Source organism: Triticum aestivum, chromosome 6A, assembly GCF_018294505.1.
Source record: "Triticum aestivum cultivar Chinese Spring chromosome 6A, IWGSC CS RefSeq v2.1, whole genome shotgun sequence".
Lineage (NCBI taxonomy): Eukaryota > Viridiplantae > Streptophyta > Magnoliopsida > Poales > Poaceae > Triticum > Triticum aestivum.
In genome coordinates this window covers 212,277,656-212,349,744 of record NC_057809.1, presented here as the reverse complement: position 1 = coordinate 212,349,744, position 72,089 = coordinate 212,277,656, and the positions used below count along the sequence as shown (strand labels likewise).

General features: G+C 44.0%; 1 protein-coding gene across 1 annotated transcript; it reads left to right on the top strand.

Annotated features, from left to right (window-relative positions):
• The first annotated feature begins 36,156 nt into the window (after positions 1-36,156).
• LOC123130568 (syntaxin-124-like) lies at positions 36,157-37,804 on the top strand. The gene is made up of 2 exons (XM_044550439.1): positions 36,157-36,912; positions 36,985-37,804. Exons 1-2 carry the CDS (start codon positions 36,475-36,477, stop codon positions 37,471-37,473), a joined length of 927 nt encoding a protein of 308 aa, XP_044406374.1. The 5' UTR covers positions 36,157-36,474; the 3' UTR covers positions 37,474-37,804.
• The last annotated feature ends 34,285 nt before the right edge of the window (positions 37,805-72,089 follow it).

Sequence of the window (72,089 nt, the reverse complement as noted above, 5' to 3'; positions counted from 1 at the left end):
TTCTCTGACTTTTGTGAAAAGATTTGTGAGGTTTTTATGGACGATTTTTCCGTCTATAGTTCCTCTTTTGATGATTGCTTGAGCAATCTTGATCGAGTTTTGCAGAGATGTGAAGAAACTAATCTTGTCTTGAATTGGGAAAAGTGCCACTTTATGGTTAATGAAGGTATTGTCTTGGGGCACAAAGTTTCTGAAAGAGGTATTGAAGTTGATAAAGCCAAGGTCGATGCTATTGAAAAGATGCCATGTCCCAAGGACATCAAAGGTATAAGAAGTTTCTTTGGTCACGCCGGATTTTACAGGAGGTTCATTAAGGACTTCTCAAAAATTTCTCGGCCTTTGACTAATTTATTGCAAAAAGATATACCATTTGTCTTTGATGATGATTGTGTAGAAGCATTTGAAACACTTAAGAAAGCATTAGTCTCTGCACCTGTTGTTCAGCCACCTGATTGGAATTTACCCTTTAAAATTATGTGTGATGCTAGTGATTATGCTGTAGGTGCTATTCTAGGGCAAAGAGTTGATAAGAAATTAAATGTTATTCATTATGCTAGTAATACTCTAGACAATGCTCAAAGAAATTATGCTACTACTGAAAAAGAGCTTTTAGCAGTTGTATTTGCTTGTGATAAGTTCAAACCTTATATTGTTGATTCTAAAGTAACTATTCATACTGATCATGCTGCTATTAAATATCTTATGGAAAAGAAACATGCTAAACCTAGACTTATTAGATGGGTTCTCTTGCTACAAGAATTTGATTTGCATATTGTTGATAGGAAAGGAGCTGAGAACCCCGTTGCAGACAACTTGTCTAGGTTAGAGAATGTTCTTGATGACCCACTACCTATTAATGATAGCTTTCCTGATGAACAATTAAATGTTATAAGTACTTCTCGTAGTACTCCATGGTATGCTGATTATGCTAATTATATTGTTGCTAAGTTTATACCACCTAGCTTCACATACCAGTAAAAGAAAAAGTTTTTCTATGATTTAAGACATTACTTTTGGGATGACCCACATCTTTATAAAGAAGGAGTAGATGGTGTTATTAGACGTTGTGTACCTAAGCATGAACAAGAACAGATCCTACGCAAGTGTCATTCCGAGGCTTATGGAGGACACCACGCTGGAGATAGAACTGAAGGAAATATGCCCTAGAGGCAATAATAAAGTTATTATTTATTTCCTTATATCATGATAAATGTTTATTATTCATGCTAGAATTGTATTAACCAGAAACATAATACATGTGTGAATACATAGACAAACAGAGTGTCACTAGTATGCCTCTACTAGACTAGCTCGTTAATCAAAGATGGTTATGTTTCCTAACCATGGACAAAGAGTTGCTATTTGATTAACGGGATCACATCATTAGGTGAATGATCGGATTGACATGACCCATTCCATTAACTTAGCACCCGATCGTTTAGTATGTTGCTATTGCTTTCTTCATGACTTATACATGTTCCTATGACTATGAGATTATGCAACTCCCATTTGCCGGAGGAACACTTTGTGTGCTACCAAACGTCAGAACATAACTGGGTGATTATAAAGGTGCTCTACAGGTGTTTCCAAAGGTACATGTTGGGTTGGCGTATTTCGAGATTAGGATTTGTCACTCCGATTGTCGGAGAGGTATCTCTGGGCCCTCTCGGTAATGCACATCACTTAAGCCTTGCAAGCATTTCAACTAATGAGTTAGTTGTGGGATGATGTATTACAGAAAGAGTAAAGAGACTTGCCGATAACGAGATTGAACTAGGTATTGAGATACCGACGATCGAATCTCGAGCAAGTAACATACCCATGACAAAGGGAACAACGTATGTTGTCATGCGGTCTGACCGATAAAAGATCTTCGTAGAATATGTAGGAGCCAATATGAGCATCCAGGTTCCGCTATTGGTTATTAACCGGAGACGTGTCTCGGTCATGTCTACATTGTTCTCGAACCCGTAGGGTCCGCACGCTTAAGGTTTCGATGACAGTTATATTATGAGTTTATGCATTTTGATGTACCGAAGTTTGTTCGGAGTCCCGGATGTGATCACGGACATGACGAGGAGTCTCCAAATGGTCGAGACATAAAGATTGATATATTGGAAGCCTATATTTGGATATCGGGAGAGTTCCGGGTGAAATCGGGATTTTACCGGAGTACCGGGAGGTTACCGGAACCCCCCGGAGGTATATGGGCCTTAGTGGAAGAGAGGAGAAGTGGCCAGGGCTGGGCTGCGCGCCCCTCGCCCTAGTCCGAATAGGACAAGGAGAGGGGGGCGGCGCCCCCCTTCCTTCTCTCTCTCCTCTTTCCCCCCTCCCGAATCCTATTCCAACTAGGAAAGGGGGAGATCCTACTCCCGGAGGGAGTAGGACTCCTCCTGGCACGCCCTCTCCTGGCCGGCCGCACCCCCCTTTGATCCTTTATATACGGAGGCAGGGAGCACCCCTAGAGACACAAGTTGATCCACGTGATCATATTCTTAGCCGTGTGCGGTGCCCCCTTCCACCATAGCCCTCGATAATATTGTAGCGGTGCTTAAGCAAAGACCTTCGACGGTAGTACATCAAGATCGTCACCACGCCGTCGTGCTGACGGAACTCTTCCCCGACACTTTGCTGGATCGGAGTCCGGGGATCGTCATGGAGCTGAACGTGTGCTAGAACTCGAAGGTGCCGTAGTTTCGGTGCTTGATCGGTCGGGCCATGAAGACGTACGACTACATCAACCACGTTGTGCTAACGCTTCCGTTGTCGATCTACAAGGGTACGTAGATCACACTCTCCCCTCTCGTTGCTATGCATCACCATGATCTTGCGTGTGCGTAGGCAAATTTTTGAAATTACTATGTTCCCCAACAGTGGTATCAGAGCCTAGGTTTTATATGTTGATGTTATATGCACGAGTAGAACACAAGTGAGTTGTGGGCGATATAAGTCATACTGCTTACCAGCATGTCATACTTTGGTTCGGCTGTATTGTTGGACGAAGCGCCCGGACCGACATTACACGTACGCTTACGCGAGACCGGTTCTCCCGACATGCTTTGCACAAAGATGGCTAGCGGGTGACAGTTTCTCCAACTTTAGTTGAACCGAGTGTGGCTACGCCCGGTCCTTGTGAAGGTTAAAACATCACTAACTTTACAAACTATCGTTGTGGTTTTGATGCGTAAGTAAGATTGGTTCTTGCTTAAGCCTGTAGCAGCCACGTAAAACTTGCAACAACAAAGTAGAGGACGTCTAACTTGTTTTTGCAGGGCATGTTGTGATGTGATATGGTCAAGACATGATGCTAAATTTTATTGTATGAGATGATCATGTTTTGTAACCGAGTTATCGGCAACTGGCAGGAGCCATATGGTTGTCGCTTTATTGTATGCAATGTAATCATGTTGTAATGCTTTACTTTATCACTAAGCGGTAGCGATAGTCGTGGAAGCATAAGATTGGCGAGACGACAACGATGCTACGATGGAGATCAAGGTGTTGCGCCGGTGACGATGGTGATCATGACGGTGCTTCGAAGATGGAGATCACAAGCACAAGATGATGATGGCCATATCATATCACTTATATTGATTGCATGTGATGTTTATCTTTTATGCATCTTATCTTGCTTTGATTGACGTTAGCATTATAAGATGATCTCTCACTAATTATCAAGAAGTGTTCTCCCTGAGTATGCACCGTTGCGGAAGTTCTTCGTGCTGAGACACCACGTGATGATCGGGTGTGATAGGCTCTACGTTCAAATACAACGGGTGCAAAACAGTTGCACACGCAGAATACTCAGGTTATACTTGACGAGCAAAGCATATACAGATATGGCCTCGGAACACGGAGACCGAAAGGTCGGGCGTGAATCATATAGTAGATATGATCAACATAGTGATGTTCAACAATGAAGCTACTCCATCTCACGTGATGATCGGACATGGTTTAGATGATTTGGATCACGTAATCACTTAGAGGATTAGAGGGATGTCTATCTAAGTGGGAGTTCTTTAAGTAATATGATTAATTGAACCTAAATTTATCATGAACTTAGTACCTGATAGTATCTTGCTTATTCATGTTTTATTGTAGATAGATGGCCCGTGCTGTTGTTCCGTTGAATTTTAATGCGTTCCTTGAGAAAGCAAAGTTGAAAGATGATGGTAGCAACTACACGGACTGGGTCCGTAACTTGAGGATTATCCTCATTGCTGCACAGAAGAATTACGTCCTGGAAGCACCGCTGGGTGCCAGGCCTGCTGCTGGAGCAACACCAGATGTTATGAACGTCTGGCAGAGCAAAGCTGATGACTACTCGATAGTTCAGTGTGCCATGCTTTACGGCTTAGAATCGGGACTTCAACGATGTTTTGAACGTCATGGAGCATATGAGATGTTCCAGGAGTTGAAGTTAATATTTCAAGAAAATGCCCGGATTGAGAGATATGAAGTCTCCAATAAGTTCTATAGCTGCAAGATGGAGGAGAATAGTTCTGTCAGTGAGCATATACTCAAAATGTCTGGGTATAATAATCACTTGATTCAATTGGGAGTTAATCTTCCAGATGATTGCGTCATTGACAGAATTCTCCAATCACTGCCACCAAGCTACAAGAGCTTCGTGATGAACTATAATATGCAAGGGATGAATAAGACTATTCCCGAGCTCTTCGCAATGCTGAAAGCTGCAGAGGTAGAAATCAAGAAGGAGCATCAAATGTTGATGGTCAATAGACCACTAGTTTCAAGAAAAAGGGCAAAGGGAAGAAGAAGGGGAACTTCAAAAAGAACAGCAAGCAAGTTGCTGCTCAAGAGAAGAAACCCAAACCTGGACCTAAGCCTGAAACTGAGTGCTTCTACTGCAAGCAGACTGGTCACTGGAAGTGGAACTGCCTCAAGTATTTAGCGGATAAGAAGGATGGCAAGGTGAACAAAGGTATATGTGATATACATGTTATTGATGTGTACCTTACTAATGCTCGCAGTAGCACCTGGGTATTTGATACTAGTTCTGTTGCTAATATTTGCAACTCAAAACAGGGACTACGGATTAAGCGAAGATTGGCTAAGGACGAGGTGATGATGCGCGTGGGAAATGGTTCCAAAGTCGATGTGATCGCAGTCGGCACGCTACCTCTACATCTACCTTCGGGATTAATATTAGACCTAAATAATTGTTATTTGGTTCCAGCGTTAAGCATGAACATTATATCTGGATCTTGTTTGATGCGAGACGGTTATTCATTTAAATCAGAGAATAATGGTTGTTCTATTTACATGAGTAATATCTTTTATGGTCATGCACCCTTAAAGAGTGGTATATTCTTATTAAATCTCGATAGTAGTGACACACATATTCATAGTGTTGAAACCAAAAGATGCAGAGTTGATAATGATAGTGCAACTTATTTGTGGCACTGCCGTTTAGGTCATATCGGTATAAAGCGCATAAAGAAACTCCATACTGATGGGCTTTTGGAACCACTTGATTATGAATCACTTGGTACTTGCGAACCGTGCCCTATGGGTAAGATGACAAAAACACCATTCTCCGGTACTATGGAGAGAGCAACAAATTTGTTAGAAATCATACATACAGATGTATGTGGTCCGATGAATGTTGAGGCTCATGGCAGATATCGTTATTTTCTCACCTTCACAGATGACTTAAGTAGATATGGGTATATCTACATAATGAAACACAAGTCTGAAACGTTTGAAAAGTTCAAAGAATTTCAGAGTGAAGTTGAAAATCATCGTAACAAGAAAATAAAATTCCTACGATCTGATCGTGGAGGAGAATATTTGAGTTACGAGTTTGGTGTACATTTGAAACAATGTGGAATAGTTTCGCAACTCACGCCACCCGGAACACCACAGCGTAATGGTGTGTCCGAACGTCGTAATCGTACTTTACTAGATATGGTACGATCTATGATGTCTCTTACTGATTTACCGCTATTGTTTTGGGGATACGCTCTAGAGACGGCCGCATTCACGTTAAATAGGGCACCATCAAAATCCGTTGAGACGACGCCTTATGAACTGTGGTTTGGCAAGAAACCAAAGTTGTCGTTTCTGAAAATTTGGGGCTGTGATGCTTATGTGAAAAAGCTTCAACCTGATAAGCTCGAACCCAAATCGGAAAAATGTGTCTTCATAGGATATCCAAAGGAAACAATTGGATACACCTTCTATCACAGATCCGAAGGCAAGACTTTTGTTGCTAAATTCGAAAACTTTCTGGAGAACGAGTTTCTCTCGAAAGAAGTGAGTGGGAGGAAAGTAGAACTTGACGAGGTAACTGTACCTACTCCCTTATTGGAAAGTAGTACATCACAGAAACCTGTTTCTGTGACACCTACACCAATTAGTGAGGAAGCTAATGATAATGATCATGAAACTTCAGAACAAGATACTACTGAACCTCGTAGATCAACCAGAGTGAGATCCGCGCCAGAGTGGTACGGTAATCCCGTTCTGGAAGTCATGCTACTAGATCATGATGAACCTACGAACTATGAAGAAGCGATGGTGAGCCCAGATTCCGCAAAATGGCTTGAAGCCATGAAATCTGAGATGGGATCCATGTATGAGAACAAAGTATGGACTTTGGTTGACTTGCCCAATGATCGGCAAGCAATTGAGAATAAATGGATCTTCAAGAAGAAGACTGACACTGGCGGTAATATTACTGTCTACAAAGCTCGACTTGTCGCAAAAGGTTTTCGGCAAGTTCAAGGGATTGACTACGATGAGACCTTCTCACCCGTAGCGATGCTTAAGTCTGTCCGAATCATGTTAGCAATTGCCGCATTTTATGATTATGAAATTTGGCAGATGGATGTCAAAACTGCATTCCTGAATGGATTTCTGGAAGAAGAGTTGTATATGATGCAACCAGAAGGTTTTGTCGATCCAAAGGGAGCTAACAAAGTGTTCAAGCTCCAGCGATCCATTTATGGACTGGTGCAAGCCTCTCGGAGTTGGAATAAACGCTTTGATAGTGTGATCAAAGCATTTGGTTTTATACAGACTTTTGGAGAAGCCTGTATTTACAAGAAAGTGAGTGGGAGCTCTGTAGCATTTCGGATATTATATGTGGATGGCGTATTACTGATTGGAAATGATATAGAATTTCTGGATAGCATAAAGGGATACTTGAATAAGAGTTTTTCAATGAAAGACCTTGGTGAATCTGCTTACATATTAGGCATTAAGATCTATAGATATAGATCAAAACACTTAATTGGACTTTCACAAAGCACATACCTTGACAAAGTTTTTAAGAAGTTCAAAATGGATCAAGCAAAGAAAGGGTTCTTGCCTGTGTTACAAGGTGTGAAGTTGAGTCAGACTCAATGCCCGACCACTGCAGAAGATAGAGAGAAAATGAAAGATGTTCCCTATGCTTCAGCCATAGGCTCTATCATGTATGCAATGCTGTGTACCAGACCTGATGTGTGCCTTGCTATAAGTCTAGTAGGGAGGTACCAAAGTAATCCAGGAGTGGATCACTGGACAGCGGTCAAGAACATCCTGAAATACCTGAAAAGGACTAAGGATATGTTTCTCGTTTATGGAGGTGACAAAGAGCTAATCGTAAATGGTTACGTCGATGCGAGCTTTGACACTCATCCGGACGATTCTAAATCGCAAACCGGATACGTATTTACATTAAACGGTGGAGCTGTCAGTTGGTGTAGTTCTAAACAAAGCGTCGTGGTGGGATCTACGTGTGAAGCAGAATACATAGCTGCTTCGGAAGCAGCAAATGAAGGAGTCTGGATGAAGGAGTTCATATCCGATCTAGGTGTCATACCTAGTGCATCGGGTCTAATGAAAATCTTTTGTGACAATACTGGTGCAATTGCCTTGGCAAAGGAATCCAGATTTCACAAGAGAACCAAGCACATCAAGAGACGCTTCAATTCCATCCGGGATCTAGTCCAGGTGGGAGACATAGAGATTTGCAAGATACATACGGATCTGAATGTAGCAGACCCGTTGACTAAGCCTCTTCCACGAGCAAAACATGATCATCACCAAGGCTCCATGGGTGTTAGAATCATTACTGTATAATCTAGATTATTGACTCTAGTGCAAGTGGGAGACTGAAGGAAATATGCCCTAGAGGCAATAATAAAGTTATTATTTATTTCCTTATATCATGATAAATGTTTATTATTCATGCTAGAATTGTATTAACCGGAAACATAATACATGTGTGAATACATAGACAAACAGAGTGTCACTAGTATGCCTCTACTAGACTAGCTCGTTAATCAAAGATGGTTATGTTTCCTAACCATGGACAAAGAGTTGTTATTTGATTAACGGGATCACATCATTAGGTGAATGATCTGATTGACATGACCCATTCCATTAGCTTAGCACCCGATCGTTTAGTATGTTGCTATTGCTTTCTTCATGACTTATACATGTTCCTATGACTATGAGATTATGCAACTCCCGTTTGCCGGAGGAACACTTTGTGTGCTACCAAACGTCACAACGTAACTAGGTGATTATAAAGGTGCTCTACAGGTGTCTCCAAAGGTACATGTTGGGTTGGCGTATTTCGAGATTAGGATTTGTCACTCCGATTGTCGGAGAGGTATCTCTGGGCCCTCTCGGTAATGCACATCACATAAGCCTTGCAAGCATTGCAACTAATGAGTTAGTTGTGAGATGATGTATTACGGAACGAGTAAAGAGACTTGCCGGTAACGAGATTGAACTAGGTATTGAGATACCGACGATCGAATCTCGGGCAAGTAACATACCGATGACAAAGGGAACAACGTATGTTGTCATGCGGTCTGACCGATAAAAGATCTTCGTAGAATATGTAGGAGCCAATATGAGCATCCAGGTTCCGCTATTGGTTATTGACCGGAGACGTGTCTCGGTCATGTCTACATTGTTCTCGAACCCGTAGGGTCCGCACGCTTAAGGTTTCGATGACAGTTATATTATGAGTTTATGCATTTTGATGTACCGAAGTTTGTTCGGAGTCCCGGATGTGCTCACGGACATGACGAGGAGTCTCGAAATGGTCGAGACATAAAGATTGATATATTGGAAGCCTATATTTGGATATCGGAAGAGTTCCGGGTGAAATCGGGATTTTACCGGAGTACCGGGAGGTTACCGGAACCCCCCCGGAGGTATATGGGCCTTAGTGGGCCTTAGTGGAAGAGAGGAGAAGTGGCCGGGGCTGGGCCGCGCGCCCCTCCCCCCTAGTCCGAATAGGACAAGGAGAGGGGGCCGGCGCCCCCTTCCTTCTCTCTCTCCTCTTTCCCTCCTCCCGAATCCTATTCCAACTAGGAAAGGGGGGGAATCCTACTCCCGGAGGGACTAGGACTCCTCCTGGCGCGCCCTCTCCTGGCCGGCCGCACCCCCCTTTGATCCTTTATATACGGAGGCTGGGAGCACCCCTAGAGACGCAAGTTGATCCACATGATCATATTATTAGCCGTGTGCGGTGCCCCCTTCCACCATAGCCCTCGATAATATTGTAGCGGTGCTTAAGCGAAGCCCTGCGACGGTAGTACATCAAGATCGTCACCACGCCGTCGTGCTGACGAAACTCTTCCCCGACACTTTTCTGGATCGCATTCCGGGGATCATCATCGAGCTGAACGTGTGCTAGAACTCGGAGGTGCCGTAGTTTCGGTGCTTGATCGGTCGGGCCGTGAAGACGTATGACTACATCAACCACGTTGTGCTAACGCTTCCATTGTCGATCTACAAGGGTACGTAGATCACACTCTCCCCTCTCGTTGCTATGCATCACCATGATCTTGAGTGTGCGTAGGCAAATTTTTGAAATTACTACGTTCCCCAACAAGAACTGCACATAAGGTATTGCAATCTGGTTTTTATTGGCCTACTCTCTTCAAGGATGCCGGTAAGTTTGTCTTGTCTTGTGATGAATGTCAAAGAATTGGTAATATTATTAGACGTCAAGAAATGCCTATGAATTATTCTCTTGTTATTGAACCGTTTGATGTTTGGGGCTTTGATTATATGGGGCCTTTTCCTGCCTCTAATGGATACACACATATTTTAGTTGCTGTTGATTACATTACTAAGTGGGTAGAAGCTATTCCAACTAGTAGTGCTGATCATAACACTTCTATTAAAATGCTTAAAGAAGTTATTTTTCTGAGGTTTGGAGTCCCTAGATATTTAATGACTGATGGTGGTTCACACTTTATTCATGGTGCTTTCCGTAAAATGCTTGCCAAATATGATGTTAATCATAGAATTGCATCTCCTAATCACCCATAGTCTAGTGGTCAAGTAGAGTTGAGCAATAGAGAGCTCAAATTAGTTTTGCAAAAGACTGTTAATAGGTCTAGAAATAATTGGTCCAAGAAACTTGATGATGCATTATGGGCTTATAGAACAGCATACAAAAATCCTATGGGTATGTCTCCATATAAAATGGTTTATGGAAAAGCATGTCACTTACCTCTCGAACTAGAACATAAGGCGTATTGGGCTATTAAAGAGCTCAACTATGATTTTAAACTTGCCGGTGAGAAGAGGTTATTTGATATTAGCTCACTTGATGAATGGAGAACCCAAGCTTATGAAAATGCCAAGTTGTTTAAAGAAAAAGTTAAAAGATGGCATGACAAAAGGATACAAAAGTGTGAGTTTAATGTAGGTGATTATGTATTGCTATAAAACTCTCGTTTAATATTTTTTGCAGGAAAACTTCTCTCTAAATGGGAAGGCCCCTATGTTATCGAAGATGTCTATCGTTCCGGTGCCATAAAGATCAACAACTTTGAAGGCACAAATCCGAAGGTGGTAAACGGTCAAAGAATCAAACATTATATCTCAGGTAATCCCATAAATGTTGAAACCAATATTATTGAAACCGTAACCCCAGAGGAATACATAAGGGACACTTTTCGGAACGTTTCAGACTCCGAAAAGGAATATGTATGTGGTACGGTAAGTAAACCGACTCCAAAACAATTTTTAAGGAAATATTTCTCCGTTTTGGAATATTTAGAAAAATAGAAAAATAAGTAGCAGTCCGGGAAGGACATGAGGGTCCCACGAGGGTGGTGGGCGCCTCCCTAGGGCGCACCCCCTACCTCGTGAGCACCTCGTGTGCCTTTCAGACTCCATTTTCTTGCACGATACGTATTTTGGTCGGTAAAAATTCATTATATAACCTCCCAAAGGTTTTGACTCCCGTATCACGCAAATTTCCTCTGTTCTTGTTTCGAGCTATTTTTCTGAAAGATCTAGGTTATCATGACGGCCCCAAGCGCCTCCAAGGATAAGTTCTTCGAGAAGGTCATCAACCCTTACCTTGCGGAGGTGCTGCGACACCCTCAAACCATTGAGTTGCGTGATGGGTTGCTGCACATCCGCGATGAAGAGGGACCAAAGGGGACCGGAAGCATGGAGACGAGGCTTGAAGCAGTGGAGCAACAAGTTTTCAAGTGCCAAGGGATGGTGGAACGTGGACTCAACTCTAACCACATGATGATCGCGGAGTTCACTAGCAACCACAAGTTGGATGCTGACAACATCGGGGAGACTATCTTCAAGCTTCATGAGAAGATCGAGCACCTCCAAGCCCAAATCTATGACCTGCAAAACCAAAACTGTGAGTATGAATATAGATTCAAAAGGATGAGTTTGGCTGCAGATTTGAGGATCCCGGAGACTCGATCATCTTTCTATGATGGAGAACCTATGCCTTGGAAGATGGACGCAAGGCCCGCATCATCTACAACACCTCCACCTTCTTCACCGACAAAGGAGATATAATCACATGGGTATGGGCACTCCCCTTGGCAACTTCCAAGCTTGGGGTGGGGGGTGCCCCGGTATCGTATCACCATCACAACTCCTATCTTTATCGTTTTTTAGTTCGATCCTATTAGTAGTATCTTGATCTAGTAGAATAAAGTTTATGGCATGATCTAGTTTTGAGTTTTGCTTTTTGATCTCTCTATGTAATCGAGTCCGTGAGTTATATATAATAAATATTAGTGTTGAGTCAAGGGCTTGATTATTTTGCCATGATCTTGGGTGAATAAAAGAAAAGAGAAAAAGAATAAAAAGAAACAAAGAGTTCATATTGATCTTATTGAGAGTAATGACTTCACATAGAAAGAGTATGATGATTAAAAGTTGTTGGGAGTTGGCAGACATAGCTTTGGTCATTGTTGCAATTAATAGGAAGTAATAAGGAAAGAGAGGTTTTCACATATAGATATATTATCATTGACATCTTTTATGATTGGGAGCACTCATTAAAATATGACATGCTAAAGAGTTGATGTTGGACAAGGTAGACAACGTAATGAGTTATGTCTTTCTTATATCTGAGATAAAGTATGTTGTCATGGATCCTCTAACTTGTTGAGCTTGCCTTTCCCCCTCATGCTAGCCAAATTCTCAGCACCAAGTAGAAATACTACTTGTGCTTCCAAATACCCTTAAACTAGTTTTGCCATGAGAGTCCACCATATCTACCTATGGATTGAGTAAGATCCTTCAAGTAAGTTGTCATCAGTGCAAAGCAATAAAAATGCTCTAAATATGTATGATTGATTGGTGTGGGAGAAATAAGCTTTATATGACCTTGTGATGTGGAAGTAATAAAAGCGACAGACTGCATAATAAAGGTTCATATCACAAGGGGCAATATAAAGTGACGTTCTTTCGCATTGAGATTTTATGCATCCAACCATAAAAGCGCATGGCAACCTCTGCTTCCCTCTGCGAAGGGCCTATCCTTTATCATTATCTTCTACCTTATGCAATAGTCATGGTGATCTTCACATTTCCCTTTTCATTTTATCCTTTGGCAAGCTCAGCATGTTGGAAAGAGCATGATATATATATCTAATTGGATGTAGGGGAGCATGAACCATTATTGTTGACATTACCCTTGAGGTAAAAGGTTGTGGGGCAAAACTATAAGCCCCTATCTTTCTCTGTGTCCGATTAAAACTTCATAACCACAAGTATTGCGTGAGTGTTAGCAATTATGAAGGACTAAATGATAGTTGAGTATGTGGACTTGCTTTTTTAGCTCTGACATAGACTCTTTCCGATGTTATGATAAATTGCAATTGCTTCAGTGACTGAGATTATAGTTTGTCGGAGCCCAATAAGGTTTATGATTTATACTTTTGCATTGTGAATAGATCATCACTTGAACATAAGTAATCATATGAAAAAATCTATATATGTTGTTGTTATGAGAATAATCATGATGCCTTCATGTCCATATTTTATTTTTATCGATGCCTCTACCTATAAACATGAGGACATATTTATTGTTATCGGCTTTTCGCTTGAGGACAAGCGAGGTCTAAGCTTGGGTGAGTTGATACGTCCATTTTGCATCATGCTTTTATATCGATATTTATTGCATTATGGACTATTATTTCACTTTATGTCACAATACTTATGGCTATTCTCTCTTATTTTACAAGGTTTACATAAGGAGGGAGAATGCCAGCAGCTGGAATTCTGGGCTGGAAAAGGAGCAAATATTAGAGACCTATTCTGCGCAACTCCAAAAGTCCTGAAACTCCACGGAACATCTTAAAATAAATAAAGAAAAATCCTCGCCAAAGATGAAGGCCAGTGGGGCCACACCCTGCTCATGAGGGTGGGGGACGCGCCCCCCTAGGGCGCGCCCCCTACCTCGTGGGCCCCCCTGGTGGCTCTCAGACGTCCATCTTTTGCTATATGAAGTCTTTCGATGAGAAAAAAATAAGAAGGAACTTTTCGGGACGAGACTCCGCCGCCACGAGGCGGAATCTTGGCGGAACCAATCTAGAGCTCCGGCAGAGATGTTCTGCCGGGGATACTTCCCTCCGGGAGGGGGAAATCATCACCATCGTCATCACCAGTGCTCCTCTCATCGGGAGAGGGCAATCTCCATCAACATCTTCACCAGCACCATCTCATCTCCAAACCCTAGTTCATCTCTTGTATCCAGTTCTTGTCTCAAAGTCCGGGATTGGTGCTAGTAGGTTGCTAGTAGTGTTGATTACTCCTTGTAGTTGATGCTAGTTGGTTTATTTGGTGGAAGATCATATGTTCAGATCCTATATGCATATTATTACCCCTCTAATTATGAACATGAATATTCTTTGTGAGTAATTACGTTTATTCCCGAGGACAAGGGAGAAGTCTTGCTATTAGTAGTCATGTGAATTTGGTATTCGTTTGATATTTTGATAAGATATATGTTGTCTAGCCTCTAGTGGTGTTATGTGAACGTCGACTACATAACACTTCACCATTATTTGGGCCTATAGGAAGGCATTGAGAAGTAATAAGTAGATGATGGGTTGCTAGAGTGACAGAAGCTTAAACCCTAGTTTATGCGTTGCTTCGTAAGGGGCTGATTTGGATCCATATGTTTCATGCTATGGTTAGGTTTACCTTAATACTTTTGTTGTAGTTGCGGATGCTTGCAATAGAGGTTAATCATAAGTGGGATGCTTGTTCAAGTAAGAACATCACCCAAGCATCGGTCCACCCACATATCAAATTATCAAAGTACCGAACGCGAATCATATGAACATGATGAAAACTAGTTTGACGATATTCCCATGTGTCCTCGGGAGCGCTTTTCCTATTATAAGAGTTTGTTCCGGCTTGTCCTTTGCTACAAAAAGGATTGGACCACCTTGTTGCACTTTATTTACTTTTGTTACTTGTTGCTCATTACAATTTATCTTATCACAAAACTATCTATTACCACTTATTTCAGTACTTGCAGAGAATACCTTGCTGAAAACTGCTTATCATTTCCTTTTGCTCCTCATTGGGTTCGACACTCTTACTTATCGAAAGGACTATGATAGATCCCCTATACTTGTGGGTCATCACCAGACACACTTTCCTGGGTCATGCCCGGCCTCGGCCAAACAATACGCCGCACCCGACCTAGGCTTAATAGAGAGGTCAGCACGCGGGACTAAACCTATGCCCCCAGGGGTCATGGGCCATCGCCCCGGGAACTCCTGCACATTGCGAGGGTGGCCGGTGAGCAGACCTAGCTACCTCCTTAAACATGGCAGGTGCTTACACAGTCCAACGCGGCACGCGCCGCTCAGTCGTTAACATCTATTAAGCTTCGACTGATGCATACGACGCAGAACGCCCATACAATGCCCACGTGATGGTTAGTGCTATCAGGCCAGAGGCCCCTCGGATCAAATATCCAAACCGTTAGTGCGTTGGTAGTGCGGTCACGAGCAGAGACTCACGAAAGATGTGACCCCGTCGCCCCATCTCGAGTACTTGCGACAAGGGCTAAGAATGCCCGGCCACACCTCGTAAGTATCTCGCGGGCACCCTCCAGGTCAACCCGTCTCCACATCACTCGCGGGTACCCCTCAGGGTCGGCCCGCCTTTCCAAGTAACAGCTGTAAAGTCCAAGTATCCGTGTGTCTAAACATCAAGGGGAAAACCCGAGGAATCACCCCTGGTGAATTCCACTCGATGTGATCATCAAGGTGAACGTAAGAGGATCCACCCTCGAGGTTCACACTTGAGGGGTTTCACGACAGAGCCATATTGGAAGTGGTTAAAGAGGAAATCACCCTAGATGACCACGACCGAATAGCTACACTACAGAGGTCTCATCAGGAGTGATGTAAGAGGTTCCACCCTCGACACTCGATGGTAACTCTGCAGAGTCGTACAACTAGGGGGGTGATGTGCAGTGTCGGGGCCTGGACGTCAATCACGTTGATTGAGTCATCGAACATAAAGCGGGGCAACTGGGACAAGGTGGGGGTCACTGATGGATCACTAACTAACCTATACTAAGCAGTTTAGAATAAGCAGGTAGGGTATGAAAGCAGGTAACAAAATCAGGTTATGCATCAGAGTAGGACCATACATAAAGCAGTAGCACTTCTAATGCAAGCATGAGAGGGAAAGAAATGGGCGATATCGGAATGCTCAAGGGGGGTTTGCTTGCCTGGAAGCTCTGCTGAAAAAGAAGAAGTGTCGTCGACGACGTAGTCGATCACAAGGGCAGCATCGGTCTCGGGGTCTACCGGCGAGAAGAGGGGGGAAGAAACAGTAAATATAAAGCAAACATAGCACCACAAAGCATAACATGGCAATAAGATGTGTCGGGTTTGACCTAACGCGGTAGGAGGTGATACCGGCGAAGGAGGGAAACATCCGGGAAAGTATCCCCAGTGTTCCGCGTTTTCGAACAGATGAACCGAAGGTGAAATGTTGCATGTTCGCTATGCTAGGTACGTGTGGCTGACAAACGGACCGCGCATTCGGATTCGTCTCGTTGTTCTGAGCAACTTTCATGTACAAAGTATTTTCATCCGAGTTATGGATTAATTTCTACGATTTTCTAAAGTTTTAGCAATATTCTGAAATTATTATTAACTAAAAAGATAATGAGGTTTTGAGGTAATTACACTGGTGGTGTCACAACTTGGCGTGGATGGTCATTTTGGTGCCACAAGTTGTGGCGTACATTAATGTGGTGAAAAAACTTGGCTCTGGCGTGCACATACGGTGCTTTTCTCGTTTTGATACGGATTAAGTGCTGACTAAGCAAGCCAGCTGGGCGCGGGTCCCGCTGTCAGTGACCAGAGGGCTCGGGCGCGGGCTTGTGGCCGGAGATTTTTCAAAAAAACCTTAGATTTAATATTTTTTTTCGCAAATAGGCCCCCGCCTTGGCTGTACAGTGCTGCCCTTTCGTTTTTGCCTATCGATCCCAAATCTTGCATCCAAATCTGTGTACTGAAAGTTCTAAAGAGAATGTATTGGAATTGGTATTAAGAAATGTTGCTTCATATCAAATTCTTATTTAACCAAGTCTTGCAATTGACACCACTGGTTGTTCTAAAGAGAGTGTGAAGCCGAATGTTTAATTTAATAAATGAAACAACACTCAACATTACATAAGTATACTTGCTAAAAAAGTAAGTGGTACATTTGATCACCGAGATGGACAGGAAACCGACAGTAACATGAACAGAATATAACTGAAGATATGTCAAAACTTAGATAACTGACAAAAATGTGCTAACTGAAGTAAAATCACAGAAACATTCAGTTTGAGAGAAACCATTCATTTCAGAGTCAGCTAAACTTGAAAATCATATAACAGAGTCATAAATGAACTTGACCAAAAGGGAAATATGCATTGTAGCATAACACTAAAGCAGAAGGTAAATTTAGTTCTAACATTTCAGAGAACAAAAGTTCACAAATGAACTTGATTGCATTTCTTCGAGTTCATTGATGAACTAGTCTACTATCCAGCTTGGTCTACAAGGTCTGGAAATCATCATGCTACTCTTCAGTTGGTGCATTTTGTGTCATTGGGACCTCCTCTGCTTGCACATATGATCTGGGTTCATCTGGTGGAAACATGATGTTCCATAGTCCAGCTCCTGGTCCTGTCCTTCCTCCAGTGTGACTTCTCCCAGTCCCACTCCCAGCTCCTCTCCCAGTCCCTCTTCCAGACCCTCTTCCAGTCCCACTCCCAGCTCCTCTCCCAGTCCCTCTCCCAGTGCCTCTTCCAAGTCCTCTCCCAGTTGCACTCCCAGTCCCTCTCCTAGCTCCTCTGCCTACTCCAGTTGCTTTCCTTTTCCTCCCTCTTGCATTTTCAGTTGCCTGGTAGCTAGCTTCAGGTACATCTTCAGGTATATCTTCTGTCACTCCTCTTCTTCTAACCCTGCCTGCTGCCATAGCAGTTGTAACCCTTGGAGGGGGTATGTTATCTCTTGCATTTGCAACAAAAGATGATTCTGGAAGAGGTCCATGATCCATAGATGGCACATCTGCTTTCCTCTCCTAAGTAGGAACAAAATTTCAGAATAGTATCACAAGCAGAATTGAAGTTCTGAAGAAAAATATAGTTTTGCATAACAAAGGCCTTACCATTTGCTGCATGAGAAACACCATTGACCCTGGTGTTTGAGTTGGGTCCATGTGTGGGTGCACTGTGTGTGGCATTATGTTCTGAAAAAAGGGAAAGAAATTGTCAACTCTATCTGTCAGTGTGTAAAATTCAGAAAACATTCCAGTAAATTTAATATTTTTTTTCATCTTACAGAAATGACAGATGGATAATCATATTCCTCTTCACCATCATCATCTGCATCAGTACGAACAGGCTGCGGTGCATCTCTGTTGTTCTCCTCCCACTTGTTGTGCCCTTTCTTGTTGTGATTAGCTCTTCCACACACAGAGTAGTGCATGGACACACCATGCTTTGTTAGTTTCTTCCCTCCATCTTTCATGATCTTCTCCTCTGGATCTTTTTTTCTGTTCCTCCTTGGTCTGCCCATCACCTTAGTGTACATCGGTGGATAGACATCAACACCGTTCATCTTTCTCCAATGTTCCCTGTCTCTAACTGGCTTTATGTTGTACCCATAAGCTTTCTTGTAAGTTTGTACAGAATAGCACTCGTGCACTAGACTTGCAGGATCTAGTCTCTCCTCTCTAGCACATGCTATTGCATGGTGGCATGGAATTCCTGACAAGTCCCATCTTCCACAGTCGCAAGTTTCCATGTTCAGATCCACTATGTAGGAATGGTTCATTGAGACCACTTTGAAAACCTTTTGACCAGCTCCAAATACCATGCAGTGAGCAGCCCAATCAGTAAATTTGTCTAGTTTTTTCTTAATCTTGGGGCACAGTCTACCACTCCATTTCCTATCCACTGCCACTTCCTTCTGCTTGTTGTATATCCTTGCTGTTATCTTGTTGTTTATGTTCTCCACCATGGATAAAATTGGCAATTCCCTTTCTGGCAAAATCCAACTATCAAAAGAACAAACATACCCGTTAGTGCAGCAATACAACAAGACAAACTCAAAGAGCCATATTGCAATGTTAAAGTTGAAGCATATTAGTACATAACATGCCTACCCATTAAATACTTCAGACATGTTATTCAGCAGGATGTCACACTTTGGAAAAGGATTAAAAAAGGCTTTAATCCATGACCTTGGAGGCCATTTCTCCACCCATTTATATGCACCCACACTGTCTGCCAGCATCTTATCCATAGCTTTGACATATGTTGGATTGTTTGTTGCTCTTGCAATTGCCCATAGATTGTTCTTCAATTGTTCCACCTTGTGAAGCTTGTGGAAATTCTGGTACATATGTCTCACACAAAATCTGTGTTCAGCATCTGGCCAAACCTTTGAAACTGCTGCTATGAGACCCTGCAAATCACATAAATAGTGCCCCTCACATAAATATATGGTCTAAACACTTTAGAGTAGGTATAACTATATGAATTAGATGAACGAGCAGAATGTCACATACCTTTTGCTTATCACTCATGATTGTGTATGGAGAGGTGTTAAAAATGTTAAGATCATCTTTCAGACTTGCCAGAAACCACTCCCAGCTGCTAGTAGACTCCACTTTGACAACCCCAAATGCTATGGGGTAGATGCAATCATTAGGGTCAATACCCACTACTGTCAGCAAATTTCCTTTGTACCTGGTCTTAATGTGACATCCATCTATAAAAATGATGGGCCTACCTCCCAATAGCCAAGCTCTTTTGCATGCATCCAATGACCAATATAGTGTAGAGAAGTGTTCTTTTGTCTGCTTAAGCTTTTCATCAAATATCTCCTTTGTGCATAGATAGAACTTGCTGCCAGGGTTTGTGTTCCTCAACTCCTCTCCATAATCCCACAAGTGATTGTACTGGTCATCATCGTCACCTCTGATCTGCTTCACTGATTCTCTTCTAGCTCTACCCAGTTTGGTCCTACTTGGTATGAGATTGTATTCTTGCTGAACCTTCTCCTCAAACTTTTTCAAAGGCATCTTCTCATTGTCCCTAAACTCATCTCTGAATTTTTTGGTTAAAAATGGAGCAGTTAGACATTTAAGTTTCCATGTCTTAGGGCAAGTGTGCTCATCACAGTACTTCTTTACAATAAAGTTGTCTTTCCTGCTGTCCTTCACTGCTTTCAGATACCATGGGCAACCATCAGTGCATATAACTTCAACTGTCTTTGATGTGTTTCTTGTCTTTTTAATTGAAACTCTGTTCCTAATGCTATAAGAAGTTGTAGCATGTCTTAGCTCTTGCACACTACCAAACACCATGCCCAACCTAAATACAGGAGCATTCAAATCAGTCTCTGGATTGAAACCTTTGAAGTGGTACTTCAACTTTTCCCTCTCTTCTTTGGATAACATGATGTGGGGGTCATCAAGAGCATCTTCTGCTAACTCTGTTTCATAGTCACATGTTGTAACCTTTTCTCTATGATCATCCACTTCTTTGTCAACATGATCTTCAAATAGATCATCATCTCCATCCTCTACATCAAAGTCATTGTCAAAGAATTCCTCATCAGTTTCTGAATCTGAACCAGCTGCTGCATCTTCTTCCTCAAATTCCTCATCAGCACATCCTGAACTTGATCCTTCAGAAAACAATCTCCTGGCCCTTGTTTTCCTCCCCATACTTGGCTCGGTGACAACTGTAGGTGAGCTAACATTTTCTTTGCCCTTGTTTTCTTTCCTTGGAGTTATGATCTTTGGCAATTCAGGAACACCTTCACCTAGTACACCATCTCTCAGCAAACTATTCAGTGTCTCTCCATGATCTATGATCAGCAACAAATTCTTGTGTTGTGTCGTAGCAGCTACCATTGCAAGGCTGTCAGCATCACATTTCATTTCTTTCATTCCTTCACTAAGTGTCCTTCCAGGCTGGCACCATAACACATCATGCTGATGTCCACTAGCTTTGTCATAACCTAGCTGTTTCAGAAAATCTTCAATCCACAATATAGACCATGTGTCACTATCACAATTGTCAAACCAATCCACTGCATAGTCCATGTAGGTACTATTACTGCCAGTTCCACAGAAAAATCCCTTGTGGTGAATCTCAACTGTGAATAGTCCATCAAAATCACCTGCAATGTATGCAGTGCAATAATATTCAGATAACAAGACACATACATATTCAGTGAATAGTGAACCAGCTATTAGAGCTAAAATTCAGTTAAAAAAACAATGCAAACACATAGTGTTTCAGTCAGCATTACCAAACAATCTAATATAGTCATGTTAAGGCCTAACTTGGCCTACATGTTCACCTATTTTGAAAGACAATAGCCACCAAATTAGTGCACACTGCCTAAAAATAGCAGATAAATACATATAGTCCCAACTTTCAATTAACAGTTGCAATGCAGATCTTCAGTTAAGAAATGTCGAAAAATTCAGTAACAACTATTCACATCTTCAGTTAACTATTCACATCTTCAATTAAAAAAGCAGGGGCCTACTAAACCTGGGCTTAACCCTATCCTACAAACAAATGCGTAGGGGGATTTTAACATCATCTGCAGACTAAATTCCATCCGCAGGCAAAATCATCAAGAAACCATAGATTTTTTGTGGCCGATCGAACTGACAAAAACCCTATGAAAAACAGGGACGACAAGGGATTGTGCAGGGGGAAACAAGGTCTTGCTCACCGTACACAGGAGCTGCCTCGCCGGGAGTGCGGCGACGGGGCTCCATCGTTGTCGACGCCGCTGATCCACGCCTCCAGATCAACGCCGCATCTGCCTTCAAACACTTGGGAGGAGAGACATAGGAGGAGAGCTCGAGGCAAGGGAGTCGAAGCGGCAGGGTCTGCACACTCTTTTCGTGATACGTGAGGTCATATAGGCAAAAACGAAAGGGCAACACTGTACAGCCAAGGCGGGGGCCTATTTGCGAAAAAATATTAAATCTAAGGATTTTTTGAAAAATCTCCGGCCACAAGCCCGCGCCCGAGCCCTCTGGTCACTGACAGCGGGACCCCCACCCAGCTGGCTTGCTTAGTCAGCACTTAATCCGTATCAAAACGAGAAAAGCATCGTATGTGCACGCCAGAACCAAGTTTTTTCACCACATTGTTGTACGCCACAACTTGTGGCACCAAAGTGACCATCCACGCCAAGTTGTGACACCACCAGTGTAATTACCTCAAAGATAATATTGCATCAGCATGACGTCATCCTGATATCAGCAGTCAACCAGCCAGTTGACTGGTCAAACTAACGCCAGGGACCCACCTGTCATTGACCTAACTAAACCAACAGGGTTGTATTAACTAAATTAGTTGATTAGACTAATTAAGCAAGGTTAATTAAGTTAATTAATTACCTATTTAATTAATTGATTAATTAATTACTTTCATTATTTACTTATTTTTAATCTTTAAAAAAACAGGGGCTGGGCCCCGTGTGCCTGTGGGCCATAGGCCTTAGCGGGCACTGGCTATCGGGCGAGTGCCCGTGGAGGCCAGCCCCGGGCACGCACGGCACCAGGGGGTGTCGGGCACCGCGGCTGGGCGCGGTCTCCGGCGAGGCCACCGGCGGGCACGGAGTGGAGGGGGCCGCGGCCAGCGGCAGGAGGCCGGGACGTCGAGGAGCGGCGACGGCGGCTTCAGAGCGTGGCCGGGCGGAGGCGAGGCTACGCGCGGCGGCCGACAGCAGCAGGGTAGCAGCGGCGGGGGCGGTCGGTGCAGCTAGGCGAACACGAGGCGTGGTCGGGGGCTTCGGTGGGGGGGGGGGTGAGCAGGCGCAGCGGAGCAGAGGGAGGGAGAAGGCGGCAACAGTCGTCGGGCGGAGGCCGGTGCGGGGCGCGGCCGGTGGAGTGGCTGTGGGGGAAGCAGGCGAGGAGGTTGGGGCGCGCAGGCACGCGCGTACAGCGAGCAAGGCACGACGACGGGCGCGACCAAAATGGCCAGGGGGCGCGCGGGACGGGGCCGGAGCAGGGCAGCGCGGCTGCGGTGGCAGGCAGCAGCAGTCGGCGGCAACGACAGCGAGCAGCAGCAGGAGCAGTGCGGTAGCAGCCAGGGCCGCAGGGGGACGCGGGCGTCTGCAGGGGGCGCGGGGTCGTCGGGACGGGCCGGGGTAGTGGGAGTGAGCGAGCGCGTGTGTTGGGTGCGGCCGGAGGTGCTGAGCACGCACGCGGGCTTGGGTGCGGGCTGCGGCCACAGGGGCCATGCCGGCGAGCTCGACCGCGGCGGCGGAAGCGCGAGTGCGTCGGGGGCGAACTACGTCTTACGAGGAGGGCGGGGGGAGAGGGGCCGGACGTGGTGCTCATCGGGCTCCTGCTGATGTGCTAAAGCGGGCTCGGGGAAGGCCTAGAGGAGCAAGACGACGGTGGCAGCACGGCGACTGGAGGTTGACGAAGGGGAGGCAGCGAGCGTTTCGGTGTCTCCCAGCCCGCGCACATGGTCAGAGTCGGGGTAGCGGATGCATGTGGTGCTCATGGGCACGGAGGTGCGGCGGGTAGCTGCCAGTGGCCAAGGTGATGGTGAGGTAGCGACGATGGCTGCACCGGGAGCTCTCCAGATCGGGGAGAGGAGCGAGGGGAGAGGGAGTGGTGGATCTAGGAGGGGAGCGTGTAAGGGAGAGGGAGGCAAGTGGGAGCCCGAGGCGTCGCCCTTATCCCCTCGGGGCGGCGCCGGCGAGGCTGGTCCGACGGGGACGAGCTCCTGTTCGGGCGCGGTCGTGAACATGAGAAGACGACCGGGAGGGGGAAGATGGGCTGGGCCTGGTTAGGTTAGAGGCCAGCTAGGCCGAGGCCCAGCGAGGGGGAGGGTTGCCCCCTTTTTATTATTTTTGTTTAGTTTTTACCTTTTGTTTATTTTCCTTCGGCCGCTAAAAGAGGTTTGTTTAAAACAAAACTTGGCACAAACATACAAGGCAATAACCTGGGTTGGTACACAAAGTTTCAAAGCATTTGGGAGTGTTCAACTATTTTTAGAAATTAAAAAGCTCAAATAATTGGTTGTTGGTCCATTGGATAAATTTTCAGGGGCACTGTGGGAATCCAAAAGAGATTGGTTCCAACATGACAATGATCAGGTGAATTTATATAATATTGTGAACATTTTAGATTTGATATCTAAAAACTTTTATTTTCGATTTTGTTTTAGATTTGAATTTGAACTGGGTGGAATCAAAGGAGGATTTAGCCATGGTGAAAATGATGACATGGCACCATTAACATGGTATTACTGTAACTTAATTATCCGGGCATCACAGAAGGCCTGGACCATTCGATGGGCTGCGGTCGGTAAGGATCAGCTAGACGTGGCGATTAGACCGGCGTCGTGGCTGTTGAAGACGTCGTGGGAGACGACGGATTCGGCTCGCGATCAGACCGTCGACCAGACGTGGGGGACGGCCGGATAGATTGGAGTTGACAGCATCGAGATGATGCACTCGGTGTTGTACAAGGGCGATGGCGCAGCACTACAGACGGATTGTGTCAGCGACGCGGGTGGCCAGGGTACGACACGGCTCGTGCACAGACGATGCGCGAGGTGGCGACTGTCACAACAGGGTTGGCGTCGATGAGTACGTGCGACAGGGTTGAATAGATTGCTGGCAAAGAATCAAGATCAGAGATATGGCATGAGCTGTTCGTCGGAATTTGTGGCGAGTTTTTCTGAGGTGAGCGGATCGAGAAAAGGAAAGTTACTGTGCTGCATACGAGAGACGCGCCAGACACTTGGTGGCGTGCAGCAGCAGGTCTCCGTGGATGGCATGCATCGCGCAAGGAAGGAAATAATCAGCAGTACTCCCTCCGTAAACTAATATAAAAGCGTTTAGATCACTATTTTAGTTATCTAAACACTCTTATATTAGTTTACAGAAGGAGTACATGTTAGCGCAGGAGTCCAGGAGATACATGCATGAGCGGTTCAAAAAAAAGGAAATATATGTGTGTCGCCAGGGGACAAGCCTACCTACACGAGAGTTATGATTAAAATCTGGAAGTATGTGCGCATACGTGTTCGGTTCTGTGCTGGTCTGGTGGACTGCTGGTCTGGTGGACTTGCTTGGACTTTGGAGATTCCTGGTAAACGGTGACAGTTCGAACTCGATTTCCATATCAGGCAAGGAAAAGTAGCGCCCAGGTGATCCAGCGAAAATAAAAATCTGGCGACAGAGGCTAGCAGACACAACAGAAATTGTTTGCGAGTTCAGGGAAAAGGTGGAGCAGACGAGTTGCTGTGGGCGGAATTAATCCGCGCGTTGCGGTAAGAGGCTTCAAGTGATTTTCTGAAGGGCAGACGAGAAGGTTGTGCGAGTCATATTTCTTGGTAGATCGCGGGCTGCAGCGTGGCTTCAGATGAGGAATACGGGATCAGCGATCTTTTTCATGAGGGAGTCGCAGAGGAAAACAAGGGCGGTCAGACAGGCGGCAACAGGTCGGTTAGATCATGGCTCGATCGACATGGCGCCGGGGTTCACCAAATTTGATGTGGAGAAATTCGATGGCACGGATAACTTCGGTCTATGGCAGACAAGAGTCAAGGATATTCTGACGCAGCAGGGAATCTTGAAGGGTTTGCAGGAGACGAAGCCGACCAAGGTTGACAACAATGCGTGGGAGGATATGCAAGTGCAGGCGGCCGCTACCATACGGCTTTGTCTTGCGGATCAGGTCATGTATCATGTCATGGATGAAGATACTCCTAAGGGAATTTGGGACAAGTTGGCAAATCGTTATATGTCCAAGTCAGCGACCAATAAGCTGTATTTGAAGCAAAAGTTCTATGGGCAGAAGATGCAGGAGGGGTCGGATCTTGTGGAGCATGTGAATGCCTTTAATCAGTTGGTCACGGATCTGGCGCGTCTGGATGTGAAGATTGAGGACGAGGATAAGGCACTACTTCTTGTTTCGTTGCCACCGTCTTATGAGCATTTGGTCATTACATTGACACATGGAAAGACAACCGTTAATAATAAGGAAGTCACTGCAGCGTTGCTTGGACATGAGTTGAGAAAGCAAAAGAATCCTACAGAGGAGAGTACTCAAGGTTTAGGGTTGGCAGTTAAAGGTTATCAGCTCAGGAAGGGACAAGAGACGGAGAAGAAAAAGGTGCAGTGCTATAGGTGCAAGGATTGGGGACATATAAAGAGGGAATGCCCAGAACTTAAGGGTGGGGCAAGTGCTAATGCGGCTACTCGTGGTGATGACTCAGACAGCAGTAGTGATGTTCTCGTAGTATCAAACATGCGGTCAACAAAAGCAGAAGCATGGATGTTGGATTCAGCTTGCTCTTTTCATGCGACGCCCAACAGGGAGTGGTTCTCTTCGTACAAGTCTGCTGAGTTTGGTTTAACCTATGTGGGCGATGACACAGGTTATCGTGTTGCTGGAGTAGGTGACATCAAAATCAAGATGTTTGACAGAGTTGAGCGGATGCTTCGGGGAGTCAGGCATGTGAAGGAAATATGCCCTAGAGGCAATAATAAAGTTATTATTTATTTCCTTATATCATGATAAATGTTTATTATTCATGCTAGAATTGTATTAAACGGAAACATAATACATGTGTGAATACATAGACAAACAGAGTGTCACTAGTATGCCTCTACTTGACTAGCTCGTTAATCAAAGATGGTTATGTTTCCTAACCATGGACAAAGAGATGTTATTTGATTAACGGGATCACATCATTGGATGAATGATCTGATTAACATGACCCATTCCATTAGCTTAGCACCCGATCGTTTAGTATGTTGCTATTGCTTTCTTCATGACTTATACATGTTCCTATGACTATGAGATTATGCAACTCCGGTTTGCCGGAGGAACGCTTTGTGTTCTACCAAACGTCACAACGTAACTGGGTGATTATAAAGGTGCTCTACAGGTGTCTCCAAAGGTACATGTTGGGTTGGCGTATTTCGAGATTAGGATTTGTCACTCCGATTGTCGGAGAGGTATCTCTGGGCCCTCTCAGTAATGCACATCACATAAGCCCTGCAAGCATTGCAACTAATGAATTAGTTGTGAGATGATGTATTACGGAACGAGTAAAGAGACTTTCCGGTAACGAGATTGAACTAGGTATTGAGATACCGACGATCGAATCTCGGGTAAGTAACATACCGATGACAAAGGGAACAACGTATGTTGTTATGCGGTCTGACCGATAAAGATCTTCGTAGAATATGTGGGAGCCAATATGAGCATCCAGGTTCCGCTATTGGTTATTGACCGGAGACGTGTCTCGGTCATGTCTACATTGTTCTCGAACCCGTATGGTCTGCACGCTTAAGGTTTCGATGACAGTTATATTATGAGTTTATGCATTTTGATGTACCGAAGTTTGTTCGGAGTCCCGGATGTGATCACGGACATGACGAGGAGTCTCTAAATGGTCGAGACATAAAGATTGATATATTGGAAGCCTATATTTGGATATCGGAAGTGTTCCGGGTGAAATCGGGATTTTACCGGAGTACCAGGAGGTTACCGGAACCCCCCGGGAGGTATATTGGCCTTAGTGGGCTTTAGTGGAAGAGAGGAGAGGTGGCCAGGGCTGGGCCGCGCGCCCCTCCCCCCTAGTCCGAATAGGACAAGGAGAGGGGGCCGACGCCCCCCTTCCTTCTCTCTCTCCTCTTCCCCCCCTCCCGAATCCTATTCCAACTAGGAAAGGGGGGGAATCCTACTCCCGGAGGGAGTAGGACTCCTCCTGGCGCGCCCTCTCCTGGCCGGCCGCACCCCCCCTTTGATCCTTTATATACGGAGGCAGAGGGCACCCCTAGAGACACAAGTTGATCCACGTGATCATATTCTTAGCCGTGAGCGGTGCCCCCTTCCACCATAGTCCTCAATAATATTGTAGCGGTGCTTAGGCAAAGCCCTGCGATGGTAGTACATCAAGATCGTCACCACGCCGTCGTGCTGATGGAACTCTTCCCCGACACTTTGCTGGATCGGAGTCCGGGGATCGTCATCGAGCTGAACGTGTGCCAAGAACTCGGAGGTGCTGGAGTAACAGTGCTTGGATCGGTCGGATCGGGACGACGTACGACTACTTCCTCTACGTTGCGTCAACGCTTCCACTTCGGTCTACGAGGGTACGTAGACAACACTCTCCCCTCTCGTTGCTATGCATCACCATGATCTTGCGTGTGCGTAGGATTTTTTTTTGAAATTACTACGCTCCCAACAGTGGCATCCGAGCCTAGGTTTTATGTGTTGATGTTATATGCACGAGTAGAACACAAGTGAGTTGTAGGCGATATAAGTCATATTGCTTACCAGCATGTCATACTTTGGTTTGGCGGTATTGTTGGACGAAGCGGCCCGGACCGACATTACGCGTACGCTTACGCGAGACCGGTTCTCCCGACGTGCTTTGCACAAAGGTGGCTAGCGGGTGACAGTTTCTCCAACTTTAGTTGAACCGAGTGTGGCTACGCCCGGTCCTTGCGAAGGTTAAAACAACACCAACTTGACAAACTATCGTTGTGGTTTTGATGCGTAGGTAAGGTTGGTTCTTGCTTAAGCCCGTAGCAGCCACGTAAAACTTGCAACAACAAAGTAGAAGACGTGTAACTTGTTTTTGCAGGGCATGTTGTGATGTGATATGGTCAAGACATGATGCTAAATTTTATTGTATGAGATGATCATGTTTTGTAACCGAGTTATCGGCAACTGGCAGGAGCCATATGGTTGTCGCTTTATTGTATGCAATGCAATCGCGCTGTAATGTTTTACTTTATCACTAAGCGGTAGCGATAGTCGTGGAAGCATAAAATTGGCGAGACGACAACGATGCTACGATGGAGATCAAGGTGTCGCGCCGGTGACGATGGTGATCACGACGGTGCTTCGAAGATGGAGATCACAAGCACCAGATGATGATGGCCATATCATATCACTTATATTGATTGCATGTGATGTTTATCCTTTTATGCATCTTATCTTGCTTTGATTGACGGTAGCATTATAAGATGATCTCTCACTAAATTATCATAGTAAAAGTGTTCTCCCTGAGTATGCACCATTGCGAAAGTTCTTCGTGCTGAGACACCACGTGATGATCGGGTGTGATAGGCTCGACGTTCAAATACAACGGGTGCAAAATAGTTGCACACGCGGAATACTCAGGTTATACTTGACGAGCCAAGAATATACAGATATGGCCTCGGAACACGGAGACCGAAAGGTCGAACGTGAATCATATAGTAGATATGATCAACATAGTGATGTTCACCAATGAAACTACTCCATCTCACGTGATGATCGGACATGGTTTAGTTGATTTGGATCACATGATCACTTAGAGGATTAGAGGGATGTCTATCTAAGTGGGAGTTCTTAAGTAATATGATTAATTGAACTTTAATTTATCATGAACTTAGTCCTGGTAGTATTAGCATATCTATGTTGTAGATCAATAGCTCGCGTTGTTGCTTTCATATGTTTATTTTGATATGTTCCTAGAGAAAATTGTGTTGAAAGATGTTAGTAGCAATGATGCGGATTGGATCCGTAATCTGAGGTTTATCCTCAGTGCTGCACAGAAGAATTATGTCCTTGATGCACCGCTAGGTGACAGACCTATTGCAGGAGCAGACGCAGACGTTATGAACGTTTGGCTAGCTCAATATGATGACTACTTGATAGTTTAAGTGCACCATGCTTAATGGCTTAGAATCGGGACTTCAAAGACGTTTTGAACGTCATGGACCATATGAGATGTTCCAGGAGTTGAAGTTAATATTTCAAGCAAATACCCGAGTTAAGAGATATGAAGTCTCCAACAAGTTCTATAGCTAAAAGATGGAGGAGAATTGCTCAACTAGTGAGCATGTGCTCAGATTGTCTGGGTACAACAATCGCTTGAATCAAGTGGGAGTTAATCTTCTGGATAAAATAGTGATTGACAGAATTCTCTAGTCACCATCACCAAGTTAGTAGAACTTCGTGATGAACTATGATATGCAAGGGATAACAGAAACGATTCCCGAGCTTTTCATGATGAAGAAATCGATGAAGGTAGAAATCAAGAAAGAGCATCAAGTGTTGATGGTTGACAAGATCACTAGTTTCAAGAAAAGGGCAAAGGTAAAAAGGGGAACTTCAAGAAGAACAGCAAGCAAGTTGCTGCTCAAGTGAAGAAGCCCAAGTCTGGTCCTAAGCCTGAGACTAAGTGCTTCTACTGCAAAGGGACTGGTCACTGGAAGCGGAACTACCCCAAGTAATTGGTGGATAAGAAGGATGGCAAAGTGAACATAAGTATATTTGATATACATGTTATTGATGTGTACTTTACTAGTGTTTATAGCAACCCCTCAGTATTTGATACTAGTTCAGTTGCTGAGATTAGTAACTCGAAACGGGAGTTGCAGAATAAACAGAGACTAGTTAAGGGTGAAGTGACGATGTGTGTTGGAAGTGGTTCCAAGATTGATATGATCACCATCGCACACTCACTATACTTTCGGGATTAGTGTTGAACCTAAATAAGTGTTATTTGGTGTTTGCGTTGAGCATGAATATGATTTGATCATGTTTATTGTAATATGGTTATTCATTTAAGTAAGAGAATAAATTATTGTTCTGTTTACATGAATAAAACCTTATATGGTTACACACCCAATGAAAATAGTTCGTTGGATCTCATTCGTAGTGATACACATATTCATAATATTGAAGCAAAAAGATGCAAAGTTAATAATGATAGTGCAACTTGTTTGTGGCACTGCCGTTTAGGTCATATTGGTGTAAAGCGCATGAAGAAACTCCATGCTGATGGGTTTTTGGAATCACTTGATTATGAATCACTTGATGCTTGTGAACCATGCCTCATGGGCAAGATGACTAAAACGCCGTTCTCCGGAACAATGGAGCGAGCAACTGACTTATTGGAAATAATACATACTGATGTATGCAATCCGATGAGTGTAGAGGCTCGCGGCGGGCATCGTTATTTTTTGACCTTCACAGATGATTTAAGTAGATATCTACTTGATGAAACATAAATCTGAAACATTTGAACAGTTCAAAGACTTTCAGAGTGAAGTGGAAAACCATCGTGACAAGAAAATAAGGTTTCTACGATCTGATTGCGGAGACGAATATTTGAGTTACGAGTTTGGTCTTCAATTAAAACAATGTGGAATAGTTTCACAAATTCATGCCACCTGGAACACCACAGCATAATGGTGTGTCCGAACGTCATAACCGTACTTTATTGGATATAGTGCAATCTATGATGTTTCTTACCGATTTACCACTATAGTTTTGGGGTTATGCATTAGAAATAGCTGCATTCACATTAAAAAGGGCACCATCTAAATCCGTTGAGACGACACCGTATGAACTATGGTTCGGCAAGAAACCAAAGTTGTCGTTTCTTAAAGTTTGGGGTTGTGATGCTTATATGAAAAAGTTTCATCCTGATAAGCTCAAACCCAAATCGGAGAAATATGTCTTCATAGGATACCCAAAAGAAAATGTTGGGTACACCTTCTATCACAGATCCGAAGGCAAGATATTCGTTGCTGAGAATGGATCTTTTCCAGGGAAGGAGTTTCTCTCGAAAGAAGTGAGTGGGAGGAAAGTAGAAAACTTGATAAGGTAATTGTACCTTCTCCCTTATTGGAAAGTAGTTCATCACAGAAATCTGTTCTTGTGACTACTACACCAATTAGTGAGGAAGCTAATGATGATGATCATGTAACTTTAGATCAAGTTACTACCGAATCTCGTAGGTAAACCAGAGTGAGATCCGCACCAGAGTGGTACGGTAATCCTGTTCTGGAAGTCATGCTACTAGATCATGATGAACCTACGAACTATGAAGAAGCGATGGTGAGCCCAGATTCCGCAAAATGGCTTGAAGCCATGAAATCTGAGATGGGATCCATGTATGAGAACAAAGTATGGACTTTGGTTGACTTGCCCAATGATCGGCAAGCAATTGAGAATAAATGGATCTTCAAGAAGAAGACTGACACTGGCGGTAATATTACTGTCTACAAAGCTCGACTTGTCGCAAAAGGTTTTCGGCAAGTTCAAGGGATTGACTACGATGAGACCTTCTCACCCGTAGCGATGCTTAAGTCTGTCCGAATCATGTTAGCAATTGCCGCATTTTATGATTATGAAATTTGGCAGATGGATGTCAAAACTGCATTCCTGAATGGATTTCTGGAAGAAGAGTTGTATATGATGCAACCAGAAGGTTTTGTCGATCCAAAGGGAGCTAACAAAGTGTGCAAGCTCCAGCGATCCATTTATGGACTGGTGCAAGCCTCTCAGAGTTGCAATAAACATTTTGATAGTGTGATCAAAGCATTTGGTTTTATACAGCCTTTTGGAGAAGCCTGTATTTACAAGAAAGTGAGTGGGAGCTCTGTAGCATTTCTGATATTATATGTGGATGACATACTACTAATTGGAAATGATATAGAATTTCTGGATAGCATAAAGGGATACTTGAATAAGAGTTTTTCAATGAAAGACCTCGGTGAAGCTGCTTACATATTGGGCATTAAGATCTATAGAGATAGATCAAGACGCTTAATTGGACTTTCACAAAGCACATACCTTGACAAAGTTTTGAAGAAGTTCAAAATGGATCAAGCAAAGAAAGGGTTCTTGCCTGTGTTACAAGGTGTGAAATTGAGTAAGACTCAATGTCCGACCACTGCAGAAGATAGAGAGAAAATGAAAGATGTTCCCTATGCTTCAACCATAGGCTCTATCATGTATGCAATGCTGTGTACCAGACCTGATGTGTGCCTTGCTATAAGTCTAGCAGGGAGGTACCAAAGTAATCCAGGAGTGGATCACTGGACAGTGGTCAAGAACATCCTGAAGTACCTAAAAAGGACTAAGGATATGTTTCTCGTGTATGGAGGTGACAAAGAGCTCATCGTAAACGGTTACGTTGATGCAAGCTTTGACACTAATCCGGACGATTCTAAATCGCAAACCGGATACGTGTTTACATTAAACGGTGGAGCTGTCAGTTGGTGCAGTTCTAAACAAAGCATCGTGGCGGGATCTACATGTGAAGCGGAGTACATAGCTGCTTCGGAAGCAGCAAATGAAGGAGTCTGGATGAAGGAGTTCATATCCGATCTAGGTGTCATACCTAGTGCATCGGGTCCAATGAAAATCTTTTGTGACAATACTGGTGCAATTTCCTTGGCAAAAGAATCCAGATTTCACAAGAGAACCAAGCACATCACGAGACGCTTCAATTCCATCCGGGATCAAGTCCGGGTGGGAGACATAGAGATTTGCAAGATACATACGGATCTGAATGTAGCAGACCCGTTGACTAAGCCTCTTCCACGAGCAAAATATGATCAACACCAAGGCTCCATGGGTGTTAGAATCATTACTGTGTAATCTAGATTATTGACTCTAGTGCAAGTGGTAGACTGAAGGAAATATGCCCTAGAGGCAATAATAAAGTTATTATTTATTTCCTTATATCATGATAAATGTTTATTATTCATGCTAGAATTGTATTAAACGGAAACATAATACATGTGTGAATACATAGACAAACAGAGTGTCACTAGTATGCCTCTACTTGACTAGCTCGTTAATCAAAGATGGTTATGTTTCCTAACCATGGATAAAGAGTTGTTATTTGATTAACGGGATCACATCATTGGATGAATGATCTGATTGACATGACCCATTCCATTAGCTTAGTACCCGATCGTTTAGTATGTTGCCATTGCTTTCTTCATGACTTATACATGTTCCTATGACTATGAGATTATGCAACTCCCGTTTGCCGGAGGAACGCTTTGTGTGCTACCAAACGTCACAACGTAACTGGGTGATTATAAAGGTGCTCTACAGGTGTCTCCAAAGGTACATGTTGGGTTGGCGTATTTCGAGATTAGGATTTGTCACTCCGATTGTCGGAGAGGTATCTCTGGGCCCTCTCGGTAATGCACATCACATAAGCCTTGCAAGCATTGTAACTAATGAATTAGTTGTTAGATGATGTATTACGGAACGAGTAAAGAGACTTGCTGGTAACGAGATTGAACTAGGTATTGAGATACCGACGATCGAATCTCGGGTAAGTAACATACCGATGACAAAGGGAACAACGTATGTTGTTATGCGGTCTGACCGATAAAGATCTTCGTAGAATATGTGGGAGCCAATATGAGCATCCAGGTTCCGCTATTGGTTATTGACTGGAGACGTGTCTCAGTCATGTCTACATTGTTCTTGAATCCGTAGGGTCCACACGCTGAAGGTTTCGATGATAGTTATATTATGAGTTTATGCATTTTGATGTACGGAAGTTTGTTCGGAGCCCGGATGTGATCACGGACATGACGAGGAGTCTCGAAATGGTCGAGACATAAAGATTGATATATTGGAAGCCTATATTTGGATATCGGAAGTGTTCCGGGTGAAATCGGGATTTTACCGGAGTACCGGGAGGTTACCGGAACCCCCCGGGAGGTATATGGGCCTTAGTGGGCTTTAGTGGAAGAGAGGAGAGGTGGCCAGGGCTGGTCCGCGCGCCCCTCCCCCCCTAGTCCGAATAGGACAAGGAGAGGGGGCCGGCGCCCCCTTCCTTCTTTCTCTCCTCTTTCCCCCCTCCCGAATCCTATTCCAACTAGGAAAGGGGGGGGAATCCTACTCCCGGAGGGAGTAGGACTCCTCCTGGCGCGCCCTCTCCTGGCCGGCCGCACCCCCCCCTTGATCCTTTATATACGGAGGCAGAGGGCACCCCTAGAGACACAAGTTGATCCACGTGATCATATTCTTAGCCGTGAGCGGTGCCCCCTTCCACCATAGTCCTCGATAATATTGTAGCGGTGCTTAGGCGAAGCCCTGCGACGGTAGTACATCAAGATCGTCACCATGCTGTCGTGCTGACGGAACTCTTCCCCGACACTTTGCTGGATCGGAGTCCGGGGATCGTCATCGAGCTGAACGTGTGCCAAGAACTCGGAGGTGCCGGAGTAACGGTGCTTGGATCGGTCGGATCGGGAAGATGTACGAGTACTTCCTCTACATTGCGTCAACGCTTCGCTTCGGTCTACGAGGGTACGTAGACAACACTCTCCCCTCTCGTTGCTATGCATCACCATGATCTTGCGTGTGCGTAGGATTTTTTTTTTGAAATTACTACGTTCCAACAGCATGTGCCAGGGCTAAGGAGGAATCTAATTTCGCTTGGTGTTCTTCATGATGGTGGTATGAAATTCCGTTTTGATTAGAATAAGAAGACCATGAAAATCATGGAAGATGGGGTGACCGTGATGATAGGAGAGAGGACGGATTCGCATCTTTACAAGTTGCAAGGGAGCACTATTGCAGGTGGAGCCATAGAGAATGAAGCTGCAAGAGTAGCAGTGGAGTCTCACGGTGGCGGCGGGTCTGGCCCATTGGGTAGCTCTCAGTAGGCTACAAAGAAGACAACCCAAGTCCGGAGTACATGAAGGTTCGAGCATGGATGACTTCTAGATGATGGAGGATATTCGTCAAGGTGGAGTTTGTTATATTTGTGTCGAATATATTATGTACGCAAGGGGTTACGTGGACTTAGAGTTGTAATTGGTGTGGTTAGGTACGCGTTGTATAGGAGTCGGACACTTGTATTCTAGGCCTCTTATATATGAAGGGGCACCACACGTTATAACCTATGATGACGACTTGATAGCAACAGGTACGCGGGGGAGCCGATGGCTTGTGCCGGCGCTCGGACGGCCAGTGTTGCGGTATCTTGGGGAGGAGCGTCAATAGTCATGCCTCGGAGATGTAGCCATATCGGTGAACCTCGTTAACAAATATCGTGCCTCGATGTGTCGTCTATGATCTTGAATTAGTGTTTTATTCTAACAGTTTTTGTGCTATTCTTTCACATTTTATTTGTGCACATTATTTATTAAAAAACTTATTATTCTAGCGAAACAGCAATGGGCCTGGCAACACGCGCCATCAACGATCTACTAGTACTACCTACTAGTAATTATAGACGAACAATTTTGCTATGTCTTAGTCGACTGAGGCTAATTATGTCTCAATCAACGTTATATGTCATTGATCTTGCATGAAGATCGATGTAAAATTTTCTTTTTAGTTTTTCTTTTCTCTTTTTTATATAGGAGTACTATGTCACTAGATTGAAACTTGGGCTAAGTCTTAGTTGACTAAGACCTAGCTGCACCCACAGACGAACCCTAAAAAAAAGTAATTATGGACGTGGCGCCACCGTGCGAGACATCCAGCCGTGCATGCCGCACGTTGGCCTTGTCCCCGCGTTCCCTGCACCCAGTCAACCCGGATGGACTTGTACCTCTCCGCACGTCCATTTCCATTCCCTTGGATGCCAGAGAGGTCGTGACTCGTGAGTGTTCTTCTCCCCCCGCCAATTGGCACCCTTCACTCCCTCCCCTCCTCATCTCTCGTTGCCACAGCTCCTGAATTTGTAATGCTGTGCTACACTTGTCGCCGCATTAGTTGGTGTCACGATGGAGGAATTAAGAAGGCCATAAGCCGGCGGCGCCATTGCTCCTGTCCCCTATAGCCAGCTAGCTCGGTTTCTCGCCGCACCGCCTCTGCTCTTGCTCTGCCGGCTGCTCAGCTCCATCGATCTCTGCCTGGTGTTCCGAGATGAACGACCTCTTCTCGTCGAGCTCGTTCAAGAAGTATGCCGACCTGAAGGACCAGGTGGCGCTGGACGAGATGGAGGCCGGCAGCGGCAGCGAGAGCGCCAACCTCGACAAGTTCTTCGAGGACGTGGAGGGCGTCAAGGAGGACATCAGCGGCCTCGAGTCCATGCACCGCCGGCTGCAGTCGGTGAACGAGGAGAGCAAGACCGCACACGACGCCCGCGCCGTCAAGTCGCTCCGCGCCCGCATGGACGGCGACGTCGTGCAGGTCCTCCGCCGCGCTAAGGTCGTCAAGGCTAAGCTCGAGGCCCTCGACCGCGCCAACGCCGCCAGCCGTAAGCTCCCCGGCTGCGGCGCCGGCTCCTCCACCGACCGCACCCGCTCCTCCGTCGTCTCCGGCCTCGGCAACAAGCTCAAGGACCTCATGGACGACTTCCAGGTAAAACATTGAGTTTTCTTGGTTCATTGCCTCGCCCCGCGCGAGCCAGCTACCTGACCGGAGAGAGCGCAGGGCCTTCGGACGCGGATGGCGGCGGAGTACAAGGAGACGGTGGCGCGGCGGTACTACACGGTGACGGGTGAGACGGCGGAGGAGAGCACGATCGAGGCGCTCATCGCGTCGGGGGAGAGCGAGACGTTCCTGCAGAAGGCGATCCAGCGGGACCAAGGGCGCGGGCAGGTGATGGCCACGGTGTCGGAGATCCAGGAGCGGCACGACGCCGTGAAGGACATCGAGCGCAGCCTGCTGGAGCTGCACCAGGTGTTCCTGGACATGGCGGCGCTGGTGGAGGCGCAGGCCCACCAGCTCAACAACATCGAGACCCACGTCGCGCGCGCCAGCTCCTTCGTGATCAGGGGCACCGTGGAGCTCGAGTCCGCGCGCGTCTACCAGAAGAGCAGCCGCAAGTGGGCCTGCATAGCCGTCGTCGCCGGCGCCGTGCTCGTCCTCGTCATCGTGCTGCCGATACTCGTCAACCTCAAGCTCTTGAGCGGCAGATAGATGCAGCATGGCGCGCGGTGAATTGGTTGATCGATGACGTATCCGTTCGCCTCCATCGATCTCTTCTTCCGCGCTGCATGTTCTTGATGTATGTGTTGTCTCGTTCCTTTGGATTGAGATGGGGATTCTTTTATCATAGTTAGCCTTTCGATTTGATCTAAAAAATGGAAAACTTGTCATGGATCAGATCAGAAGTGTTACTTTAGGATGGTTATTATCTGTTATATCAAATATTTAAGAGTGAATTCCATTTTTTACCTTGTAGTTGTACATTTGTGACACATATTACCCTATTTAGCGGAACTTTTATCGAAGTGTCAGATTTTGGAGACTTTTAACACGGTTTTACCCTAATTTTACATTTGTCTGTTTATGGTCGATAGGATCGGCATGTTGCGTCATTGATTTGTAAAAAAAACTGTAAGGATCGGATGGCATCATTGGCGATCTTGTCCAAGCTTCTCTTGTCTATCTGTTTCACTCCTTCTGGCCGTCCACATGTTTTTGGATATAGGGCGTCACCTCACACCTTACCTGATGGACACGCATCAAAAAACAAGGGTCCAAAGATTTCAAAAGGGGTATTCTAGACGAATTTTCACTCGAAGGGGTAATTAGTGTCACAAATGTATAAATATGGGGTAAAAAGTGGAATTCACTCAATATTTAAATTCCCTCTTGAGCCGGTTGTGCGAGAAGTATGGCCGGCCGGCATCCTTGTGGATTGATTCACGACGAGGGCGACAACGTGCAGGTCATGCTGTGTTCGTGACCTCAATTTCATTCTCGAATCTAACTATCTAGGGGCAGGTTCCTCCACAAATACAGTATGGTAGAGTAATACAAGAAAGCACCTTGGCGTAAGGCTACGCTGGCAGATCCCATGTATACATGCGGCGTGGTAGATTTGGCAGTTTGGAATTGACGACCGTGACGGTGAGAGCATTTCTTCTCGAGGTTTTAGAAACAACTAGATGACCAGTTGCGCCAATGGCGCAAAGGCCGAGAGCAAGTCATGTATTGAAAGAGTATATATTAATATTATTCCGGCACATATTAAAGTGATAAACATTAGACAGAGTCATCGCTGCACGTTTGACCATGGCGTAAAAAGCAAGAGCGAGCCAAGCATTCAAAGCATGTGTATGAGATTGATTTTGAATCAACTTAAAGATACTTATATTCCATTACATGAAAGCTTGATGCTTAAAAGAAATAATCAGATCACTTGGTAATAGCATACATTGGCATTAAAAGACAGGCTATATTAGCATAAATGGATGGTGCAAAGGCCGAGAGCAAGCCATGTATTGAAAGAGTGTACATTGAAGATGACTTTATCATCTAAGCAGCACTTAATGGTGGGTTTGTTTGGTGGACTGTCATTGCCCAAAGCACAAATGCGTTCCATACCATCGTCCTCCCCAATAATACTTATTTATTTCCTATAGAATGTCCTATGATTGTAAAGTTGCATCGTCAAGATAATCTCCAACATATCTTATCTATGATAGGGTATGGTTCAGATCTAAAGAAAAACAACAGAGAAGCAACGCCTGCAGAAGAGTTCAGATAGTTACATAACACCTTAGTACCTTACTGGGCATTCCAGTGTTCGTGTGCAAACACACTAATAAACAAAATGTCCAGTGAAAGATGCGAGCCACTTTGCTAATCACATAGTCATTGAATGGAGTAGCAACCAATCCTTTTAGTCTGCTAGTAGATATGCGTCAACAGTTATGATTCTTTTTGTACATCTCCCTTTGAAGCATTAGCACAAGATTGAGAAATAGAACCATATTTTCTTAGCGCTTTGAACCCTGATTTCAGAATGATTATCAAAAATACAAATGTCTAGAGACAACAACAGAATGAACACAAAACAGTTCAGTATTAATGGAGGCTTCTCTACTTAAATCAGGACAAATCCAAATCAAATATATAGAGATAATACAAAGACCAAACTCCATGGCTATTGTTTCAATGCACAGTAAGCTGTATCTTTTATAAAATAGTGTCCCGATACAACTGGTAAGGAACAATTTGGTTCCAAGTACACAAGTAAAGGAAAAGGTAACATTCTTATTTTTGAGATATTAACAATAGTTTCTACAAAAGACTTATATATACCTAAGTACAGGAGGTACCTAGTTTCTACAAAAGGTTAGAGGAACTACATCTTCAAAAAAAAAAGCTAGAGGAACTAAAGCACAACTATCCATTGCTCCAAAGTAGAAATTAGAGATATAAAAACATTATTCTTTGGGTGGAATATTAATCAAAGCAACAATATGCAAAAGTAAACAAAAAAATACGTCACCGCGCATTCAGCTGAGCTCACCCCCTTGAACTTGCAAGATGTGTGGGAATCCCACAAGAATGAAAGGCCTCATAGATATCCTCCCTGCTGAATCTGGTGCCAGCATCAGCAAGTTCCTCACACTAAAATCAAGTGTCGTCCTGAGATTATGAACACCAAGGGATAACAGGAGAGAATAAAAGCAACAGGAAGAGGAAAAGCCACTGCAGCAGCACCGTAACGGATGTAGACGGCGACAACAACGAGGCGTACTCGACCTCAACCACCGGTTCCGACGTCAACCATCTCCATCTCTTGCGGTGTGGAGGCAGCCCAACATCCACTATTATTTGCAACAAACCTTAACTGGCCAGCATCTAAAATAATTGCCATATCGGCAAGGAAGGAACGACCAACACAAAGACACATTAGTTTGTCCATACACACACATATAAAATAAAACAAGCTGAGAAGGAATTAACAAGCTATAGAAGTACATGTCGCCATTCAAAGAAAAGAACTGCCTAGCAGATAGAACCAAAGATGCATGGGCGGGCAAAAAAAAATTGAATCTCGAATCAGACAAACCTGTCTGGTAGACGATGATGTTAGAACCAACAGCGAGCAAGACCTGCAAAATAATAGATCAAGCCTACACATCAGCCCATGCTCAAAGAAGCTAGAACAACTGGGAAAAGGCAGATTGAGGAAGGGGAAAGGGAAACACAACGTCTGAGGAGAATGGATACGGCAGCGCCATCCTCTCCTCAACTGAGACTTCTCCATGAGCCGGATGGTGGGGTTACGACAGCAGCGAAGCAGAGGAAGGGAGCCAGGGAGGGGATGTGAGAAACTACCTTTGCCATGAGGAGTCACAGGTCGTCCTTGTCACCTATCCCGCTCCGCCGCGGACCTGCGTCTCCGGTGCTGATGCCTCACCACCGCCCATGATGTTACAACCAACAGCGAGCAAGACCTGCAAAATAATAGATCAAGCCTACACATCAGCCCATGCTCAAAGAAGCGAGAACAACTGGGAAAAGGCAGATTGAGGAAGGGGAAAGGGAAACACAACGTCTGAGGAGAATGGATACGGCAGCGCCACCCTCTCCTCAACTGAGACTTCTCCATGAGCCGGATGGTGGGGTTACGGCAGCAGCGAAGCAGAGGAAGGGAGCCAGGGAGGGGATGCGAGAAACTATCTTTGCCATGAGGAGTCACAGGTCGTCCTTGTCACCTATCCCGCTCCGCCGCGGACCTGCGTCTCCGGTGCTGATGCCTCACCACCGCGCACCCTCGTTCCCATCTGCATTTTCTTTCATGAAAGCACAATGGTACATCTCGGTGGCATCTAAGATAACATGAACAACCTCTGTAAAAGAGGCAGCAAAGCATGCATCCTAGTTAGCACCATAAGGTTACCGGTTCACGCCAAAAAGGGCTCCGTCAGGTCACCGGTCACAAGAGAGTTGGCCCTTGCAGTTCCTTTGATGAGAAGTTCCTGTTGAAACAAAAATACAAACACATGTAAGATTGGTTGCGATCGCGCAAACCACCTTTCAGATGCAAAGGCTCTATGCATGAGTAACAAAATTATCTGAATTCAAATGACATTAAAATATTCCGAGAGACCAAAATGTCAGCAATAAAGAGGAAAAAAATAGCAGGTCACCACCATCAAGATTCAAATGGCACTTACATCACACTACGACATGGTTACCATCCACTGATTTCCATCAAAACCATTCCCAAACATATAAATTCCTCTACAGGTCTCCTTATCTTTAGTCAAATCTACATCCACTAATTACTGGAGATCTTCTATTGCTTGATTATCTTTGGTTGTTGTTGTACTGTCAGGATCACCACGAACAACAGGATCTTTGGTTGTTGCTCTATATGATGATCTCACCGGGAATTTCCGGTCTTCAACAACCAAATGAATTCTTACTGTTAGGATCACCACGAACAACACCATAAAATGAAACTACATTTGGCTGGTGAAATGAGTCGAGGATCTGTGCGTCTTTCCAGAAATCCGCTATTTGCAAATAGATCAGAACTCAAATCCGAACTCTTTTCACCGCTTCTTAAATAAAAAATAAAAAATGAAGCTCATCTCATTGGCTCCTCTCACAAAGAGTACTCAGTTTCAAAAATAACTGAATAAGGAAGCAACCAGCAACAGGTAGTAGCACATGGCAGCAACACAAGCAACAGCAACAGCCAGTAGCACATCGCGGCAGCACAAGCAGCAGCAGAACCAGAACAAAAGAGCACTAAAGATTGAACACATGTATAACAAGCAGCACACACATCTAGGCATCTAGCAGCATAAGTAGTAGTCGTAGCCCGCAAAGCAACAACACAAGCACACAACATTAAGCGAACAAGGGAAAGACTCACCCTCTTCTTTTCAAAGAATTCGCAATCCAAATAAGCGAACAACCATGGGGTCCCTTTATTAGTTATTTTGCAGCCTGCAGAATCAAATTGAAACGACGAGCGTTGCATTAAAGGAAAAAATCAACAACGGTTCATGGGTTAATGAGTCACCTTCGTGGTAGGCTATCTAAAAGCAAAATCAATCATTTACTATTATCAACGAAGGGAGAACAACTGCAGATCTGGATCGTTATAGATTTGAGAAATACCTGCTCAGGTAGATTGTTAGTAGCCGATGTAGGAGCTGGGGAAAGTTGGTCATATACTTCTTCATTATCCATTGACCCGAGCAGCACCCTTGGAAATCATAGAAACTACGAAACAAAAAAGAAATAAACCGGTTAGAACTAAATAAACATAGCCTATCCCAACTTCACTGGATATGTAGATTCCCAAGGGAAAATACAGTTGGATAGCAAGATCCTCATGAGAGATTTGTAAACTAAAACACTAAAACAAAATAATAGTCTATTAAAAAACAACTGCACACACATATAAACATTCCCAGGTAAACCCAAAACTCAACATCAAGATGATCAAGACAAACAAACTACTAACCAGACCATGTATGATTGCGCAGCTAATTAGACATCTATATAAAACAGATCAATGCAGACAATTTCTATTTCATAGATCTCAAGTTCTACTTATTATGCTATTTCTTTGAAGCTGTAAGTATGTTTTATTTTAGCTCTTTACTTATGTATTCTCACTATATCACTCTCTTCTCTACATCATCTCATGTTCTTGTACTTCTCCTTGTCTGTACAAGGCTACAACTTATGGTTTATCATCTCTAGAACTGATTGTGTCTTGCTTTCTCTCTATCTACTATCAGCTAGAAAGTGTCTCTCTCTTCTAAACACGTTTAATCTCTTATTGCTTCATATTTCAATAGTCCAATAAGGAGCGCGGGCCGAGATCTTCTCTTCCTCCTGCTGGTCTACTTCCTCATCCAAACACAGAGCAAATCATGGCAGAAGCAATCAGGGCGCGGGGGGGGGGGGGGTTAAACGGGATCTGACCTAGAGAAAGAGGAACTCGTCGCGGTGGCCAGCCTCCCTCGCACCATCCGCCGCTGGGCCGTCGTCGCCGGGGAGTACCCCAAGTGCCAGTCCACCCCTGGTGGGGATCTACTGCATCTCCGAGCGCCGCAATGCCCACGAGCGCCGCCACCATCGCCGGGAAGCTCACCTCCGCACCCGGGGCGGACGAGATGCGGGGGGAGGGGCGGAGGAGGAGGGGGCGGCGATGGGAGGAGAAGGAGGGGGGCGACGAGGAGGGGGAGGCGAGTGGGACGGGAGGCGGCGGCGAGGGTTTCTCAGCATGGGCGGCTGTGATTTATACCCCTGCACGCGAAAAGACTAAAATGCCCCTAGCGGGGCACAGAATTTACAGGCGGTGGCACAAGTACCATTCATGGCAAATTGGGGCGACGTGGAGGCCTTCGTCCTGCCTAGCTCTTCTTCAGGCTTTATAAGGTAAATGCTCTTCCTTCGGACAGCAACACGAATCTTTCTGCTTAATTAAAGATTAAGGTATCGTGCATTCTATAATACATGAAGCACCAGTGGTCTAGTGGTAGAATAGTACCCTGCCACGGTACAGACCCGGGTTTGATTCCAACTTTAGACCCCTGGGTCGATAACTTCTGTTCCTCCCTTGTCCTCGCCTCTCCGACCGCGCGAGCTGCTGCCGCTGGAGCTAGAGCCATGGGCTGACGTCAGCCATAATGGCGGCTTTTTACACTTAGCCCCCTGCCTTCTTGCATTTTCAACCCGCACTTCAGCACAATGTGGCACCTGAATAAATGTTGTCTCCCCTGGGTCAATAACTCATGTTCCTCCCTTGTCCTCGCCTCTCCGACCGCACAAGCTGCTGCCGCTGGAGCTGGAGCTGGAGCCGCGGGCCGATGTCAGCCATAATGGCAACATCGCCGGAGCTCACCGGCGGTGTGCAGCCGCCTCCTTCCATCCATCAAGTTAGGCCGCACGACGTCTTTCCTCTTGATTACGGTTCGTGTTCTTCATCTCCTCTGTTGGTCCTCTTCTGCTTTGCTGCTCCTCCGTTGTCGGCTGTAGCACCGGCGGATCGGTCTGTTTTGAGAGCGATTCTTATACATCCAGTGGTACCTATTGCCTATTGTTCTTGCAGCGGATTAAAGAACTGATTTTGACCACAAATTTTGGTCTAGGGTTTATGTATTTCTATTTTTGGCAAAGGTTTAGGGTTCATGTGCTGCTGTGTATTTAGTGACCCTGTGTAGCCACTGCAAAGTGTGTTGAATAGGTAAGAGATCACAACTGTAACATAAATATCCAATTGTTACTAGATTTGTTCAGTTAATCTGCAAGATGCAGTTAGCTGAACTTTTCTGCAGTTAACTGAACTTTTCTTCAGTTTACTATATTGCTGCACTCGAAGATGCAGTAGCTGACTTTTGTTCAGTTAACTATATTGCTGCACTTGATTTTGATTTCTCAAGGGGTGCATATATATTTGTTGTAGTGGCTTGGTCCCTAAATCTGTAAGAGACAGTTAACTGAATGTTTGCAGTTATTAACTGAATTTGTGCTTATATTCTGCTATATACTTGTTATGTTGATGTTTGTGCTTATATTATTCTCTATGTGGGTGCAGTGTGTGATTCAGCAATGGGACAAAGTGTGGATACTCCTTTATTTACACTAGAACTTGAGCATGGTGGAATCTTCTGTGGACCAAGAAATAGCATGGAGTATTACAATCCATCTGTGGAGGTGATTGATTATGTTGATGCTCGGTCATTCTCATATGCATTCATTGAAGAGCATCTAAAATGGCTGGGATATCCTGTCCATGAACATATAATTTACTGGCCAAGACCTGGAAAAGCAATTTCATATGGGATGGTGAGAATTAGAGGTGATGAGGATGTGCAGCAAATGATCACAAAAAGTGCTAAGCAGAAAGTGCTTGTAATCATGGTGGACCATTCAGATTTCATCAGTAACTTCAGGGAAGATTTGATAGTGTCATCATTTCAGAGATTAGACACATTGCCCATCTCAAATGTTGTTGTAGCCAATGCAACATCATCTCACAGCATCATTTCAGTCAATGTTGAATGCCCCCTTTCAGAGGTTGCAGCAGATTTGCAGTCTGAAGATAATTTGCTTAGTTATGGTGCACAGTCTGAAGATACAGTTCTGTCAGATTCAGATTTCAGTGACAGTGATTATGACATAGATGATGGTGATGATGATCTTTATGAAGAGAACATTGACTTGGATGTTAATGAAGAAGCTCAGATAGAGGAGGAAGAGGTTGAGCCTGACTATCTACTTGAAGATGAAGACCTTGACATCTCCACTGAAGAACAGGAGCAACTTAAGTACAAGTTCAAAGCTTTCAATTCCAAGGTGGACATGAAATCCCCTGCTTTTAAAGTGGGCATGGTCTTTGCTGATTTGGTTTTTACCTCTGTGCTTTGAACATGGAAGTAGTACTGTTATGCACATCACACATAACTGAATTCTTCCACTCTTTGTGCAGCTACATCCTTGATGGCAGAGAGATGCCAGTGCTTAGTATGATTGAATACATTTTTACATGATCATGCATAGGCTAGTGAGTAAGTGATACGTCCATTTTGCATCATGCTTTTATATCAATATTTATTGCATTATGGACTGTTATTTCACTTTATGTCACAATATTTATGGCTATTCTCTCTTATTTTACAAGGTTTACATAAGGAGGGAGAATGCCGGCAGCTGGAATTCTGGGCTGGAAAAGGACCAAATATTAGAGACCTATTCTGCGCAACTCCAAATGTCCTGAAACTCCACGGAACATCTTAAAATAAATAAATAAAAATCCCCGCTAAAGATGAAAGCCAGGGGGCCCACACCTTGCTCACGAGGGTGGGGGGCGCCCCCTACCTCGTGGGCCCCCTGGTGGGTCTCCAACGTCCATCTTCTCCTATATGAAGTCTTTCGATGAGAAAAAAATCAGAGGGAACTTTTCGGGACGAGACACCGCCGCCATGAGGCGGAACCTTGGCGGAACCAATCTAGAGCTCCGGCAGAGCTGTTTTTGTCGGGGATACTTCCCTCCGGGAGGGGGAAATCATCACCATCATCATCACCAACACTCCTCTCATCAGGAGAGGGCAATCTCCATCAACATCTTCACCAGCACCATCTCATCTCCAAACCCTAGTTCATCTCTTGTATCCAATTCTTGTCTCAAAGTCCGGAATTGGTGCTAGTAGGTTGCTAGTAGTGTTGATTACTCCTTGTAGTTGATGCTAATTGGTTTATTTGGTGGAAGATCATATGTTCAGATCCTATATGCATATTATTACCCCTCTGATTATGAACATGAATATGCTTTGTGAGTAATTACGTTTGTTCCTGAGGACAAGGGAGAAGTCTTGCTATTAGTAGTCATGTGAATTTGGTATTCGTTTGATATTTTGATAAGATGTATGTTGTCTAGCCTCTAGTGGTGTTATGTGAACGTCGACTACATAACACTTCACCATTATTTGGGCCTAGAGGAAGGCATTGGGAAGTAATAAGTAGATGATGGGTTGCTAGAGTGACAGAAGCTTAAACCCTAGTTTATGCGTTGCTTCGTAAGGGGCTGATTTGGATCCATATGTTTCATGCTATGGTTAGGTTTACCTTAATACTTTTGTTGTAGTTGCGGATGCTTGCAATATAGGTTAATCATAAGTGGGATGCTTGTTCAAGTAAGAACAGCACCCAAGCACCGGTCCACCCACATATCAAATTATCAAAGTATCGAACGCGAATCATATGAACGTGATGAAAACTAGCTTGATGATATCCCCATGTGTCCTCGGGAGCGCTTTTCCTATTATAAGAGTTTGTTCCGGCTTGTCCTTTGCTACAAAAGGATTGGGCCACCTTGCTGCACTTTATTTACTTTTGTTACTTGTTGCTCGTTACAATTTATCTTGTCACAAAACTATCTGTTACCACTTATTTCAGTACTTGCAGAGAATACCTTGCTGAGAACCGCTTATCATTTCCTTCCGCTCCTTGTTGGGTTTGACACTCCTACTTATCGAAAGGACTATGATAGATCCCCTATACTTGTGGGTCATCAAGACTCTTTTCTGGCGCCGTTGTCGGGGAGTGTAGCGCCTTTGCTAGGTGGAATTTGGTAAAGAAAAATTTATATAGTGTGCTGAAATTTACTGTCACTTGTTACTATGGAAAGTAATTCTCCGAGGGGCTTGTTCGGGGCATCTTCACCCCGTCTAGTAGAGCAAAGAGTTGCTCCTCAACCTACTGAACCTATTGAAAATGAAACTCCTTTTGAATTTCCTTCGGGTATGATGGAAAAACTGCTAGCTAACCCTTTTACAGGAGATGGAACAAAGCATCCTGATGAGCACTTAATATATGTGGATGAAGTTTGTGGATTATTTAAGCTTGCAGGTATACCCGATGATGTTGCTAAGAAGAAGGTCTTCCCTTTATATTTGAAGGGAGACGCATTGATATGGTATAGGCTATGTGATGATATGAAATCATGGAACTATAAAAGATTGAAGTTGGAATTTCATCAAAAGTATTACCCTATGCATCTTGTTCATCGTGATCGCAATTATATATATAATTTCTGGCCTCGCGAAGGAGAAAGCATCGCTCAAGCTTGGGGGAGGCTTAAATCAATGTTATATTCATGCCCCAATCATGAGCTCTCGAGAGAAATAATCATGTAAAGTTTTTATGCTCGGCTTTCGCATAATAATCAAACTATGCTCGATACTTCTTGTGCTGGCTCTTTTATGATGAAGACTATTGAATTCAGATGGAATTTATTGGATAGAATTAAATGCAACTCTGAAGATTGGGACCTCGACAAAGGTAAGGAGTCAGGTATGACACCTAAGTTTGATTGTGTTAAATCCTTTATGGACATCGATATTTTCCGTAAGTTTAGCACTAAATATGGACTTGACTCTGAGATAGTAGCTTCTTTCTGTGAATATTTTGCTACTTATGTTGATCTCCCTAAGGAGAAGTGGTTTAAATATCATCCTCCCATAGAAGTAAAAGTAGCTGCACTTATTGAAGTTGAAGAAAAGACTGTCACTTATAATGATCCTATTGTTCCTACTTCTTATGTTGAGAAACCACCTTTCCCTGTTAGAGTAAAGGATCATGCTAAAGCTTCAACTGTTGTTCGTAAAAGCAATATTAGAACTTATACACCTCCTGAGCAAGTTAAAGTAGAACCTAATATTGCTATTGTTAAAGATCTCTTGTCTGATAATATTGATGGGCATGTTATTCAGTTCGAAGGTGAAACTGCTAGAATTGCTAAACCTTGTGATAAAGATAAACATAGACCTATGGTAGGCATGCCTGTTATTTCTGTTAAAATAGGAGATCATTGTTATCATGGCTTATGTGATATGGGTGCGAGTGCTAGTGTTATACCGCATACTTTATACGAAGAAATTAAGAATGAAATTGCACCTGCTGAGTTAGAAGGTATTGATGTCACAATTAAACTTGCCAATAGAGATACTATTTCACCAATTGGAATTGTTAGAGATGTTGAAGTCTTGTGTGGGAAAACTAAATATCCTGCTGGTTTTCTTGTTCTTAATTCTCCGCAAGATAGCTTTTGTCCCATTATATTTGGTAGACCCTTCTTGAACACTGTTAATGCTAGGATAGATTGCAAAAAGAATGTTGTTACTATTGGCTTGGATGATATGGTTCATGAGTTTAATTTCTCTAAATTTAGTAAACAACATCGTGAGGAAGAATTACCTAGTAAGGATGAAATTATTGGTCTTGCTTCTATTGCCGTACCTCCTAGTGATCCTTTAGAACACTATTTGCTAGACCATGAAAATGATATGTTCATGAATGAAAGAAGGGAAATAGATGAAGTATTCTTTAAACAGGAACCTATTCTGCAACACAATTTGCCTGTTGAAATTTTAGGGGATCCTCCTCCACCCAAGGGTGATCCCGTGTTTGAGCTTAAACCTTTGCCTGATAATCTTAAATATGCTTATCTTGATGAAAAGAAGATATATCCTGTTATTATTAGTGCTAACCTTTCAGAGCATGAAGAAGAAAGATTATTGAAAACTCTGAAGAAGCATCGTGCTGCTATTGGATATACTCTTGATGATCTTAAGGGCATTAGTCCCACTCTATGTCAACATAAAATAAATTTGGAAGCAGATGCCAAACCAGTTCGTGATCCTCAACGACGTCTGAATCCTAAAATGAAAGAAGTGGTAAGAAAAGAAATACTCAAGCTTCTGGAGGCAGGTATAATCTATCCCGTTGCTGATAGTCAGTGGGTAAGTCATGTCCATTGTGTCCCTAAGAAGGGAGGTATTACTGTTGTTCCTAATGATAAAGATGAATTGATTCCACAAAGAATTATTACAGGTTATAGGATGGTAATTGATTTCCGCAAATTAAATAAAGCTACTAAGAAAGATCATTACCCCTTACCTTTTATTGATCAAATTCTAGAAAGATTATGCAAACGTACACACTATTGCTTTCTGGATGGTTATTCTGGTTTCTCTCAAATACCTGTGTCGGCTAAAGACTACTTTTACATGCCCTTTTGGTACTTTTGCTTATAGACGTATACGTTTTGGTTTATGTAATGCACCTGCTACCTTTCAAAGATGCATGATGGCTATATTCTCTGACTTTTGTGAAAAGATTTATGAGGTTTTCATGGATGATTTTTCCGTCTATGGTTCCTCTTTTGATGATTGCTTGAGCAATCTTGATCGAGTTTTGCAGAGATGTGAAGAAACTAATCTTGTCTTGAATTGGGAAAAGTGCCACTTTATGGTTAATGAAGGTATTGTTTTGGGGCACAAAGTTTCTGAAAGAGGTATTGAAGTTGATAAAGCCAAGGTCGATGCTATTGAAAAGATGCCATGTCCCAAGGACATCAAAGGTATAAGAAGTTTCCTTGGTCACGCCGGATTTTACAGGAGGTTCATTAAGGACTTCTCAAAAATTTCTCGGCCTCTGACTAATTTATTGCAAAAAGATATACCATTTGTCTTTGATGATGATTGTGTAGAAGCATTTGAAGTACTTAAGAAAGCATTAGTCTCTGCACCTGTTGTTCAGCCACCTGATTGGAATTTACCCTTTGAAATTATGTGTGATGCTAGTGATTATGCTGTAGGTGTTGTTCTAGGGCAAAGAGTTGATAAGAAATTAAATGTTATTCATTATGCTAGTAAGACTCTAGACAATGCTCAAAGAAATTATGCTACTACTGAAAAAGAGCTTTTAGCAGTTGTATTTGCTTGTGATAAGTTCAGACCTTATATTGTTGATTCTAAAGTAACTATTCACACTGATCATGCTGCTATTAAATACCTTATGGAAAAGAAAGATGCTAAACCTAGACTTATTAGATGGGTTCTCTTGCTACAAGAATTTGATTTGCATATTGTTGATAGAAACGGAGCTGAGAACCCCGTTGCAGACAACTTGTCTAGGTTAGAGAATGTTCTTGATGACCCACTACCTATTAATGATAGCTTTCCTGATGAACAATTAAATGTTATAAGTACTTCTCGTAGTACTCCATGGTATGCTGATTATGCTAATTATATTGTTGCTAAGTTTATACCACCTAGCTTCACATACCAGCAAAAGAAAAAGTTTTTCTATGACTTGAGACATTACTTTTGGGATGACCCACATCTTTATAAAGAAGGAGTAGATGGTGTTATTAGACGTTGTGTACCTGAGCATGAACAGGAACAGATCCTATGCAAGTGTCACTCCGAGGCTTATGGAGGACACCACGCTGGAGATAGAACTGCACATAAGGTATTGCAATCTGGTTTTTATTGGCCTGCTCTCTTTAAGGATGCCCGTAAGTTTGTCTTGTCTTGTGATGAATGCCAAAGAATTTGTAATATTAGTAGACGTCAAGAAATGCCTATGAATTATTCTCTTGTTATTGAACCGTTTGATGTTTGGGGCTTTGATTATATGGGACCTTTTCCTGCCTCTAATGGATACACACATATTTAGTTGCTGTTGATTACGTTACTAAGTGGGTAGAAGCTATTCCAACTAGTAGTGCTGATCATAACACTTCTATTAAAATGCTTAAGGAAGTTATTTTTCCGAGGTTTGGAGTCCCTAGATATTTAATGACTGATGGTGGTTCACACTTTATTCATGGTGCTTTCCGTAAAATGCTTGCCAAATATGATGTTAATCATAGAATTGCATCTCCTTATCACCCACAGTCTAGTGGTCAAGTAGAGTTGAGCAATAGAGAGCTCAAATTAATTTTGCAAAAGACTGTTAATAGGTCTAGAAAGAATTGGTCTAAGAAACTTGATGATGCATTATGGGCTTATAGAACTGCATATAAAAATCCTATGGGTATGTCTCCGTATAAAATGGTTTATGGAAAAGCATGTCACTTACCTCTCGAACTAGAACATAAGGCGTATTGGGCTATTAAAGAGCTCAACTATGATTTTAAACTTGCCGGTGAGAAGAGGTTATTTGATATTAGCTCACTTGATGAATGGAGAACCCAAGCTTATGAAAATGCCAAGTTGTTTAAAGAAAAAGTTAAAAGATGGCATGACAAAAGGATACAAAAGTGTGAGTTTAATGTAGGTGATTATGTATTGCTATACAACTCTCGTTTAAGATTTTTTGCAGGAAAACTTCTCTCTAAATGGGAAGGCCCCTATGTTATCGAAGAGGTCTATCGTTCCGGTGCCATAAAAATCAACAACTTCGAGGGCACAAATCCGAAGGTGGTAAACGGTCAAAGAATCAAACATTATATCTCAGGTAATCCCATAAATGTTGAAACCAATATTATTGAAACCGTAACCCCAGAGGAATACATAAGGGACACTTTCCGGAACATTTCAGACTCCGAAAAGGAATAGGTATGTGGTACGGTAAGTAAACCGACTCCAAAACAACTTTTAAGGCAATATTTCTCCATTTTGGAATATTTAGAAAAATAGAAAAATAAGTAGCAGTCCAGGAAGGACACGAGGGTCCTACGAGGGTGGTGGGCGCGCCCTACCCCTCTGGGAGCGCCCCCCCTACCTCATGAGCACCTTGTGTGCCTTCAGGACTCCGTTTTCTTGCATGATACGTATTTTGGTCGGTAAAAATTCATTATATAACCTCCCGAAGGTTTTGACTCCCGTATCACACAAATATCCTCTATTTTCGTTTCGAGCTGTCCCATTGCAAATTAAATCAACATGTCTTCCCAGGATTCAGAAGGAGAAAGCTATGTGGATGATTACTTAGCAAATCCCAAGGTCTATGGAGATGTGGAACACGATAGATGGACTACGGAGGAAGAAGAGGACTATGAACCCAAGGGGAAGGAGGAGACGAGCTCAGATGATGATGAAGCACCATTACCTCAACCTGGGGACATGCACGTGGAGTTCAAAAAGTCAAGTCTCCCTGATAGGGTAAAGAAACCCAAGTTCGAGTTTATCCCTTTTCGTCTCTTGCAGGAAAATAAGCAGGACCTATGCAAAAAGATATTAACCCTGGAGTGGGAGATTGATGATCTCAGGGATCAAAATGCCGTCCTCAAGCGCAAATTAAGGGAGAAGCCTAAGCCATCAACTAAGCCAACATCACCACCACCTTCTTCACCGACAAAGGAGATATAATCACATGGGTATGGGCACTCCCCTTGGCAACTGCCAAGCTTGGGGGAGGTGCCCCGGTATCGTATCACAATCACAACTCCTATCTTTACCGTTTTTCTTAGTTCGATCCTATTAGTAGTATCTTGATCTAGTAGAATAAAGTTTATGGCATGATCTAGTTTTGAGTTTGCTTTATGATCTCTCTTTGTAATCGAGTCCGTGAGCTATATATAATAAAGATTAGTGTTGAGTCAAGGGCTTGATTATTTTGCCATGATCTTGGGTGAATAAAAGAAAGAGAAAAGAATAAAAAGAAACAAAAAGTTCATATTGATCTTATTGAGAGTAATGACTTCACATAGAAAGAGTATGATGATTAAAAGTTGTTGGGAGTTGGCAGACATAGCTTTGGTCATTGTTGCAATTAATAGGAAGTAATAAGGAAAGAGAGGTTTTCACATATAGATATATTATCATTGACATCTTTTATGATTGGGAGCACTCATTAAAATATGACATGCTAAAGAGTTGATGTTGGACAAGGAAGACAACGTAATGAGTTATGTCTTTCTTATATCTGAGATAAAGTATGTTGTCATGGATCCTCTAACTTGTTGAGCTTGCCTTTCCCCCTCATGCTAGCCAAATTCTCAGCACCAAGTAGAAATACTACTTGTGCTTCCAAATACCCTTAAACCAGTTTTGCCATGAGAGTCCACCATATCTACCTATGGATTGAGTAAGATCCTTCAAGTAAGTTGTCATCGGTGCAAAGCAATAAAAATTGCTCTAAATATGTATGGTTGATTGGTGTGGGAGAAATAAGCTTTATACGATCTTGTGATGTGGAAGTAATAAAAGCGACGGACTGCATAATAAAGGTTCATATCACAAGGGGCAATATAAAGTGACGTTCTTTCGCATTGAGATTTTATGCATCCAACCATAAAAGCGCATGGCAACCTCTGCTTCCCTCTGCGAAGGGCCTATCCTTTATTATTATCTTCTATCTTATGCAAGAGTCACGATGATCTTCACCTTTTCTTTTTCATTTTATCCTTTGGCAAGCTTAGAATGTTGGAAAGAACATGATATATATATATATCTAATTGGATGTAGGGGAGCATGAACCATTATTGTTGACATTACCCTTGAGGTAAAAGGTTGTGGGGCAAAACTATAAGCCCCTATCTTTCTCTGTGTCCGATTAAAACTCTGTAACCACAAGTATTGCGTGAGTGTTAGCAATTATGGAGGACTAAATGATAATTGAGTATGTGGATTTGCTTTTTAGCTCTGACATAGACTCTCTCCGATGTTATGATAAATTGCAATTGCTGCAATGACTGAGATTATAGTTTGTCGGAGCCCAATAAGGTTTATGATTTATACTTTTGCATTGTGAATAGATCATCACTTGAACATAAGTAATCATATGACAAAATCTATATATGTTGCTGTTATGAGAATAATCATGATGCCTTCATGTCCGTATTTTATTTTTATCGACGCCTCTACCTCTAAACATGAGGACATATTTATTGTTATCGGCTTTTCGCTTGAGGACAAGCGAGGTCTAAGCTTGGGGGAGTTGATACGTCCATTTTGCATCATGCTTTTATATCGATATTTATTGCATTATGGACTGTTATTTCACTTTATGTCACAATACTTATGGCTATTCTCTCTTATTTTACAAGGTTTACATAAGGAGGGAGAATGCCGGCAGCTGGAATTCTGGGCTGGAAAAGGAGCAAATATTAGAGACCTATTCTGCGCAACTCCAAAAGTCCTGAAACTCCACGGAACATCTTAAAATAAATAAAGAAAAATCCTCGCCAAAGATGAAGGCCAGGGGGCCCACACCCTGCTCACGAGGGTGGGGGTGCGCCCCCCTAGGGCGCGCCCCCTACCTCGTGGGCCCCCTGGTGGGTCTCCGACGTCCATCTTCTCCTATATGAAGTCTTTCGATGAGAAAAAAATCAGAAGGAACTTTTCGGGACGAGACTCCGCCGCCACGAGGCGGAACCTTGGCGGAACCAATCTAGAGCTCCGGCAGAGCTGTTCTGCCGGGGATACTTCCCTCCGAGAGGGGGAAATCATCACCATCGTCATCACCAACGCTCCTCTCATCGGGAGAGGGCAATCTCCATCAACATCTTCACCAGCACCATCTCATCTCCAAACCCTAGTTCATCTCTTGTATCCAATTCTTGTCTCAAAGTCCGGGATTGGTGCTAGTAGGTTGCTAGTAGTGTTGATTACTCCTTGTAGTTGATGCTAGTTGGTTTATTTGGTGGAAGATCATATGTTCAGATCCTATATGCATATTATTACCCCTCTGATTATGAACATGAATATGCTTTGTGAGTAATTACGTTTGTTCCTGAGGACAAGGGAGAAGTCTTGCTATTAGTAGTCATGTGAATTTGGTATTCGTTTGATATTTTGATAAGATGTATGTTGTCTAGCCTCTAGTGGTGTTATGTGAACGTCGACTACATAACACTTCACCATTATTTGGGCCTAGAGGAAGGCATTGGGAAGTAATAAGTAGATGATGGGTTGCTAGAGTGACAGAAGCTTAAACCCTAGTTTATGCGTTGCTTCGTAAGGGGCTGATTTGGATCCATATGTTTCATGCTATGGTTAGGTTTACCTTAATACTTTTGTTGTAGTTGCGAATGCTTGCAATAGAGGTTAATCATAAGTGGGATGCTTGTTCAAGTAAGAACAACACCCAAGCACCGGTCCACCCACATATTAAATTATCAAAGTATCGAACGCAAATCATATGAACGTGATGAAAACTAGCTTGACGATATTCCCATGTGTCCTCGGGAGCGCTTTTCCTATTATAAGAGTTTGTTCCAGCTTGTCCTTTGCTACAAAAGGATTGGGCCATCTTGCTGCACTTTATTTACTTTTGTTACTTGTTGCTCGTTACCATTTATCTTGTCACAAAACTATCTGTTACCACTTATTTCAGTACTTGTAGAGAATACCTTGCTGAAAACCGCTTATCATTTCCTTCTGCTCCTCGTTGGGTTTGACACTCTTACTTATCAAAAGGACTACGATAGATCCCCTATACTTGTGGGTCATCAGTAAGCAGAGAGAAGCTATACAAAAGTGGACTCACCAGAGGATATGCCCTAAGATCAAGAGGAAATTGGACAAGAATACTGAGTTTGCTGCAAATTTCCATGTATCAGAAGCTGGCCAGCAGATCTTTAATGTTCAGTCAGGTAATTTCAGCTACACAGTGAACCTGTGCTTGCACACTTGTGATTGCAGGAGATGGCAGTTAGGGGGAGTACCCTGTGGGCATGCTGTAGCTTGTTGCAGGGAGGAGAGAATTGATCCTGAGACAATGGTTCATGAATGCTATACTGTTGAAACATATCTCAAGGCATATGGGTACACTCTAGTCCCTCTAGGAGACCCAGAGGAGTGGGAGAAATAGAATGGACATAAGATATTTCCACATGTCTTCACTAAACAGTTGGGGAGGCCCAAGAAGAACAGGAAGCGGAGACCAGAGGAGAAGATTAAGAATGGTGTCAGGGTTTTGAACAGAAAAGGTCTTACAATGCATTGCTCAATTTGTGGTAGAGATGATCACAACAGAAAAGGTCACTACACATGGCAGGAAACTAACATTCAGGAGGGTGTAGAAGAGGTTGATGAAAACTATGATGACCCATCTTTTCTCCAGGTAATTTCAGTGTTCAACTTATATGCTGAACTTAACTGAATTTAAATCCAGTCAAGTGAACTTAACTGAATTTAAATGAACTTACCTGAACTCTAACTGAACTTAACTGAACCTAACTATATTTGAACCCTAACTGAACCGAACTTAACCGAACCTAACTGTATTTAGCTGAACTTAATTGAACCTAACTGTATTTTGCAGAACATCTTCCCTAGCCACCCAGATCCTAGGTTGGACAAAACTGAGTCACCAACCAGTATGGTGTTCAACATGGCTCAAAGAGAGAATGCAAGAAGAGGTGCTGAAAGGGTTCATGTGCCACTGCCTGAGCTTTCTTCATTTGTTGCCGCTGCTGGTGCTTCCATGCCTCAGCCAAGAGTGACTACAGAAATGCACATAGGGAGGCAAACAAGGGCAAGCACACAAGCTGAAAACAATGCAACTGCAGGTGCTAGGGGAAGAGGAAGGAAAAGAGCTAGAAATTCAGATGTTGCTGCTGCTGGAGGAAGAGGGGCAAGTGCAACTGGAGGGAGAGGCAGAGGAGCAAATGCAACTGGAGGGAGAGGCAGAGGAGAAAATGCAACCGGAGGGAGAGGAAGAGGAGCTAATGCAACTAGAGGGAGAGGAAGAGGAGCAAGTGCAAGTGGAGGGAGAGGCAGAGGAGCACATGCAGATGACCAAGTTCCATTTGCAGGGAGAGGAGGAGCACCAAATGCAAATGCATATGCTTGGACAGGAGGAGCACCAGATGCAAATGCATATATGCTTGGAGAGGAAGACAAGCAAATGCAACTGCTTGGGCAGAAGGAGCAGCATATGCAAATGCAAATGCTTGTACAGGAGCAGCATCATATGCAAATGCAAATGCTTGGCCAGGAGGAGGAGCAAATGCAGCTGCTTGGACAGGAGGAGAAGTTCCATCTATAGGGAGTGGACCAACAAATGTTCCATATTCAGGATGGACATGGCTACTGCTTGGAGATCAGAGGACAGTTCCTGATCTCAATGCTCCTGCTGATGATTTCATGGCACCACATCAGTGATTGCCTGCCATTCTTTTTTGATAAGCAAACACTGGCATAAACTGCCTCTTTTTTGTTAAGCAAACAGTGGCTTAAATTGCTTGTTTTTTGATGGCAAACTGTGGCTCACAATGGCATTCATTGCCCTTTTTGTAACTAACTTTTATGATGCAGTACCAGTGATTTAGTTAAGTTAGGATGTGCTGCTTATGATTCATGGATGTGTTACTGAACTGAAGATGCAGATAACTGCAAATGTAGATAACTGCAAATGCAGATAACTGCAAAATGCAGATAACTGCAAATGCAGTTAACTAAAAATGCAGATAACTGCACATCCATTTAACTTAAAATGCAGATAAAATGCAGATATGCAGTATCAAAAATGATTGTGAAACACTATTTTCTGCCAAATCTGCTAAAATTAGGTGAGAAGGAAAAAAATCAATTTTTTAAAAAAATGGTGTGCCTGGGGCTCGAACCCAGGACCTGTTGTTACAATGGCTGAGAACATGCCAGTAGAGTAGAAGTAGTGATTTGTTAGGTTGTAGGTAAGTAGGTAGTTATTATGGGCCATCGTTTCGTCCGCCCGTTCGGATTCCAGCCCTTTAAGACCACCCACCGCTGAACTCGCCCACTCAACCAGCTCCACTCCCCTGCCCAGTCCACCCACGTCTCTTTGGTCTTGCTGCTCCACCAACTTCCACGCCTTGCATTGAAACCCTCGCCCGCCCCGAGCTCGCCGCCGCCGCCGACGCCATGGACAACACTCCATCGTGGCAGCGAGTGATCGAAGATTTGGCCCGTGACGATGAGGCGGCCCGCGCGGATCTAAGGGAGATCGTGCGCTGGTTCCCTAACATCGGCATGATGCGCCACCACGCCCGTGGCCTCATCAAGGTCATGACGGACGACGAGAAGCGGCGGGCAATGCCCCCGGGCTGGGGGTTGCACTTCCGCTGATCCTCTGCTTTGCGATGATGGAGACGCGCTCCGACGACCCGAGGCAGCGCGCGAGGTGGTGGATGTATCGTTGCGCCACCACGCCCTCACCACACTCGGATCCGTTCCGTGTCGCGTCCAGGGCGTAGAGCATGCGAGACGTCATCCTGGCCCTCCCCGCGCCGGTGAACACCGCCCACTGGGATAGATTCCAGCCTAAGCTCCTCGTCCACAATACATCTCCAACACGGAGTCGTCCGATGAAAACGACTCCGAGCACTGCAAGGTCGACTCCGACAATGACTCTGGCTACAGGGGAAACTGGCACGTCTGACGAGGAGGAGATAGAGGTCGTCGTCCTGTCAGACGACGAGCCGGAGATCCAGATGGTGGTGCCTGTCATCGACCCCAGGGAGGATGGTCACAGGGCTCGTCCAATCCAAGTGGACCTGCTTTCAGACGTGCCCAACATCGTCAAGCAAGAGCTGGTGAAGGAGGCAGCACAGGATGCGGTGGCAGAGCCGGCAAGGATCGGCAACAAGGTTGCCAAGAGGTCTTCTGCAGGGGAGGTGCGCCGCTCCGAACATCTCAAACGCCTGAAGATGTGAAGAAGAATGAAGGAAGACTGAAGAAGAAGATGAAGTAGTTAGGTATGTTGCCTATAAGTTCAGCATATAAGTTAGAACTATTTTGCGTTTAGTTAAGTTAGGTGTGATGCTTATATATTCAGCACATAAGTTATTTGTAATGCTGCTATGGGAACTGCTGCAAGTTTATGGTTGAACTGATGCAAGGTTATCGTTGAACTGCTATGCTATGATAATCAAGTGATGATATGCTGCAATGTTGCTATTTTGTTGTGTTGCTTCAATTTATTTACAATGTTGTTGTTGCTGTGTTTGCCATGCTGCTGTGTTTGCCATGCTGCTGTCTTTGCTATGCTGCTGTCTTTGCCATGTTGCTGTCTTTGCCATGCTGCTCTACAAATGTGGTGTGGATAGCATGTGCTGTTCTGTCCAAAAATAGCATAAATTTAACATTGTAGATTCAGCAGATACTTAATATGTACCACTTCATCTCTATTTAGTTCAAATTCAGGACATGTTGGTCAAAGTGCCAATTCATTTAAATTCATCTTCAGTTAAACATTCAGTTAACTGAAACAAATACAGTTCATTAACTCATGTTCAGTTAAACTCATCTTCAGTCATACAAATTGAGTTAACTGGTCTTGCAAACAAATACAATTAACTCATACAAATTGAGTTAACTGAATTTGCAAACAATTACAATTAACTCATACAAATTGAGTTAACTGAAACTGCAAACAAATATAGTTAACTCATACAAATATGTGAGTCTTCAGTTAAACTCATAATCCATTTAACTACAGATTCAGTTAATTGAACATGCAAAAGGAGCCAAATTGAGTTAACTGAATTTAGAAGTAACTGGATCTTCAGTGAACTAGAAATTCAGTTTACTAAATCTTTAGTAACACCTTGCAACAACATAACTTCGGCAGTGATACAAATACAGTAAACTAGAATTAGTCATACAAATGTAGTGCACTAGAAGCAGTCATACAAATTCAGTCATACAAATTCTGTGCTCCAACTTAACTGGCATACAAATGAACCAAGTTCACTAAAGGAGTACAACTAATTAATAGCTCCAACTTAAGGCAGCATCAAACAAACAATGAATTATTCAAATTCATCTAAGATCTCCTTCACCCTCCTTATCTTGCTCTTGGTCTCCTCCTTGTGCCTGAACAAATCACCAATCATGTACTCTAGTTTCTTCTTCTCCTTCTTCAGCTCATCCCTCTATGACACCACTTTGTCCATCTCTTCCTTCATGTTGTCCATATGTTGCTTCATCTCATCCCTCTCTTTCTCTGCCTTAGCCCTCACAACCTGATGATGCTAGTGCTAGATTTATCAGACAACTTCTTCTTCTCAAGCTCTTGCTTTAGGTCAGAAAGAGCAAGTCTTGCATTCCCCAACTTAGTAATTGCCTGCTCCTTGTCTGATGTAGGGTAGAACCCTAATCGCCCGATCTTTCACGAAAGGAGCAGATCCCGCGAAGAACACGAGGAGCACAAAGAGGGAAACAAGGGAAAACGGGGGAAAACACATGGGGAAACACAAAAGGAACACTCAAACTAACAAGAACAAGTCACACATGTGCTAGATCCTCGAATACATAGAATGATACACGAATCCACGGACAACTAAGGACGATACAAGGGTAGCCGGTCTTCTCCGTGAGGAGGTCTTGAAGTTCTTCTCCGTGAGGAGGTCTTGAATCCAAGTGGATCTTCTCCGAAGAGGGGCCGCGGTCTCTCTCAAGGAGTAGATCCGATATGGATGAGCGAAGCTCTATCTCTCAAAATGAGCTAAACCAACGCTAACCCTTGCAAGTTGCATGGGATAGAATATATATAGTCTAGGGGGAGAAGGGGATACACGGGCCTCGGCCCTTTACTGTGCGAAGACAGTGAGGCCAGACGTCCGGGCGTCGGGCCGGATGTCCGGGCGTTCGTGGAGGGCCGGATGTCCGGGCTGTGGGGGCCGGATGTCCGGGCTAGTGAAGCTCGCCATGTTACTCTCGGATTCGGGGGGGGGGGGGGAGGGTCCGGATTTCCGGGCAGGGGGGCCGGATATCCGGGGCCTCGGGAAGGGCCGGATGTCCGGGCTTGCGGGCCGGATGTCCGGGGCCTGTAGGAACTTGGAGGCTAAGCAGCTGAAGAGGAAAGCGCTCCAGGGGCCGGATGTCCGGGGCCTTGGCCGGATGTCCGGGGCCTGGGAGATGCTCTTGGCTCCTTCCGTTGGTTCTCCTCATCCGTGGACTTGGGGACTTGTCCGTCTTCATGCGCATCTTCGGGAGGACCCTCTTGGTACCTAATCATGCACAACATCTCAGACTTAGGTAGTAGCCATGTCTCATGCATAGAAAGTGGAGTTTCGGAGAGGAGTGAGTCCACCTTATCTTCGATAGCCTTGGCTCGGGCTCGTGTCGTTGGTCCAAGTGGTGTCGTTGGAGGTGTAGGTGCGTCCATGGGGATGATCTTGGGATGCTCCGCATCATCTCCCCTCCCTTGGGGAAGATCCGTCCTCGGATCGAAATCCTCATCACCATGGTAGGGCGAGAGATCTTTGATGTTGAAGATGTCACTCACGGAGTACTTGTCACGAGGAATGTCAATCTTGTAAGCGTTGTTGTTGTAGCGTGCAAGCACCTTCAATGGTCCATCTGCACGTGGTCGAAGTTTGGACTTGCGTTCTTGGGGGAAACGGTCCTTGCGAAGGCGTAGCCACACGAGGTCTCCAATGTTGAATATCATAGGATGCTTGTTGACGTTGAGCTTGGTCGCAAGGTGTTGTACTTGGCGCTCGATGGTGTTTCTTGTATCTTCATGCACCTTCTTGATATGGGTCGCTCTTGCACTTGCGTCCAAATTGATTCGCTCTTGGAGTGGTAGAGGTAGAATATCAAATGGTGACAAAGGGTTGAATCCGTAGACGACCTCGAAAGGGGACTTGCCGGTTGTTGAGTGTCTTGCTCGGTTGTAGGCGAACTCGGCGATGGGTAGACACTCCTCCCACTCCTTGATGTTCTTCTTGATGAGTACTCGAAGTAGAGCGGAGAGTGTGCGGCTTGTCACCTCCGTTTGGCCATCGGTTTGAGGATGGTACGCCATGGAGAAGAGTAGCTTGATTCCGAGCTTGGCGCATAGGGTCTTCCAAAAGTAGCTAAGGAACTTGACGTCGCGGTCCGAGACGATGGTTTTTGGCACACCATGGAGACACAAAATTTCCCTACAAAAGAGATTAGCAACATGTGAAGCATCGTCTATCTTGTGGCAAGGAATAAAATGTGCCATTTTTGAGAAGCGGTCCACAATGACAAATATGGAATATTTCCCATTTCGAGTTCTAGGAAAACCAAGTACAAAGTCCATGCTAATGTCTTCCCATGGTTGTTATGGAATTGGTAAAGGCATATAGAGACCATGAGATTGAGCTTTGGACTTAGCTTTGCGACATGTAGAACACCGGTTGGTGAAGCGATTGACGTCCCAAAACATCTTTGGCCAAAAGTAGCTCTTCGAGAGCGTGGCGAACGTCTTGTCGCGTCCGAAGTGTCCCATTAAGCCTCCTCCATGGGATTCCTGCAAAAGCAACAAACGAAGAGACGACTTGCGCATGCAAAGTTTGTTAGCTCTCATAAGATAGCCGTCTTTGATGTAATAGCGTTCCCAAGATGTATTCGACAAACACTTGGCATAAGGAGTAGCAAAAGTTACATCATGCTCATACAAGTCTTTGATATGCTGGAAGCCAATGACATCTAACTCAAGTTGCGTGACAAGCATGCATATGCGGGAAAGAGCATCCGCTACGATGTTTTCTTTACCCTTGATGTACTTGATGACATAGGGAAAATACTCAATAAATTCACTCCATTTAGCATGACGCTTGTTCAACTTAGTTTGTCCCTTAAGATACTTGAGAGTCTCATGATTGGTATGAATGATAAACTCATGGGGACAAAGGTAATGTTCCCATTCACGCAAAACGCGGACTAAAGCATATAGCTCTTTGTCATAGATGGGATAGTTGAGTTGCGCTCCGGAAAGTTTCTCACTAAAGTAAGCTATGGGGTGCTTCTCTTGCGTTAACACACCTCCTATGCCATTACCACTAGCATCGCAATGAATTTCAAAAGGCTTGTCGAAGTTTGGTAAAGCAAGCACGAGAGCATGAGTAAGCAAATTCTTAAGCTCATTGAATGCGGTATCTTGGGATGGTCCCCAAACAAAAGGCGCATTCTGTTGGGTTTCGTAGTAATTTCAAAAAAATTCCTACGCACACGCAAGATCATGTGATGCATAGCAATGAGAGGGGAGAGTGTTGTCTACGTACCCACGCAGACCGACTGCGGAAGCGTTGACACAACGTAGAGGAAGTAGTCGTACGTCTTCATGATCCAACCGATCAAGCATCGAAACTACGGCACTTCCGAGTTCGAGCACACGTTCAGCTCGATGACGATCCCCGGACTCCGATCCAGCAAACTGTCGGGGAAGAGTTCCGTCAGCACGACGGTGTGGTGACGATCTTGATGCACTACAGCAGCAGGGCTTCGCCTAAACTCCGCTACAGTATTATCGAGGACTATGGTGGCAGGGGGCACCGCGCACGGCTAAGGAATAGATCACATGGATCAACTTGTGTGTTCTAGGGTGCCTCTGCCTCAGTATATAAAGGACTAGAGGGGGGAGGCTGGCCGGCCAAGGTGTGGCGTGCCAGGAGAGTCCTACTCCCTCTGGGAGTAGGATTCCCCCCCCCCCCAATCCTAGTTGGAATAGGATTCGCGGAGGGGGAAAAGAGAGAGAGGGGGGCGGCCACCTTTCCTAGTCCTAATAGGACTAGGGGAAGGGGGAGGCGCACAGCCCATGTAGGGTTGCCTCTTCTCTTTTCCACTAAGACCCATCATGGCCCATTTAGCTCCCGGGGGGTTCCGGTAACCTTCCCGGTACTCCGGTAAAATCCCGATTTCACCCGGAACACTTCCGATATCCAAACATAGGCTTCCAATATATTAATCTTTACGTCTCGACCATTTCGAGACTCCTCGTCATGTCCGTGATCACATCCGGGACTCCGAACAACCTTCGGTACATCAAAATGCATAAACTCATAATATAACTGTCATCGTAACCTTAAGCGTGCGGACCCTACGGGTTCGAGAAAAATGTAGACATGACCGAGACACGTCTCCGGTCAATAACCAACAGTGGGACCTGGATGCCCATATTGGCTCCTACATATTCTACGAAGATCTTTATCGGTCAGACCGCATAACAACATACGTTGTTCCCTTTGTCATCGGTATGTTACTTGCCCGAGATTCGATCGTCGGTATTCCAATACCTAGTTCAATCTCGTTACCGGCAAGTCTCTTTACTCGTTTTGTAATACGTCATCCCGCAATTAACTCATTTAGTTGCAATGCTTGCAAGGCTTAAGTGATGTGCATTACCGAGAGGGCCCAGAGATACCTCCCCGACAATCGGAGTGGCAAATCCTAATCTCGAAATACGCCAACCCAACATCTACCTTTGGAGACACCTGTAATGCTCCTTTATAATCACCCAGTTACGTTGTGACGTTTGGTAGCACCCAAAGTGTTCCTCTGGCAAACGGGAGTTGCATAATCTCATAGTTATAGGAACATATATAAGTCATGAAGAAAGCAATAGCAACATACTAAACGATCGGGTGCTAAGCTAATGGAATGGGTCATGTCAATCAGATCATTCAACTAATGATGTGACCTCGTTAATCAAATAAAAACTCATTGTTCATGGTTAGGAAACATAACCATCTTTGATTAACGAGCTAGTCAAGTAGAGGCATACTAGTGACACTTTGTTTGTCTATGTATTCACACATGTATTATGTTTCCGGTTAATACAATTCTAGCATGAATAATAAACATTTATCATGATTATAAGGAAATAAATAATAACTTTATTATTGCCTCTAGGGCATATTTCCTTCAGTCTCCCACTTGCACTAGAGTCAATAATCTAGATTACACCGTAATGATTCTAACACCCATGGAGCCTTGGTGCTGATCATGTTTTGCTCGTGGAAGAGGCTTAGTCAATGGATCTGCAACATTCAGATCCGTATGTATCTTGCAAATCTCTATGTCTCCCACCTGGACTAGATCCCGGATGGAATTGAAGCGTCTCTTGATGTGCTTGGTCCTCTTGTGAAATCTGGATTCCTTTGCCAAGGCAATTGCACCAGTATTGTCACAAAAGATTTTCATTGGACCCGATGCACTAGGTATGACACCTAGATCGGATATGAACTCCTTCATCCAGACTCCTTCGTTTGCTGCTTCCGAAGCAGCTATGTACTCCGCTTCACATGTAGATCCCGCTACGACGCTTTGTTTAGAACTGCACCAACTGACAGCTCCACCGTTTAATGTAAACACGTATCCGGTTTGCGATTTAGAATCGTCCGGATCAGTGTCAAAGCTTGCATCAACGTAACCTTTTACGACGAGCTCTTTGTCACCTTCATATACGAGAAGCATATCCTTAGTCCTTTTCAGGTATTTCAGGATGTTCTTGACCGCTGTCCAGTGATCCACTCCTGGATTACTTTGGTACCTCCCTGCTAGACTTATAGCAAGGCACACATCAGGTCTGGTACACAGCATTGCATACATGATAGATCCTATTGTTGATGCATAGGGAACATCTTTCATATTCTCTATATCTTCTGCAGTGGTCGGGCATTGAGTCTTACTCAATTTCACACCTTGTAACACAGGCAAGAATCCTTTCTTTGCTTGATCCATTTTGAACTTCTTCAAAATTTTGTCAAGGTATGTTGTTTGTGAAAGTCCAACTAAGCGTCTTGATCTATCTCTATAGATCTTAATGCCTAATATGTAAGCAGCTTCACCGAGGTCTTTCATTGAAAAACTCTTATTCAAGTATCCCTTTATGCTATCCAGAAATTCTATATCATTTCCAATTAACAATATGTCATCCACATACAATATCAGAAATGCTACAGAGCTCCCACTCACTTTCTTGTAAATACAGGCTTCTCCAAAAGTCTGTATAAAACCAAATGCTTTGATAACACTATCAAAACGTTTATTCCAACTCCGAGAGGCTTGCACCAGTCCATAAATGGATTGCCGGAGCTTGCACACTTTGTTAGCTCCCTTTGGATCGACAAAACCTTCTGGTTGCATCATATACAACTCTTCTTCCAGAAATCCATTCAGGAATGCAATTTTGACATCCATCTGCCAAATTTCATAATCATAAAATGCGGCAATTGCTAACATGATTCGGACAGACTTAAGCATCGCTACGGGTGAGAAGGTCTCATCGTAGTCAATCCCTTGAACTTGCCGAAAACCTTTCGCGACAAGTCGAGCTTTGTAGACAGTAATATTACCGTCAGCGTCAGTCTTCTTCTTGAAGATCCATTTATTCTCAATTGCTTGCCGATCATCGGGCAAGTCAACCAAAGTCCATACTTTGTTCTCATACATGGATCCCATCTCATATTTCATGGCTTCAAGCCACTTTGCGGAATCTGGGCTCACCATTGCTTCTTCATAGTTCGTAGGTTCATCATGATCTAGTAGCATGACTTCCAGAACAGGATTACCGTACCACTCTGGCGCGGATCTCACTCTGGTTGATCTACAAGGTTCAGTAGTATCTTGATCTGAAGTTTCATGATCATTATCATTAGTTTCCTCACTAACTGGTGTAGGTGTCACTGAAACAGTTTTCTGTGATGTACTACTTTCCAATAAGGGAGCAGGTACAGTTACCTCGTCAAGTTCTACTTTCCTCCCACTCACTTCTTTCGAGAGAAACTCCTTCTCCAGAAAGTTTCTGAATTTAGCAACAAAAGTCTTGCCTTCGGATCTGTGATAGAAGGTGTATCCAATAGTTTCCTTTGGATATCCTATGAAGACACATTTCTCCGATTTGGGTTCGAGCTTATCAGGTTGAAGCTTTTTCACATAAGCATCGCAGCCCCAAACTTTCAGAAACGACAACTTTGGTTTCTTGCCAAACCACAGTTCATAAGGCGTCGTCTCAACGGATTTTGATGGTGCCCTATTTAACGTGAATGCGGCCGTCTCTAAAGCGTATCCCCAAAACGATAGCGGTAAATCAGTAAGAGACATCAGAGATCGCACCATATCCAGTAAAGTACGATTATGACGTTCGGACACACCATTACGCTGAGGTGTTCCGGGTGGCGTGAGTTGCGAAACTATTCCACAATTTTTCAAATGTACACCAAACTCATAACTCAAATATTCTCCTCCATGATCAGATCGTAGAAACTTTATTTTCTTGTTACGATGATTTTCAACTTCACTCTAAGATTCTTTGAACTTTTCAAATGTTTCAGACTTATGTTTCATTAAGTAGATATACCCATATCTGCTTAAATCATCTGTGAAGGTGAGAAAATAACGATATCCGCCACGAGCCTCAATATTCATCGGACCACATACATCTGTATGTATGATTTCCAATAAATTTGTTGCTCTCTCCATAGTACCGGAGAACGGCGTTTTGGTCATCTTGTCTATGAGGCACGGTTCGCAAGTACCAAGTGATTCATAATCAAGTGGTTCCAAAAGTCCATCAGAATGGAGTTTCTTCATGCGCTTTACACCGATATGACCTAAACGGCAGTGCCACAAATAAGTTGCACTATCATTATCAACTCTGCATCTTTTGGCTTCAACATTATGAATATGTGTGTTACTACTATCGAGATCCAACAAGAATAGACCACTCTTCAAGGGTGCATGACCATAAAAGATATTACTCATATAAATAGAACAACCATTATTCTCTGATTTAAATGAATAACCGTCTCGCATCAAACAAGATCCAGATATAATGTTCATGCTTAACGCTGGCACCAAATAACAATTATTTAGGTCTAATACTAATCCCGAAGGTAGATGTAGAGGTAGCGTGCCGACTGCGATCACATCGACTTTGGAACCGTTTCCCACGCGCATCGTCACCTCGTCCTTAACCAATCTTCGCTTGATCCGTAGTCCCTTGTTTCGAGTTGCAAATATTAGCAACAGAACCAGTATCAAATACCCAGGTGCTACTGCGAGCATTAGTAAGGTACACATCAATAACATGTATATCACATATACCTTTGTTCACCTTGCCATCCTTCTTATCCGCCAAATACTTGGGGCAGTTCCGCTTCCAGTGACCAGTCTGCTTGCAATAGAAGCACTCAGTTTCAGGCTTAGGTCCAGGTTTGGGTTTCTTCTCTTGAGTAGCAACTTGCTTGCCGCTCTTTTTGAAGTTCCCCTTCTTCTTCCCTTTGCCCTTTTTCTTGAAACTAGTGGTCTTGTTGACCATCAACACTTGATGCTCCTTCTTGATTTCTACCTCCGCAGCTTTCAGCATTGCGAAGAGCTCGGGAATAGTCTTGTTCATCCCTTGCATATTATAGTTCATCACGAAGCTCTTGTAGCTTGGTGGCAGTGATTGAAGAATTCTGTCAATGACGCAATCATCTGGAAGATTAACTCCCAATTGAATCAAGTGATTATTATACCCAGACATTTTGAGTATATGCTCACTGACAGAACTGTTCTCCTCCATCTTGCAGCTATAGAACTTATTGGAGACTTCATATCTCTCAATCCGGGCATTTGCTTGAAATATTAACTTCAACTCCTGAAACATCTCATATGCTCCATGACGTTCAAAACGTCGTTGAAGTCCCGATTCTAAGCCGTAAAGCATGGCACACTGAACTATCGAGTAGTCATCAGCTTTGCTCTGCCAGACGTTCATAACATCCGGCGTTGCTCCTGCAGCAGGCCTGGCACCCAGCGGTGCTTCCAGGACGTAATTCTTCTGTGCAGCAATGAGGATAATCCTCAAGTTACGGACCCAGTCCGTGTAATTGCTACCATCATCTTTCAACTTTGCTTTCTCAAGGAACGCATTAAAATTCAACGGAACAACAGCACGAGCCATCTATCTACAATCAAACATAAACAAGCAAGATACTAATCAGGTACTAAGTTTCATGATAAATTTAAGTTCAGTTAATCAAGTTAATTAAAGAACTCCCACTTAGATAGACATCCCTCTAATCCTCTAAGTGATTACGTGATCCAAATCAACTAAACCATAACCGATCATCACGTGAGATGGAGTAGTTTTCAATGGTGAACATCGTTATGTTGATCATATCTACTATATGATTCACGCTCGACCTTTCGGTCTCCGTGTTCCGAGGCCATATCTGTATATGCTTGGCTCGTCAAGTATAACCTGAGTATTCCGCGTGTGCAACTGTTTTGCACCCGTTGTATTTGAACGTAGAACCTATCACACCCGATCATCACGTGGTGTCTCAGCACGAAGAACTTTCGCAACGGTGCATACTCAGGGAGAACACTTCTTGATAATTTAGTGAGAGATCATCTTATAATGCTACCGTCAATCAAAGCAAGATAAGATGCATAAAAGGATAAACATCACATGCAATCAATATAAGTGATATGATATGGCCATCATCATCTTGTGCTTGTGATCTCCATCTCCGAAGCACCGTCGTGACCACCATCGTCACCGGCGTGACACCTTGATCTCCATCGTAGCATCGTTGTCGTCTCGCCAAGCTTATGCTTCCACGACTATCACTACCGCTTAGTAATAAAGTAAAGCATTACATCGCGATTTCATTGCATACAATAAAACGACAACCATAAGGCTCCTGCCAGTTGCCGATAACTCGGTTACAAAACATGATCATCTCATACAATAAAATTCAGCATCATGTCTTGACCATATCACATCACAACATGCCCTGCAAAAACAAGTTAGACGTCCTCTACTTTGTTGTTGCAAGTTTTACGTGGCTGCTACGGGCTTAAGCAAGAACCAATCTCACCTACGCATCAAAACCACAACGATAGTTTGTCAAATAGACTCCGTTTTAACCTTCGCAAGGACCGGGCGTAGCCATACTTGGTTCAACTAAAGTTGGAGAGACAGTCGCCCGCAAGCCACCTATGTGCAAAGCACATCGGGGAAACCGGTCTCGCGTAAGCGTATGCGTAATGTTGGTCCGGGTCGTCTCGTCCAACAATGCCGCCAAACCAAAGTATGACATGCTGGTAGGCAGTATGACTTATATCGCCCACAACTCACTTGTGTTCTACTCGTGCATATAACATCAACATAAATAACCTAGGCTCGGATGCCACTGTTGGGTTTCGTAGTAATTTCAAAAAATTTCCTACGCACACGCAAGATCATGTGATGCATAGCAACGAGAGGGGAGAGTGTTGTCTACGTACCCATGCAGACCGACTGCGGAAGCGTTGACACAACGTAGAGGAAGTAGTCGTACGTCTTCACAATCCAACCGATCAAGCACCGAAACTACGGCACCTCCGAGTTCGAGCACACGTTCAGCTCGATGACGATCCCCGGACTCCGATCCAGCAAAGTGTCGGGGAAGAGTTCCGTCAGCACGACAGCATGGTGACGATCTTGATGCACTACAGCAGCAGGGCTTCGCCTAAACTCCGCTACAGTATTATCGAGGACTATGGTGGCAGGGGGCACCGCGCACGGCTAAGGAATAGATCATGTGGATCAACTTGTGTGTTCTAGGGTGCCTCTGCCTCAGTATATAAAGGACTAGAGGGGGGGAGGCTGGCCGGCCAAGGTGTGGCGCGCCAGGAGAGTCCTACTCCCTCTGGGAGTAGGATTCCCCCCAATCCTAGTTGGAATAGGATTCACGGAGGGGGAAAAGAGAGAGAGGGGGTCGGCCACCTTTCCTAGTCCTAATAGGACTAGGGGAAGGGGGAGGCGCACAACCCATGTAGGTCTCCCTCTTCTCTTTTCCACTAAGGCCCATCATGGCCCATTTAGCTCCCGGGGGGTTCCGGTAACCTTCCTGGTACTCCGGTAAAATCCCGATTTCACCCGGAACACTTCCGATATCCAAACATAGGCTTCCAATATATCAATCTTTATGTCTCGACCATTTCGAGACTCCTCGTCATGTCCGTGATCACATCCGGGACTCCGAACAACCTTCGGTACATCAAAATGCATAAACTCATAATATAACTGTCATCGTAACCTTAAGCGTGCGGACCCTACGGGTTCGAGAACAATGTAGACATGACCGAGACACGTCTCCGGTCAATAACCAATAGCGGGACCTGGATGCCCATATTGGCTCCTACATATTCTACGAAGATCTTTATCGGTCAGACCGCATAACAACATATGTTGTTCCCTTTGTCATCGGTATGTTACTTGCCCGAGATTCGATCGTCGGTATTCCAATACCTAGTTCAATCTCGTTACCGGCAAGTCTCTTTACTCGTTCTGTAATACATCATCCTGCAACTAACTCATTTAGTTGCAATGCTTGCAAGGCTTAAGTGATGTGCATTACCGAGAGGGCCCAGAGATACCTCTCCGACAATCGGAGTGACAAATCCTAATCTCGAAATACGCCAACCCAACATCTACCTTTGGAGACACCTGTAATGCTCCTTTATAATCACCCAGTTACGTTGTGACGTTTGGTAGCACCCAAAGTGTTCCTCCGGCAAACGGGAGTTGCATAATCTCATAGTTATAGGAACATGTATAAGTCATGAAGAAAGCAATAGCAACATACTAAACGATCGGGTGCTAAGCTAATGGAATGGGTCATGTCAATCAGATCATTCAACTAATGATGTGACCTCGTTAATCAAATAACAACTCATTGTTCATGGTTAGGAAACATAACCATCTTTGATTAACGAGCTAGTCAAGTAGAGGCATACTAGTGACACTTTGTTTGTCTATGTATTCACACATGTATTATGTTTCCGGTTAATACAATTCTAGCATGAATAATAAACATTTATCAT

Coding starts and splice junctions, on each gene's coding strand:
- LOC123130568 (XM_044550439.1), top strand. CDS start 36,475: ATGAACGACCTCTTCTCGTCGAGCTCGTTCAAGAAGTATGCCGACCTG. Junction 36,913..36,984: donor ACCTCATGGACGACTTCCAG/GTAAAACATTGA, acceptor GAGAGAGCGCAG/GGCCTTCGGACGCGGATGGC.